At 34.7% G+C, this 56,275-nt stretch overlaps 3 protein-coding genes across 4 annotated transcripts; all 3 read right to left on the bottom strand.

Moving 5' to 3' along the window:
* Positions 1–234: 234 nt before the first annotated feature.
* LOC132065411 (protein RETICULATA-RELATED 1, chloroplastic) lies at positions 235–7,061 on the bottom strand. Of its 2 annotated transcripts, XR_009416721.1 has the most exons (8): positions 6,539–7,061; positions 4,712–4,810; positions 3,794–4,014; positions 2,878–2,947; positions 2,562–2,641; positions 2,386–2,444; positions 1,782–1,846; positions 617–673 (listed from the first exon to the last, which is right to left on the bottom strand). XR_009416721.1 is itself a non-coding variant. In XM_059458803.1 (7 exons), exons 1-7 carry the CDS (start codon positions 6,956–6,958, stop codon positions 480–482), a joined length of 1,149 nt encoding a protein of 382 aa, XP_059314786.1. In that variant the 5' UTR covers positions 6,959–7,056; the 3' UTR covers positions 235–479. The 2 variants fall into 2 exon arrangements, 1 of the variants encoding a protein (XP_059314786.1); XM_059458803.1 differs by lacking the exon at positions 2,386–2,444 and having other exon boundaries at positions 235–673; positions 6,539–7,056.
* Positions 7,062–8,331: 1,270 nt separating this feature from the next.
* LOC132065410 (BTB/POZ domain-containing protein At3g44820) lies at positions 8,332–16,232 on the bottom strand. Its single transcript, XM_059458802.1, has 4 exons — positions 15,171–16,232; positions 13,909–13,978; positions 9,758–10,975; positions 8,332–8,955 (listed from the first exon to the last, which is right to left on the bottom strand). Exons 1-4 carry the CDS (start codon positions 15,218–15,220, stop codon positions 8,392–8,394), a joined length of 1,902 nt encoding a protein of 633 aa, XP_059314785.1. The 5' UTR covers positions 15,221–16,232; the 3' UTR covers positions 8,332–8,391.
* Positions 16,233–40,255: 24,023 nt separating this feature from the next.
* On the bottom strand, positions 40,256–44,593 carry LOC132065409 (UDP-D-apiose/UDP-D-xylose synthase 2-like). The gene is made up of 9 exons (XM_059458800.1): positions 44,274–44,593; positions 43,046–43,138; positions 42,819–42,926; positions 41,532–41,646; positions 41,314–41,447; positions 41,116–41,217; positions 40,941–41,033; positions 40,678–40,813; positions 40,256–40,592 (listed from the first exon to the last, which is right to left on the bottom strand). The coding sequence occupies exons 1-9, from the start codon at positions 44,538–44,540 to the stop codon at positions 40,480–40,482; spliced, it is 1,161 nt and encodes a 386-aa protein (XP_059314783.1). The 5' UTR covers positions 44,541–44,593; the 3' UTR covers positions 40,256–40,479.
* Positions 44,594–56,275: the final 11,682 nt, after the last annotated feature.

Raw genomic sequence — 56,275 nt, 5'->3', positions numbered from 1 at the left:
CATGATAGTAGCTGAACTAGCTAAAGGCACTACTAACTTCAATTCACAGATAAATAGACCATAATCTGAGATCTTATATCTAAGCAAAATGCAGCTACCAGTTCAACACAGAATGTTAAAAGTTCACTCCTTGATACCTCATAATGAATTGACGCTTACCAAACAAACAAGAGAAATGGCTACAGTAGCATACAATATCTTCAACAGCCTTCTATAGCATGGCACCAGTGGATCTCAACAGCCTAATTTTCAGTGATTCTATTAAAAAATTGAACTTGATTTTTTAAACTGCAACATCTGTATTTGCTAGGAAAGCTTTGCATAATACACTATATTTCCTTTCATGGAAGTGGAAAGAATAACGGTGGTAGGTGGAGGGTGTGGTGAACTACTCCTATTATCTAATTCAATGCTTCTATAACATTCAACAACATTGGAATAACTGAAAGGAAAATTCTTGTTCTTTGCAAGACATTCTCTTATTGAACTCCACTCAACTTAGCCCATTCCACAAACTGCATCCAACCATAAATATTGTTAGCAGATCGTACGCCCACGGTGAAGGCCATGGCAACAGGTGGGACGCGTTTTGCCACAGGTGATGCTTCAACTAAGCTCTCTAATCCGTTTACAATTTGGTATCGAGCATTCGCAGAGACAGTTAGAAAGAATCCTGAATGAAAATGGAAAAGAAAAAGAGTCAATTGAAGCAAAAGGTAGAGAAAGGCTGCACAGCAAAAAGCATCTTGGAATAATTGTAATACTATCATATCAATCAAATTCAAAGCATTGAATTTAATAAGCTGAGGAATTATGTCAAAAAATCAAAATTGCATAGCTGTGGTCCACTTTAAACCTTTTTACTTTTGCTCCTTTAAACTATATGATGTGTGAGCTAATTTTTTCAAGTCCCACCACAAAATTATCTATTAATTTGTCATTTATTCTTCAACAATAATGGACATTAGAGCCTCAAATCTTCATGAGCACAGAAACACCACATAGAATATAATTCATTTTTCTTTTAAGTATAATTCTGTATAAAGAGTAGAGGTCCACCTGTTATTTCAAATCACGTTCCACGTAAATCTTCAACAACAACACACACAGTGTGATACCACAAGTGGGGTCCGAGGAGGGTAGAATGTATGAAGACCTTACCCCTACCTTGTGTGATGTGAAGAGGCTAATTTTCTTTAAATGAGTAATAACATAGTTCACCATTGTTAGAGAAGGAATCGCCAACCCATTGTCAGTACCCAAGTAACCTAGCTCTAACCAGAAAAGAGAATAGCTCTTCAGCATGACAAGTGCTCCTATCTTTATGAGATTCAGGGAAAAATGAATCATTGTATGGAGCACTGAGATGCTTTTGAAGCATATACCAAATTTCACAATCCAATCTGAAAGTCCTAGCATTAGTCTATTTTCCCCACTGAAAAAGATCGGCACTTTTTCTTAAACCTGTTACGTACTAGCCAAGTAATCCCAAATAACTGCAATTAGTATAAAAATGAAAATTGTAAAAGTGCTAGAGGAAATGGAAAATCCGTCAGGCAGCAAGCTTTTGAGAATCAATAATAACGAAGAGATAGAGCTCTAAACAGAAATAATGATGGTCCTAGAAATTCCCTGTTCTATATAGGAACAAGGAATTCCAACTTAACTTCTAAGTACATACAGTTACACACAGCACATTTTCTATCTGGAGTTTGCACTTTGTGTTATAAATATTTAGCTACATATATTCAGAGGTACGATCCAAAAGCAGTTCAACATACCCCAGAGTGCAGCACTTTTTATTAAAGGAGGGACAGGTATGTCCTCTTCTGACTTCTTGATGCTCCTGTTAGACACATAAATGATATCAGATGTCAACCCATTAAGAGAATGAATCGCACACCATTTAGCTGAATAGATGGGCAAATGATTTCATGGCGATCAGAAACGGAAATTAAGCATCACAATAGAAATACGGAAGATAAAATTTAGTACATCAGAGTGAATAAAGATGTTCACATTCCAATAGCTACATTTTGAGAAGTTGTGCACACAACAAGATCTCCATGTTTATGATATTCCATATACTGTTCTTTATTGGAAAATAGCATGACATCTTGACAGAGAGTCCGCGAAGTTCCAATAACATCCATGTTAAAAGAAAATGAAAGAAACTAAAAGCAGATACCAGTGCATGAAATCGAACTTCAAATATATCGAAGATCCACCTAAAAATGAATGCAGAAAATGTAGACAAAAGAAGAAAAGGAAACTAACAAGGAAAGAGTAAGCTATGAAATAGCCTGCAATATATATATATATATATATATTCTAGAATTGATCCAATTGACATGTCAATATGACGGGATATAAATGAATTCTTACCAACAAAGTAACTCTATATTTGTTTGGTTCAACTGGCCAAAAGGCTTGAATGAACGTGACTTGCAAAGAGAAAGAAACCCTCAATAACTGTAGATCGAATATGGGGCTGGCTGAGAGTTGGAGGTGCATTGACAGTTCAAGCGAACTAGAGTGTGGAGAGTTTTTCAAAAACATACCTCTTAGCAGTCATTATCAAATTTGCAATACCCTGGCCAATGAGGCCACACCCAAATCCTACTGAGCCATACAAAAATCCCTGGCAGTCGTGAAAGTGAAATAGGTTATGACACAAAAAAATAACTGCTTCAAGAACTACAGAAAACTCAAAACTTGAGCAACGACAAAACAAATGGAACCAAAATAACAGATTATGAATCAGGACTTTGAAAAGGATTCACATACAAAAATTCTCTTATCCAACATATATCATCCATTATACTGAAGTACAAATATCATTAAAAGTTTAGCAAAGAAGTTCAAATTTATTTATACCTTGTAAAAGAACGTTGAAATACGCTGCTGCAATGTAAATTTACACCCTGGCCTCTCAGCTTCAAACATGCTGCAGAAAAATGGATATTGAGAAATAAGAACCAGAAACGCTTCTATTATCAGCTGTCATAGAATCGTGACAATAGAGCATCAAACCTAACCAACAAAAAAACAGAGGATGCGCTGATCGTGTTATTCCCAGTTTCACGTAGAATCTTGCACCCTTCTGGAAGCATAAAGTTATTTGTCTTATGCTACGTGAGCAAGGGAACTTTCAGAAATCAAACTATAGGATGCACTTGAGGCGGCCAACATCTTTTAAGAAGAAAGACATAATACCCATATCCAGGTCCATTTCTACAAGAAGCTTGGTCACTTTCATAAAATGTTCAAACCCTAAAATGGCGAAGCTTGCCACAGTAATGGAATGAAATGAAAAACAAACTGAAAGCAATCAATCAGATAAAAGCAGATGTATACATTCTAAATTTATCTGGTTGATTTAAGCTATTTTTATGATCATAGAGATCGTCCAATTCATCTCACTGAAAAGTTTTCCCAATAGTCTGTAATCGTTGTTTTTCCATTTGGACCTATGTGTGCAAGCACAAAAATGAACTCCAGATAACTCACAGAATACGTATAAGGTTTTTATGTATTATGACCAAGGTGCATCTTGAGTTGAGATTTTTTTCAGCTAGAGGAGTTGAAACAATTTCATTAACAGAGATTTACTTTCTGTTTCTGGCCTACCGAACTATCTATCAGAAGAATGTGGCAGTTGTTATGCAATTAGTGTAGGTACTAGATGTTGTGTAAAATCCTCAAAATCATGAGAACAGAAAGTGCAAAAGTTGGAGTTCTACATGACTTGGTAGCCAAAGAAAGCAGAGAATACTGTAGAAATGAAAGTCACCTGCTGGGAAGAGTGCCACAAGCATGTCGAAAGCGTCCAAAAGAGCTGCTTGAAACAGACTGCTTGCCTATTCGGACATAAGGAGCCAACATACCGACCAATGCGATGTCCACAACAAGCCCAACCAGAAGATCTGCAGCATACAACTCAAATTCCGCCCAGAAATCATTTCCCCTTTTCTGAACCTCTGCAAATGTTGCAGAACAGGAGTCGATAACAATCTGCAATACATCAGATTAGGAATAAAATGCCACTTGACATATCGTTTAAACAATTCAATAATCAAGGCTGGCAGCTACCCAGTTCGTTAACTGGTGTACAAAGTTCCGTCAATTAAACCATTTGCCACAACCCACTGTAGCAAGTTACAACCAATATATTTCCTTAGCTGCGACTTTTTTTCGTTGAATAATTATAAGCATATGTAGCCCTTAGGTACCTCCTTATCAATTCTTTTTTGTTTTTGCTCGTTTTGACACACTGATTATCATCTGCAGAGGACTAGCAGTTGCACAAATTTCTTCGAAAGGTGGAATGATTGTCCCCCCAGCTTCGTAAAAGAGGGTAACCTATTTCGTAATCACTTATTACAAGCTTTGTACTTGAATCATGCACACCACACATCACAGTGGCTACTTAGTAAGTTAGTACCCAATATGATACAAATGCAAGTCAAGCAAATTTCATGATCATCACTCTTAAAGAGGGAAATATTTGTGGCATGTTCTTTTTTTTTTTTTTTTTTTTTTTAATAACTGTGGTGTCGGGCAAGCTTGCTCGCAATATTTGTGGCATGTTTGTACTCCTCGTGACATTAGTGATCAACTATAACAGTACAGGCATAGTACCTCCCCTTTTTTTTTCTTTTTTTTTTTTGACAAGTAAAAGACAACATAGCTCCTAGATTATCAAACAAACCTCTGTACCGACTTTAAACAAAAACGATGGGTCAGCAAGCATTCGATTTCTCAGCATTGCACAATGTCTCATCAAAAATCCCAGCGGCCAAGCTGAACCCTGAATATCAAATACCAATTCAAAATGCAATCAGTACATCTACACACATACTCCCTCCATCCGTCGTTTTAGCTCTTTTCACGCCTATTAAGAAAAGCAATTAATATAAGATATATTTTACTAAGTTACCCCTATTTATTACTCCCTTCGTCCATTTTTACTTGTCATGTATTGACTTGGCACGCCTATTATAAAGCCAAAAGTAGAATGACAATTTTACTATATCAACCTTTGAATATCATAAATGCAATGTTTTGGGAAATGCACTGAGAAGTGATTATAGTAAATAAAAAAGGGAAAAATAGGAACTAGGTGTTAAATTCTGTCTTGGTTTTCTAAACTGGACATCTATTTTTAGTATAGAGGTCAAGTAAAAATGGACGGAGGGAGTCATGCTTTTTGACAATTAAGAGTATTAAAAAGAACTACCACTTCTTTAATGTTGAGGGTTTGTTGGAAACAATTGCCTGCTCAGTTCATCCCAAGAAAGGAAGTTTCAAGTACCTGGGGTCAGTTATCCAAGGTAATGAGGAGATTGACGAAGATGTTACACATCATATTGGGGTGGGGTGGATGAAATAGAGGCTCGCGTCCGGTGTTCTTTGTGATAAGAATGTGTCGCCAAGATTTAAAGGTCGGTTCTACAGGGTGGTGGTTAGACCGACTGCTATATGGAGCGGAGTATTAGCCAGTCAAGAACTCTCATGTTCAGAAGATGAGAGTAATAGAGATGAGGATGCTAAGATGGATGTGAAGGCACACCAAAAGAGATAAGATTAGGAATATAGATATCCGGGACAAGGTAGGAGTGACTCCCGTAGATGATAAGATGGGGGAAGTGAAGCTGAGATGGTTCAGGCATGTGAGGAGGAGGGATGCCGATGCCCCGAAAAAGTGGTGTGAGAGGTTGGCCGTTTTGGGCTTGCTGAGTGAAAGAGGTAGACCGAAGAAGTATTGAAGGAGGCGCAAGTTCAGCTCACTGAGGACATGACCGTTGATAGGAAAGTGTAGAGGTCGAGAATTAGGGTAGAAGGGTAGTGCGAATCGGGCGCTTTTCATTTCTGTTCCCGGAGTTCGGAGTTATAGCACTATTATTATATTTTCTTATTTTTTAAATTTCTATTACTATCTGTTGTTTTTTAGCCGCGATTATCTTATATCTTGCTATTGTTTTTGCTTGTTGCTAATGCCTATCTTTCGTCTTTCTATGAGCCGAGGGTCTCCTGAAACTGTCTCTACATTCCCAAGGTAGAGGTAAGGTCTGCGTACTACCCTCCCCAGTCCCCAGACCCCACGTGTAGGATTACACTAGGTATGTTGTTGTTGTTTTTGTTTGTATCTCTGGTCACCCGGATCTTGCTGACTCTATTAAATCGGAGAATTCTGATGCTGTCTCACATAAACTCCTCAATAGTTCCACCCCTCCCCTCTAAGGGGAGACAAGGGAACATAATGGCCCACCATCACAGGGAATCTCAAAGCCCCGAGCTCCGTAGTAAGTTCGAAAAAGGTGACATGTCGAGAAAGGTGGAATCGTCGTGTAGAAGGATCATTAACACTTGTAGCCCTTTTGAGAGAGGGGTACCCCAACCTCACTCAAGAAAACACATAGAGTGAGATGTAGGGCTCAGTTTGTATTTTTGAGCTAAAACGACGGTTAAAATGAGACAGATGGAGTATCAAATAATTTGAACACTTTGAATCAAAATTAACACTACATATTTTCACCTGCATATCTAAGTAACGACTGAGAATCAATCTCCTAAGCCCTGTAGTTTTAGCAGCTTCCAACATACCATTAGGCAAATTGGCCCCTCTCTTTTCAGCTTCTTTAACCACCTCATCAAACTTCACAACTGGTCCAAACTCTTTCTCATCATAATCACCATCACCATCACTGTCATCTCCACCGTTAAATCCTCCTTTTCCATTACCTCCATCACCTCCTCCATCAGTTGTTCTAATGATGGATTCTTCACCTGTACATTTGATTCTGAAAATTCTATCAGTTTTGCCAATCCAGTATTGTAAAGACACAAACTTTGAAATTTTGAACTTGGGAATTTGGTTGTTGTTTGAATTGGAATTGTTTGGTGAAAGGGAGTGATTTGATATAAGGAAATGTGATGATGATTGAAGCAAGGCCATTGTTTGATGAAATGATGAAGTTTACTTATTGAGTTTTATAGTACAGAGTAGAACTAGGAACAGTGTACGAGAGAAATTACAACAACGTGTGTGAATGACAATTGCAATCCTAAAGTTTCGATGTTGACGTTTGTTGTCAGATTGTGCGGGGAAAGTATTTTTGTGTCAACTACACCTGCATGTGTCGCAACAGGGTAGAGACGTGCGCATTGTGCATAACCCATCTGATTTTTTTATTATTATAACTTAATACTTCTGTCTCAATTTATGCGATATTTTTTATTTTTTAAAATTTAAATTACATGAATTTTAATTAATATTTTAATATATTTTTTTTTATTAAATTGATATGAAAAAAGTTACAATTTTCATGTGTAACTATCCTAAACAAGATTTTTAGCCTATTTGGCCAAGTTTCTAAAATCTAACTTATCTCAAAAAGTACTTTTGACAAAACATAATTTTTATTTAACCAATTAATGAGCAGCAATTAGTGTTTGACTAAATTTTTAAAAAGAGTTAAATATATTTTTCTCAAAATTGCTTTTCAAAAAACTACTTCTGGGCAAAAGCTATCTTTTTAGCTTTTTGAAGAACTGCTTCTGTTACTTCCTAAAAAAGACTTATTTTCTCCCAAAAACTTTGACCAAACGCTTAACTTTTTAAAAATAAGCACTTAAAAAAAAAAAAAAAAAATTGGCCAAACAAGATATAAGTCGTTCTTTTTCTCTCCATTATTTATCGACATTTTTAAGGAGAGACCCAAGTTTGTAGTAAATTAACAACCTAACTAGTATAGCCTTCATACAACAAACTTGAAATGTAACCAATTGGTACAAACTCCAAAAATCCCACACAAATTGAAAATAATGAATGTAGAGCTTTATATATACTTCTAAGATATAACTAGTCTCACCAGACCTCGATTTTACAGCCCCAGTTAATACATACACCTGTATACTTTTGAAACAAAAAACATGAATACCTTCATCACATCGCTTTACAAAACTCTTCATGAAGCTGTACATGTATAAGGGAGAAAATGTGGACAACAGAGTCCCTTTGTATTGTTCCTGAGAAAGGAACAAATATTTACTAGTATCAGCTGATATCTATGTTTGTGTAAGATTCATGAGATTGAACCATAAATTTGGTTTCTTCCCAATTCAACAAAAGGGTACCACCTTCTGCCATCAGGCTTCCATCGTTCAGATGAAAAAGTATTTTCGTTTTCCTTGTCCAACCCCTGTACCAAAAATATACTCCTCCAGCCAAGCATGAGGGTTGTATGTTATGCGACAAAATCAGTATGGTCTCTCAGAGGAATATATAGGCGCCGACAAGTTTTCAAGGGATGAATCTTTTCCAAACATATTTATGAAGGCCATTCTTCAGGCGCATGAACATCAAATCTGACTCTTGTCGTCATGAAATCAAAAAAGAGAGGAACTTTTACGGTGTCTTGAATTTCTCGGTTGCTCAACTGATGATCTTGGGGATGGACCTGTGCTTTCAATAACATCTGGTTGAGTATCCGACGATTGGGGAAGTAGCTTGCATCCAATCCTTCGGGCAAGAAAGCGTGGAGAACTGAGGTAACTATGTGACTTTGTGACCTTTCTCATCTCTTGTTTTATTTTGCTGAATTCTTCTTCAAGTTCACCAACCCGAGACTTCATCCTTTCCAAGTCCACTTTTAGACCCTGGTTCTCACGCACGACTGTCACCCATCCATCTCTCTGTACAATTTGACCTGCCATATCACTGGGGGCCCCAGTGACAAGAGCTGCGGGCGCACTTTCTGTATCCAAATTGTTGAGGCAACCAGCTAGAGCTGTTCTCAGCTGCAATTGCTCGAAGAATAGGACTTGGAGAACAACCCGAAGAGGCAATCTCTCGTTCTGGGATGCATGGGCGCAAGCATCAATAGAAAGCTTCTGAAAGTCGATGATGTTGCAAAGCTGCTCCTTCTCTTTATCTGACAGCCAAGGGTGCGCCTATACAATTTTCATTTCAATCCATTAAAAGTCTACAAGGTTTCAGATACAGAGTTGAAAGCAATTAAGCTCTAGGTCAGAAATGAAGTATATAACTAGCGTAGAATGATATAAAAGGTGAATACGTGTTAAGACTACACAAATGACATAAAAGAGAGCAGAAGAAACAAGCTAGAAAATCATTTAGCATAAAAAAGACTAAGCAGCTTTCCATGATGCAATTCCCTTTTTACCAGAGGTCCATCCTCAGAAATGAAAGACTGTTTAATATTAAAGTATCTTCGACAATAGATATGTAATTGACACGCTATGAAATATTAACGTAGCCATTGATGGAATAGAATGAACAGATTAACCATCACGTGACAGTTAACGAGCAGGTAAATAATAAAGGGAAATTAGCACTTTTAGTCCCTCAAATATTGACTAATTCTGATTTTGATCCTTATGATTTGTAATTAAGCACATATAACCTTCAATGAATTGATATATGTACTTTTGATCCCTCTAACTGTGAATTTTCACAATTTTAATGAATTATTAAGTTTATACTTTTACTCCATATTTTGAGAGTAATATAGTTCAAAATATAGTCCAAAAATCACATATTTTTTTAAATAAAGGAACCAAAAACACACAATCAGTTAATTAAAGGTTAAATGAGCTTAGTCAAATATTACAAGGACCAAAATCAAAATTCATCAATAATCGAGGGACCAAAAGTGCAATTATCTCATAAATTAATCCAAACAATCAGCTATATCACAATTGAACACAGAGTGAGAGAGTAACTGAATCAAACCTTAAAGTATATATCTAGAGCTCTATATAGCCCATCATGCAGAGATCTTGAAGATTCTGGAAGAGCTTCAGCAAGTGAACGTACTTTCCCCGGCTTTAGGTTCACATCAGATGCAACTTCTGCAATATAGCTGTCAACCAACTTCGCCACTCTCCTTAACGGGTTGGATGATGGTGATGTTCCTATCTCAAATGAAGATGGATCAGGTGTTGCAGTGATCCCCGGTTCAGAAGATATAAAATGATGAATCATTCGTTCAACACAGTCAGTGTTATATAATGTATCAGAATCTGAGTAGGAAGGTATCAGCAAACCATCTAGGGATGCTAGGTCCAACTGCATCCCTGTTCTCCTCTCCAATGAGTCCTGGCATGTGTGGTTCACACCAAGTATCAAGGCAACTCGCAGAAGTCCCAACAAGAAACGGCAAAAAGACTTTCCCTTCAATTCAGGAAGCTGTTTCACAACACTTTCTAGAAGAACTTTTTCATCGACAGAAGCGGGTGTTGTCATACTGAAACTAGCAACTGTTCTAGTTTTACCACCTTGCTGCCCACTCTGCCACCGGCCAAGTCCTGGAAGGTACTTTCTGCAGTAGTACATCATAGCACCTGCTAAATTTTCATGTCTAATACCTCTGGCCTCCATAGCTTGAATTAGTCTCTGAAATAATGGCACAGAAAGATATGAAATGTCTTCGAACCACCAGTCAGATTCAATGGTTTGGATTCTAGCACCAGTGTTAATTCCATTCCACAATATACTACCTCCAGGGCTCTGTAAGCTGCCATACATCAACATAGGCCATCCAAATAAACTAGGATCTGTGCAGACCATCACAGAGAGCGCATGCAAGCATTTACTAATGATCTCTAGCTTGTCTGCTCTTGGAATGACAGAATCACAACTTTGGAGAGCTAATATGCAATCTTTCCAATTCCTTAGAACATTCTTATGAAAGTAAGCATCTGCCTTCAACAGTAAATTATCTTCTCCATAGTCCTCCGTCATCTCCAAGTAGTCTGCTGCACAATAAATCATTACTATGTTCCTTGGGGTAAATTCTACTCGAACACCGTAGCAGAATTTAACTGTGACAAAAAATATGTCACTCCCACCAGGGAAGTCTTCTAATGTTGTCAGGAAAGTCCCTTCATGCGGACCTTGAGCTGATTCTAGTATTTTGTCAATCCTTCCGCATCTTGACATAAGTGGAAACTGGAGACAGAGCATTTTTTTTGGCTGTTAGACAAGACTTGATGTAAATAAGTCAAATTTGCTGTAAAAAGGTGAGTTGGGGAAGTCCATATACATGTAGCACTAGTTGATCAACATTAAAAAGAAGCGCCGAGAAGACAAACTAGTAATGATTGGGAGGAAAAATCAAAGCAAGCATATGGAAGATCACCCTCGAGAAGAGTGCAGTTATTTTTAAGACTTGACACCATAGTCATCTTCTATAGATCACTGATTGCACACACATCAGTTCTAAACTAGGGCTTGCATAACATTTGTGAAAACTGAAAACTCGTGTTAGATGAAACTAAGTTGCCACAAACATTAGCATTCCAGTTTATTTCGGATCCAGCGCAAGCCATCGGGGAGTCACTTCATACTTTGAATATTGAGTACTCATCAAAAAGAAGGCAAGAATTGAAAAAGGGCATGATGAAAAAGAATACAATGAATAACTAAGGTATTAAAAAATAAAACTACTCTTCGTTCCAACTTATCTATTTTATTACTACTTTGTTAGTGGTATTTCTGAAGTAAAACACTGTTTCAGGATATTGTCCACAAAAGCATAATCAGTCTCTGCTGTAATTGACTGTGTCCCCCTTTCAAGCATAAATAGTCTAAGAAAATGATTGACATGAGTAGAATCCGTCTCTGTTCATCCTCTCAATGCTTTTCCTTTGAAGTGTGAATGAATAGAGAGGATTCATATAGATGAGCCTATCTATTGAATCATTATAGATTTGATTTTTTGAATGACTGAACTTAGCTACAAGCTCCAATTAGCACGATCAAGCTCTGCATATTGCATGTCATATATACAATCTATATGTTTCTTCATTTCATTATTTGCACGTCACGTGAAATGAAGCATGTATTTGCCTGCATTATATATTATAAAGCATACTCCCTAATAGATTTGGATTGAGGTACAATTGATTGTTGATTAATATGTATAGAGCATCCACCAGACAAAACAAATATCTAGCATTGGAATGAAATAGATTCAAATAGGTGAAATTTTTTTATTTTTTTTTTTAGATGAAGATGAAATAGATTCAAATAGAGTAGATTTGTTATTCATACACACCGGCTTGTTTGGAATTGAGGTATAGTTGACTGATTGAAGAATGATAAGTGATAGCTTGATAAAGCTTAAAAAAGAGCTGTTATCACGAGTTCATGATAATTAGCCAACACAAGCGAACCAATTCTCGTATTTAAGCGGAGAAGGGTAGAGTGGAGGGCCCATTATCCACCGAGTTTCGTAGATGGAAACAACAGATTTTTCAGTTATTAGGAAAAAAAAAAGAGATAACTAGCCAACACATTAATTTCTTTCTCACAATTAGCACATATCAAGAGGAATTATCAGAAAATTTAGATAGTTTCAGATGCTGGAAATGATGATTTCCAAACAGTATTATATGCTATAACTTTTACTAAATATAATTCTCATCATTCTGTATGCCCACATGTTCAAAATAAAATACTAATACATAATCTATGAAGATTATGGATACTTTTCAGATTATCATTATTATACAAGAATTACTCGGAAGCCCGATTATATCTTGCCAACATATCCATGGGATTATTATTACTCCACTAAACAAGAAATAATTCTAAGCAAACATTCAAAACACATTTGGTAAAAGCTATTCAATATTAAATACGGAAAAGGTTCAAATATGTCATCGAACTATTGGAAATGGCTCATTTATGCCACTCATCAATAGTTTGGCCCATTGATGCCATCGAACTATCGGAAATGGCTCATTTATGCCACTCATCAATAGTTTGGCTCATTTATTCCATCGTCCGTTACCAAAATGACTCATCCATTCCATTTTTCATTAACGCCGATTTTACAATACCAGATATGACACGTGGCCTCCAACTAGATTATGGTTGTGGGTGGGTAGGGTGTATGGGTCGGATTTTTTATTAATTTGGGATTTAAAATTGGGCTGGTTTAATTAAACGATGTAGACCTCTAATTAGAGGCCACGTGTCATATCTGGTATTATAAAACCGGCGTTAATGAAAATGGCATGGATGAGTCATTTTAGTAATGGGCAATGGCATACATGAGTCAAACTATTGATGAGTGGCATAAAATGAGCAATTTGTGATAGTTCGATGGCATGAATGAGCCATTTCCGATAGTTCGATGGCATAAATGAGCCAAACTATTAATGAGTGGCATAAATGGGCCATTTCCGATAGTTCGATGGCATATTTGAGATATGCCTTTTCCATATTAAATATACCAACATAGTAAATGATAGTTCAGAAAGTGGGTCCAAAGCAAATGTGGATTCCTGTAGGTGTATTTTTTGGAGGGAGTTCATCTAAATTAGTTTATAACTTAAACAGTACAAAAGAGCATCTCCTATATCTTCCGTAGTACGAATGATCTACAACATGTAATTACTATTGTTTTGGAAGTTTCAAATTTAGGGAGTATATTTGTTAGGGACAATTCAAAAGGTAAAACAAGACTATCTTTTAAGAATGAGGGAAAAGAAAAGACTAGAAACTATGTTCATCAGTTGTCATTTCAATAAATAGAAAAATTAATGGTATAATAGCTATGTAACAATCTAACAGGGCATAACCCAAACATAGAAAATTGTCACCTCTCATTAACACTAACCCTCATAGTCTTTTTCCTTTAAAATTTTCCGATATTAGCAATCTGCTTCTTGAACTGAGTTCTATATAATGTAAGAACTTAAGGTAATAAAATTAAGAAGAAAGAATGCAACATGTCCATGACAACAATGGTTTCTTTAAATACATGATAAAGGAAATGAGAAGGGAAATACTTTAAATCAAAATTGCCTAGCACAATAGGTCACTGGCTAAGTTGCATGTCCGTAATTTTAAAGATTTAAAAGAAGAATGAGTACCTTGTGAAGGTGGAAGTTTACTCCATCCACTACCACGGTAAAATCACTGGCCAAACTTGCATTGCAAAACCTGTCACGTGCATCAAACAATGGATCAAAAGAAAAACACAGCTTAACATTTCTAACTTATCCAAATCTACAATCAAAGCTTTTGGACTTTACGAACATTATCATGTTTTCATACTTAAAGGTGAATGAGACTCGCACCCCCCCCCCCCACAAAAAAAAAAAAAAACACCCCCAGGGCTTTGGACTAGGACTCTAATGGTAAGAGTGCAACTTGTGATGTATGGGTTAAGCGCACGTCACGGGTTCGAAACCTTGCCACAAACAAAAGCCTGGCACTTACGTGGAGAAGGGTAGAGGGGCAGACCCATTATCCACCAAATTCAAACCGTGTGACACCGGCACTCGAAGATTTCACAGTTAGAAGGTGAATGAGACTCCAATCAGAACTTAAAACCAGCCAAGGAAACTCTTGGTACTGAAATGCAGTAATATTTTAACTGGCATTAATCAAAAACATAAATATCCTCCCAGCCAGAAAATAGATAGCTCCCTCCCACAATATTACCATCAAAATTGACCCAATATTGCCTCTAAAAACTTAAGCAAATCACCAAACTGACAAGTAAGCCCAAAACCAAAAGCCAAATAACGTTCATCTCTTCAATAATATCTACGCCGGATGCAGAACTCTTTCATTGTAACCCTTAAAAATGAAAACGCAGGTATTTAAGGGTGTGTTTGGCATGGAGGAAAACATATTGTTTTGAGAAACATTTTCCCTAGGAGAACATGTTCCTTAAAGAGGAAAATGACTTCCCTAATGGAAGTACGGAAAACAAGTTCCATAAGTGACATTTCAAGTTCAATGTCTCCTCTCCACCCACCCAACGTCCCCAACCCCCCACCCTTCATCCATTCCACCCTCAGCCACTCCCGAACCCCCACTCCCCGCCCCATAGTGTTTTGGTAGATTACGTCTAAATCCTCTTGGGATAATATTATTTTGCTTCCTTATCAAAAACACTAGAAATAAGTTAGAAACCTACCATTTTCTAGGAAAAAACATTTCCTATGGAAAACATTTTCTTTCATACCAAACACAACCTGAATGTAAATAAAAGTAAAAGAAAGGAATATACAACCAAAACAGTTTTTTTACAACAACAACAACAAACCCAGTGTAATCCCACAAGTGGGTAGTTTTTTTTTTACAACAAAAAAAATAAATATTAATGCACCAGTATCATACATACCAGTCATTTCCCTCACGGTAGAACCCAGTAACCTTTGCAGCAGGTGCCATCAACAAACTCAGCTTCTATTTCCTTAGACAAAAATTCTCCTGAATTCAATTGAAAGCATTTGAAACCCATATGATCTTCATAATTAATTCTAAAAACCCCCCATCAAAGGAAAAAAGCAAGAAAACACCAAATATGGGAGCCACATAAGAGAAGAAGTCTCCAATGAGTCAAAGTCACAAAGAATCCACTCAATTAAATTAACACACATAAAGCAAAAATCATAATCATTGGTCCCCCTTCCTTCTCTTACAGCTAAGCTTCTAGCAGGTATGGTCCATAATATACAATTGTATACTACTTTTATATACACTGTATATACTGTTTATATACTTGTGGTGTATGTATAAAGAGAACCAACAAAAACCCAACAAACAACCAGCTTAAAAAAGCATAATCTACATAAAGATTCTTGCTTTTAGCAAATACCCATTACAATATAATGGACTGAGTTTTGGTTCACGCTTTTTGTCGAACAGGTAGAGTGCAAAATTGGGTTTTAGTCAACAACAACAACACAACAAGTATGGTCCATAATATACAATAGTATGTTACTTTTATATACAGTGTATATATGTTTATATACTTGTGGCGTATGTATAAAGTGAACCCACAAAAAAAAAAAAAAAAAAAAAAAAAAAAAACCGGCTTAAAAAAGCATAATCCTCTCAAAGTTTTATAATATTCAAGTTGGGTTTTGACTAGTAGTAGCTTTTTTCATTTACATAACCTGTCACTACATATTTAACATATACATGTACAAACACCTATATACATATATATCATACATATATGGATGTAGAAAAAGAGACAAAAGGGGTTTTAAAGGCCGGTGAAGAAGGACAAGCAGACATGGTTAATGATGAGGAAAAAGGAAGAAAAGGAATATGATGGACTGGATTTTGGTTCACGCTTTTTGTCAAACAGGTGGAGTGCGAAATTGGGTTTTAATCGAGGACAGCGTGGATCCAATGAGAATGTGGCTTTGGGTCTCGTGACACTTTGTTTGGATGGTTGTTAAGTATTGTTGCATATTGTATCTACTCCCTCTCCTCGTCGTTTTTTTGTTTTACACGGCTCTTAAAAAATACTATCATCTTAAGAAAAATAAGCATATTAAGAAATCAATAATGCAATATAAAATTTACTAAATTACCTTTATATAGTAAAAATAAATTACTTTTTCCTCTTTATTAGAGCATGCATAAGTAGTATAACTTTTGACATTGGGAATCTAACAATACCAAGTTACTCATTTAGATGTTACTTTAATTTGTAGTTTTTGTTTAAGGGTACAGTTGAAAAATTAGCCAATTTATGTCTTGGTTTCCTAAGGTGACACATATTATGGGATAATTTTTTTTGGTTAAGGTGACACTTATTATGGGACGGAGGGAGTATTGATTAAAAGAGGTATCACTAACTTTACCTTTATTTATATCTAAATTATAATCTCTCTCCATTAAATGTTTACTCTATTTATGTGTGATCACCATTAGTGACAAAATTCTACTAAGGGTAAAATGAAAAAAAATAATTAATTGTGGCCTGAACTTCTAAAACGAAAAATAATTTGCGATAACTATTTTTACGAACCACAACAAATAACTTGAGACAGAGGGAGTATATTTTATTGTATTTTAGTGTATCATGCTATATTATTGCGATGGATACAGCATTTGGATATATTGTATCTTTTTCGTCGTTACATAACATCACACATCAATAATTTGAAGAATAAACCTACAAAAAAAAGTAGAGTTTTAGTAGATAATATGTAAAGACAAAATGAGTGGAGAAAATAAGGTAATGATGCAATCACAACAAACCGATCATTACAAAAATAGAACTTTTGATAGTTACGTAACATGAATTTAACGATACGATGCAATAAATTTAAGTAATAATCAAAATAAATTGTATTGTATTTAGACTCCAACACAATAGTACATTACAATAGATAACACCCATCCAAACAGACTGTAAGTGGCCATTGCTTTTTTGTGGTCCGCTAAAAATGGCGTTACTACTACAATCATTTAATTTTCAAATCCGTTTTTTGTGCCTTTTCTTTTAATGTTTGGTGCTTTGCTTTGTGTACAAGATAGCGAAAGAGAATTTAGGACATTAAATTAAAGTCATTAATTCACTACACATCAATAAAAAGAGAAAAAGAAAAGTACAATTAATGGGAGTTATTGGGTGAGCCGAACACAGGATTAAAAAAAAAAACTTATGTTTACACCACATTCAATTAATTTATTAATATAGGCTATGTCAAACAGGTGGAGTGCGAGAAAATGACAAAAATGATCCCCTGTGTCTGAGGGTAGGTTCAAAATAGTCCCTATACACTTAACAGTTTGATCCTTTAAAGTTATTAAGAGTTACTAATATTTTTAGTCTTCATCAAATATATATTGAACAACAACAATAGCATATCTAATGTAATGCCACAAATGTGCCTATGAGTGTAGAATATACTACGTACCTTTATCCTATCTTTATACAGAAAGAGATTGTTCCGATGACCCTCACTAAAAAAAAAAAATGTATCTGGCACGAGATTGTTAGAAAATAAACAGAAAAATAGTATGATACAAAGCTAATGTAGCAACAAATATCAATACATATTGAAGAACAAGTGACGATGCGTAACTGAGTACTATTACTGTTGAAAACTGTCTGTTAAATATGACGGAAATTATGGAAAAAAGTTAGCTAGAACCCATATCTAGAGGCACAATTTTTGTAGTTTCCGCTATTTTTAATTTATTCCGAGAGTCTGGTGTAATTTTTTAAGGTGTAATTTATGCTTTTTTTTCATATCTTTGCAATGTCTAGTGTAGTTTTTTTTTTTTTTTGTTAGATATTTTAGTATTTAAGCTAACTTTCTTGGTGTTTATAGTCTAATATATCTTTTTTCACAATTTTCGTGAAATCTAAGCTCGATAAATATTTGGCAGAGACTAAAAATGCTAACCTTGAAAAACTTAACAAGCAGTGGCGGATCCAGAATTTTCACTCAGGGGATTCGAAAAAAACAATCAAAGCTAAATATGGAAAGCTATGTTATCTTTGGGGATCGAACCTACGACGCTAAAGATAATTTTGAAGACCCTGAACCGCTTGAGCTGATCTTTTGCATTAGTTCAGGATGTTTAAAAGTTAATATATGTACATAAATACGAAAAATTTACCCTATAAATACACTATAATTTTTTACCAAGGGTGTTCGGGTCACCCTCACCACCATGTACATCCGTTAACAAGTATAAAAACTGTTAAGGACTATTTTAAGCCTATCCTCAAACATCCGGACCATTTTTGTCATTTTCTCAAACAGGTGGAGTGGAAAATTGGTTTAAATCGAGGACACCGTGGATCCAATGAGAATGTGGCTTTTTTTTTTTTTTTTTTAGGGGTTTAGGGTTTTTTTTTTTTTTTTGCTTTTTTTTTTCCCACCCATTTAGGAGATTTATAGTGTTCCACACTTCCTCCAAAGAGTGACTCGAACCTGTGACCTACCTGGCCGTGGGTGGAGGTGCTTTTACCATCGAGCCATCCCTCACTTGTCGAGAATGTGGCTTTAGGTTCTTTGTGAGGGGCTTTTTTTTTTTTTTTTTTTTTTTTTTTTGCTTTATACTACAATCATTTAATTTTCAAATGCGTTTTTTGGCTCTTTTATTTTAGTAGGCGTTTCGCCGTGAAAATATTTTTCACTTTATTTGAAATTTTGAAGTTGGAGTTGTGTTTGATAATAATTTTTACAAAAAATATTTGGTTGTTTGAATGTATTCAAAGTGAAATAAGTGAAGAAAATGTTTTATGTGTTTGTCAAATTTTATTTGAGATTTTTATGGTCAAACGTTCATTTCCAAATAAAATAAAATAATTTTTTGGAAAAAATGAAAAATTCTCATGGTCAAACGGCCCCAAAGTTGGTGCTTTGCTTTGTGTACAAGATACAGAAAGAGAACTTAGGACATTTAATTAAAGTCATTGATTAACTTCACACATCAATTAAAGGAGTAAGAAAAAAGTGCAATTAATAGGAGTTATCTAGGGAGCTGAAGGTGAGCCAGACCGCTGAACATAGGATAAAAACCTACATTTACACCCATTCAATTCCCATTAATTTGCTCTAGGCTATACTCCCTTCATTCTATAATAAGTGACTCTTTTAGCTCATGCACAACCTTTAAAAAATTGCTAACTCCTAGAAAATTAGAAGTGGTTTTACCAATTTACTCCTAATTACTCCCCCGTCCCATAATAAGTGTCACCTTAGCCAAAAACACCCATATTAAGAAACCAATAATGCAATGTAAAGTTTACTAAACTACCCCTATATAATAAAAATAAATTATTTTTCCCTTTTGATTAGAGCATGCATGAAAAGTAAGCCTTTTAACATTGGGAATCCAACAATATCAAGTTTCTATGTGCTTTTGTCTTGAATACATAAATTTGTCAGTTTTTGTCAAAGGGCAAAGTAGGAAAAAATTTGTCAATATATGCATTGATTTCCTAAGGTGACACTTATTATGGGACAAAAAAATTTGGCTAAAGTGACACTTATTGTGAGACAGAGGGAGTATATTTTAAGTTAACATTGGGTATTGAGTATTAGGCAATTAAAACTTTAGTTGGATGAACAATTAACGAGGGGATATCATTAAACCTTCAACTAACAAAGCTTAATGACTTCAATGAATCTTTTGGAGTACGTACAGTTAATAGAAGAAACCTTGATATATAGGAGAAGAGTTATGCTAGCATGATACTACGTATAAATATTGAACACCATTTCATTTGACATAAAATATTGTGCTTATATAATTATGCCTAGAAAAAAAATGTAATTAATGAATCTTGATTATTTAAACAAGGGCAATTTTGGAAGAATCTGTCCAAAATATTTTTGAAATCCTAAAACGTCACTTATTTTGAAACAAAATAAAAAGCTTAAAAGGTCACTTAATATGGAATGGAGGGAGTAATAAACTATATATTTAACTATTAATTGAAAATGATGAATTTTTACAAAGAATCGCAAATTAACTTAGACTACCAATTGGGTTTACAATAAAACATTTATAAATATTTAATAAATTTTAAATATATATACAGAGTATGACAAACAATTATTAGATTCTCATGAACCTGTAGCTTTGGATTTGCCCCGGTTTGTAAACTAATTTTTCTTATAAATTAATCAAGAAAAAATATGATTGGGACGGACACTGCTTTATATGCAACTGTAACGGATTGTATGACGTAACATGAAAGATAAATGAGAAGTGTAAACGATTTCTGCATACAAATGTGGTCACATGCTATGATATGTCACTGATATGCAACTGAATACAAGTAGACCCACCAACACTGTCTATGAAGCCTCTACGAATATCTGTACTGACCAACTGACACATATGTTGAGACAGGGCCCCGACCTACCCATGAGCTCTACACATGAAGACTCTAGATCTGACTCAGCTCCAGATAGAAGTGGAGCCTGCAACATGTCGCTGAGTGTCTGCAAATGTCTAGCAAGGATGTCTGCCAACCTATATATCTGAACGTGCAATGTGAAACATAACAAATGTAGCGCCTGAGCGAATGAGTTTAATTTCGCCTTACATGAAAGTAGATAGTTGAATGAAGAATCTCACCTGGCATTAATTTGTGCTGTATAAGGACTAGTATTACCTATTACATCAGAAATTTAATTGACAAGCACCCACTCAATCTATACTTTTTTCGTTAATCCAATGAAATTAAAATTAATTATTTTATACACATTGTTACATAAGATTACTTTATGGTGGTACAGTAACTAACATTTAAAAAATTTAGCTTGTTCAAATTTTGAATTTATTGTTGCTTCATTTGTATTTTATTTTTTGCTTGAAAGTTTTATTCTATGTTTAATATTAAATTAACATCATTTAAATTCTAATTTAAGCTAATAATGTACTAATATAATTCAATCACACTTCAATGCTTATATTTTTAATCAGCCAATTCATAATAGATTTAATTTTCCTAACGACGTCGTATTATGCAAAATTAAACATTAAAGAGCTGATTCGAGTTTGGCTCAGCTCGGGCTCGATTTTATTTTGGCAAAGTGTAGTTGAACTTGATTCGAGCTGGGCTCAATACTATTAAAAGCTCGGTTGAGCTGGGGTTTCGGGGTCAGCTCCATCTTCTCAACACCCAGGCCAAAATCTGGAGCATGATCAAGCTTGCAATGTTTTCGAACAATGACAAGGACTTTAGTTGGATTTGGAAAATTAACTATACCAACAAATCAAGTTTTTTCTCGGACAATGTTTTCATGCATGACAGATTGCCTAGTAAAGCTTACGTAAGATACATTGGTATATATATTGATGACATCTGTCCTATATGCAAAGAAGATGAAGAGAGTGATCAACATATTTTATTAACTGCAGAGTCCTCTCTAGGGATAATGAACCTAAACATTAATACTTCTACACATTGGCTCCTCCTAAAGGACCCTTCTTGCTGCACTCAACATAACAAACTCCTAAAGTGGAGCATAATATAATACCTGTCATACCATCCAAAAATCCAGCATTATCAGTGCAGCACTAGAATATAAATTCCTTACCAGTAAAGAGCACCATGAGAACCATAAGAAGACTATTCATGTGACTTGGGAAAAACCTGTGAAGGGCTGGTACAAGCTTAATGTCGGTGCAAGTTCCAACAAGAACACTCTTCAAATGGGTTCTGGTAGTCTTATTAGGAACAGTAGTGAGGACTGGATAATAGGAATAACGAAGCATGCGTGTATGTTATTCACTCATGCAAGCGGAACTATTGGCACTGCAGAATGGGCTTCATATGGCAAAACTGCATAATCTAACACCGCAAAAAATCGACAGACTACACAGACAGGGGCGGATTTAAACAGGGCTGAGGGTGTTCCCTCGGCAAAAAATTATAGTGTATATATAGGGTAAATTTTCTGTGTTTATGTGCATATATTAACTTTTAAACACTCGAATAAAAGCAAAAGACTTTTTTTTTTTCGAACCCCCTGAATGAAAATTCTGAATCCGCCACTATAGACAGATAGGGTTGAAATGTTTTATTGATCAAACTCTCTAAGGTGGAAGGGGCATTGGTAAGGCCAAATGACATTACTAAGAACCCAAAATGGCCAATTGGCCATGATGATTCCTAAAAGCAGTTTTAGGAATGTCATCCTCACACATCCTAATTTAATGGTACCCTGATCTAAGATCCAGTTTGGAAAAGAACTTAGCGCCATGCAGCTCATCAAGATTCTTCAATAACTGGAATGAGAAATTTATCCTTAACAGTAATTCCTACGTGCTAACTACCTTAACCAACTTTGATTTAACAAACTAAGACAGCTGGAAAATAGGGAAATAAATGTGCAAATGTAAAATACAGTGATTACAATAGGAATTATAATGGGATCATAACAAAGAATCGCATCCAATTGATTTAAAGTCCTTCAATTGATTGCATTTAGCCCGAGATTGTGCAGTTCTTTTTCCAGCAATGGACGCTTAGAGAGCTTTGTTGGATGAACTAATCGGCTCAGGTATGCTTTCTTCAACCTTAATTGAAATCGCAGGCTTGGGTTTCATTCTACCAGGGTAACTTAATTCAATTCCATTAAACCTACTTAAAACATAGAAATTAGTGTCCAATAGCACCGAATTTGTGCTGCAATAGAATGACTTAATATGCAAATCATTAATTTAGTTATTTTTTTATTTGCTTTACAGAGTACAGTTTCTTGCTGTGTTCTTTGTCAACAACACGCAGTGTGCTTCGAAATCCTCGGCAACCCGTTTCAAACCAGAGAATAAAACGCAGTGTGCTTCAAAATTCAATGAAGACACAAGACAGTGTGTATGGCGCCGAGGCAAACCGTTTTCTTGCCGAGGATTTCAAAGCACACTTTGTTCCAATTGCATTTATGGAAGAGAAGAAATCACATGGATTTTGCATATCGTGTATGGCGCTAGAAGAAGACAACAGTAGAGTTTCATTTATCGAATTTGAGGTCCAACCTTGCTAAATAATGAAGATGAATGGTGCTATATCCATTTGGAGTCTACCATAAGATTTATATCGGGAAAGTGTTAGATAGAAATGTCTGCCTATTAAATCAATATCGGGATTTAAGATGAAACTATTTCCCTCTCGAAGGAATCTTTCAGGGTGAAAAGCAAGATGTTTGACCTGCCGGGCGTAGCCATGGTCACTTCTTTTTTAAAAAGCAGAATCAGAAGCTGACCACACGAGTATCACTCTAAAGAAAGGAAGTCGTTTTGGTTGTTGTTATTCCAGGTTGGATAAATCACTTTCTTGATAAATGTCATGACTTAGGGTGTGTTGGGTGTGGAGGAAAATGTTTTCCACGGAAATGTGTTCTTGAAAATAAGTGAAGTTTTAATTATTGTTTCATATTCGGTTGGATAGTGAAAAACAAGGGAGTTTCTTACTCATTATCTTATGTTTGGTTGGTTAATAGAAAATATTTTTCGTAAAATACCCACCCAAGCACCACCATCCCACACCACCCCCCACCCCATCCCCACCACCCACCACCCACCACCCACCGCAACCAAATCTCACCCCCACTCAACCACCACCACCGAACGCACTTCATCTTCTCACCTGCCTCCAACCTCACCCCACCCCACCGCTCCACCTAATTGTTGGGATCGAAATAATAGGGCGTCATGCGGAAGCTATCAACTGCAAACCTTGAACAACGATAAATCAAATGACAAAGAAAGGTATACTAAAGACGCATAATACTTTTATATTATTTGATCAATTGATTTACATAAAAAACTAATATAAAAGAAAGCATAAAAATTATGAGAGAAAAATCTCCCCCTTAACAATACTCCTTTAGATACATTGTGGATGATTTTCTGTGTTTTAGTTGTGGAAAGGAGGTCTTTAATTTATAAATGTCAAGTAAAAAAATAATCAATATGGAAGAGAATTATATTTTCATTTCAGTAAAAGCAATTATAGTAATACTTTGACTTTCTTTGAAGAGAAAAGTAAAACTCAAATTTGGTAAGAAAATTAGGGCGAAAATCCTAACACTGATCCCCCCACCCCCCACCCCCCACCCCCTCCCAAATTTTACTTTTATAAAAAAATTATAAAAATGAGAATTTTTTTCTTACAACCCCCACCCCACAGCCACAACCCAGCCCCAACACCCACCCCGCACCAAATTTAATCATGCAATTTTTATTTTATTTTAATAAAAGTAAAATAAAATATATGAAGTAGAAAATTTGTGATGGGTAAGGGTCGCAGGGGTGGTGTTACATCCTGTATTTTCGTGAGTTAGAAAGCGTGCAAGTTAGACGACATAAGCAGCGGAAAACGAGATTATCCCTAAGCTTATAGGTGGTTAGAATGATAGTACAAATATGTTGTAAAGATTAGAAGTCAACGAATCGAAGAAAATAAGTTTCATTGAGGTTCGACATTTATTTGAATAAAATACGGTCCAAGCTATAATACCCCGTCTTTTCGGACTAGAAAACTGAACCATCTAACATGAGCAAATTTATTCGAGCCCGGAGGATTTAGTCATATTCAAGCATGCAAATCAATAACTCGGTGTATAAAAGGACGAAGTCTCGGAATGATTTAAGACGAAAAAGAATGACGGCAATGATTGAAAATAATATTTTATGTGTGGTAAATGAGGTTACGGACAAATGTTATATCACATGACCATGATAATTAATAAGTATAAAAAGTGTGGTCATAGTAATAATAATTTAAGTGATTGGGAACAAGGAATTAATTAGTGATTTTTCTACTATATTAGAAGAGTGGGTTGGATCGCCGTCCACCCACTCTTTTATATAGTTAAAATAAAATAAAAAATTAAGGTGGGGCCCACTCTTCTATAATAGTAGAAATAAAAAATGAAAAAAATTAAGGTGGGGTCCACGTGAACAATTAGGAGACAATTGCCAAAAAAAATTAAAAAAAAAAGGTGGGATCCACGTGAAGAAGTAGGAGACAATTGCAAAAAAAAAGGACATTTAAATAATGATAATAAGTTCAGAAAATGGTAAAGGTACGCTTAGAGAAAATTTAAAGAAGAGAAATTCATGAAAAAAGAAATAACGATTTAAATTGAACACAAAAACCGCTAAAGAATCATAAAACCAAAAGATTTAAAACTTATACCTTTGGGTATAAGTTTAAACATATACGTCTAACAGAAATAATGAGGAATAACATCAAGAAGACGAAATATAAACGATCAAGAAACATATACACATATTTTCTTAAAATGATGAAGTTGATCTATCATTAAAAATTTAAGACCACAACAGATGCTAACACATGAAAGCGTTTTTCAGTGTTGTTGAGTATGAAACTCGGTAGGAGAAGGTGTATTTCAAATCTTTCAATTGGAGAACCAAACCAGGAAATTCATATATGGTAGAAGCGGACTAAGTAAAATAATTTATTGATATTTTCAATTAATTGAATTATAATACTTTCTATAATAAAAATTTCATAATTATATTACTAAAAGGTACTCTCTTTATCCTAATTTATGTGACATAATTTGACTAGGCACGAAGTTTGAAAAAGAAAGGAAAGATCTTTGAAACTTGTGGTTTAAAATAAGTCATAAATATTTGTGTGGATTTAAATCATTTCATTAAAGGTAAAAGGGAAAGTTTCAAGTTAAATGGTTTCTAAACATAAAAATATATCATTCTTTTTAAGACAGATTAAAAAAAAAGAAGGGAAATCTACATATATATACATGTTAAGGAGAAATATTTACGAAACGTGACCATAGTTTTCCTTATTTACAAAACATAACGATATATTACGAAACATGACGGATTTTCATATATTTTTCGTTTTTTTATTTTATTTTCTCTTTTTAAAAAAAAATATATTTTTTTTTAAAAATATTTTAATTTTTTTTTAAATAATAAATTTTATATATTTTTTTTAAGAAATAATTTTTATATTTTTAAAAAAATTACCTCAAATTTTTGTGTATGAAATATATACGTTTGAGTGAAATTTTTAATATAATTGTCATACACAAAATTGTGAGCGAAAACTTTAAGCCTTGAATATTGTATGAAAGTTGTTACAATGTTGTTGTAGTTGTATTAATTTTTCAGAAACCTAATATGAACTTTATACGAAAAATGTGAATGAAATTCTAAGTCTTGAGCGAGATATATACATTTCATACTATTCTCATGCATAAATTTTGAGCGTAATGTTTAAGAATTGATCGAGATATACACGCTTCATACATTCTTCATACATAAAATTTGAGCGAACTTTTTAAGCCTTGAGCAAGATATACACATTTCATACACAAAATTTGAGCGATTATTTTAAGTCTTGAATGTTGTATCAAAATTGTATACAATGTTGTTGTAGTTGTATTAATTTTACAGAAATCTAACATGAACTTTATACACGAAAATGTGAGCGAAATTTTAAGACTTGAGCGAGATATAAATTTCATACTGTTTTTCATACACATAATTTTGAGCTGATTTTTTAAGCCTTGAACGAGATATACACATGTCATACATTTTTCATACCGTCTTCATCCACTAAATTTTGAGCGAACTTTTTAAGCCTTGAGCGAGATATACACATTTCATACAACTTTCATACATAAATTTTTGAGCGAAAAAATAATTTTTAAAAAAAAAGCATGTTTTGTAAATATAAAACTATCGTCACATTTCGTAAATATTTCTCCTTAAGATGTATATATACATAATTGTCCCAAAAAAAATTATAATATTATTTTTTATACTGGGCCCGTACTAGCACGGGCTTTCATCATTTAGTTAGTGGGGCAAGTCACTTTGTCAAAGAAAAAGTGGCAAGTGCCATAATTTACATGTCCACGTGGTCAATGGCAAGGAAAGTGACTCATCATTATTATTAACTATGGATCAGTTGGTGGAACGTTTAGATAATGATGTAATGCAAATAAATAAATAAACAAACTAACAATTTAGATATGTGGAGGGGCCCACGGTCCATACAAGAGGAAGAAGTCATATTCAAGATCCCTCTAATTGCTTCTCACAAACTGAGGCGGATCCAGAATTTTAAATTTGTTGATTTTCAAAAAAAAAAATTAACATGCAAATTTGGGATAAGGGTTTAGGAATTTTTTGATAAGTAATTTGTAGAAGAACGACACAATATTTTAACCCTAGTTTTTCTAGTTTCTTATTTGTTTTGGTTTCAAATTTGATTTGAAATGTTGAGATTTGGGTAAAAATAATAATTTATTGGCTGATTGCTTCTTTTGATTTGACTTTGTAATATTTTTTTCTTAAAAAAAAAGAGCAAAAAACGTGAAGCACTTGCATTTTAGAACTGTGTTTTGCTTTTTAGAAGTAAAAAAAAAACGAGTTGAAATTTAAAAAACGAGGGTAGCCAGGATTGATCACACGCACATCCAGATGAAACGCGCCTCAGGAGTTCCTATGCTACCATGGAACCATCCAGCCATTTTGTTATGGGTTCCCAACTGAAAACATTTATACTCTTGCTATATTTTTCAATATGATAATAGGACCTACGGTAGCGGGTGTGGGTTCTCGAGAACCCACACCTGCTACTGTAGATCCGCCCCAGCTCACAAAACGAACAAAACATGGATTAGGCAACTACCTGTTTTATGTTTTAAATTATGGATTTCCAGCAAGTATATTGAAGCAGCAAAAAAGAATTATGTGCATCAACGTCATTAAAGATACAAGGAAGCAAAGTGTAATTTTTCTCAAAAACAACATATGGGTTTCGCTCACCGTTTCGATCTCATTATTTCATTTTGTCGTGTTGTTGAATTCAGGTTTTCTTCGAATAAATTAAGGTGCAAGAAGAAGATTTCTTGGAAAATAAGGTAATAATTCTCCTCCTCTAGATGAATTTGAGTTAATCTAGATCATAGCTAATTAAGTTGCTAAATGAGAAGGTACGAAAATTATACCATAAATCGTGTTTGATGTTGTTGTTGTATGGGTTGTTTGGTGTGGTTCTTGTAATGAATATAAGACTAGGAATCATATAAATATGTTATATATATGTTGTCCATGTTGTTGTTATTATTTTGTTAAAATTAGGGAAGAAGATAGGGGAAATGGGCAGTTACTGGTTGCAAACCGAGCTTACTGCTGGTCATGTTGGGTACTAGTTTCATTAATTGACATTTGTATAATTGTTGGTATGGTATTAGCTGTACGGAGGTTGTTCCAAGTTAATTATGGTGAAGTAAATATGGTTATTGTTGTTCTTGGTGTTATGAGCTTGAGGGGAGTAGAATAAATAGGGGAGGTGTTGTCCAATTCATTGTAGAAACGGCCTGTCTTGATATACATGATATACCAAGTACTTCCTTAGCCTAACGAGAAGAGTTATCATTATTATAGGTTGAGGCGCTAGACGACCTACATCGGTTGAGTTATCAAGGAAGCCACCAAGGTATGTAAGGTTTTCTTTTTCTTTCTTTTGGCACGAATCCAACAAAACTAACGTAACGAATGTTCCTCATAAAAAAGGAACTCTATTCTAATAGATGTAAGATTCATGTTCTTCCTTCCTTAATGTGTTACTTGTTCCATGCTACATGTGATCTATCATATTTCATTTAGCTATATGTTGTTGATGATGGCTACATAATGTGTTCGAAGGCTACCGACCTTACGTCACTCCGAAAGATTCAGAATGTTATTCCATGAGTCTATCATGCATTATGTACATGTACCTATTTTACTACACCGACCCGAGTGAGGCACCTATTATGCATACCACTGCAGTTGAGTATATATGTGTGTGTGTGTGTGTGTGTGTGTGTGTGTGTGTCTGTGTATCTGTGTGTATGTATATAGATATATACATACATACATATACATATGAATATATATGTGTATGTGGGGGGGGGGGGGGGGGGAATATGTATATACATATGCATATGTATTATATATATATGTATACTCATGTTGTATTATATTCATGTCATATGTTATTCATGTTCATGCTCAGGTTACAGTTACAGTTTTAGTTCCATATTACTGAAACTCTATGTAGACATATAGAAAATATTAAAATTCTGGTATAAAATATTAAATAGCATCCAAGAAACAATAAAAGATCTTGGTGCTTTGTTTAAAAGATGGTAGGTTTTAGGCTAATCCATGGAGGAGTGGAGTTCGAATCTCCTTCAAAGCAATATATATTTTTTGTTGATTTTAAGGTGAGCACCCAGGACTATTGAATTCTAGGTCCGCTACTGTGTATCCATGTTATTGATTTGGGCTGCCCATTCCCCGAGCACCCACTTACAGTTCTTTCATTTAGTTGCTTTACGTATAATTACAATTCAAATGTACTTACGTCCTTTTTTTGCCCGGAGCCTGCATTTCACGATGCAAGCATTGATCATTCACAAGAAGACGAATCTACTCGCTAGGATTTCTCGTATCAACTATTGGTGAACCCCATTTACTTTGAGGCGTTGTCTTTACTTTCAGCAGTTATGTCATGTTAGATAGTCGGGTACGCTGGGGCCTTGTCCCAGTACCAGTTCAGTATTTCAGACTCATTTCAGAAGTTTCATAGACTAGTCAGTGTGTCATATTCAATATTTGGTTATGTTTAGCCTTGTGCGCTACACAACTATGTTTTCATACTATTTCCTCATTTATGTTTAAAACAGTATTTTCGGTATAGTTATGATGACTCATGATTTATTCATAATATTCATTTTTTTTAACTTATATTGTGCATCAGTACATGTCCCATATTGATTCACCAAGCTATGAGGTTTGTTCTATCACATGCAGCAAGGCACCGAGTTTCGTGTTACGCCCAGGCCATGATTCGGGGCGTGAAAAAAGACTTATGTGATCTTGAATCTTGTAAAATCTTCAAGTGTATACATATATATATATATATATATATAGTGTTGTAGACACTACAGGATCGTGAGCTTTATGCTAAACTTTCAAAGTGTGAATTTTGGCTTAAGTCAGTGACATTTCTAGGTCATTTAATTTCAGGTGAAGGTGTGGAGGTTGATTCTCAGAAGATAGATGCCGTAAAGAATTCGCCCAGACCCACCTCAGCATCTGATATAAGAGGTTTTTTGGGTCTAGCGGGTTATTATAGATATTTTGTGGAGGGATTCTCCTCTATTTCAGCTCCGTTGACTAAGTTGACTCAGAAAAAGGTTAAGTTTCAGTGGTTAGATGCATGTGAGCAAAGCTTTGAAGAGTTGCAAAAGAGGTTGACTTCTGCTCCAGTTTTGACGCCGCCAGAGGGAACCGAAGGGTTCGTAGTTTATTGTGATGCTTCAGGAATTAGTCTCGGATGTGTCTTAATGCAGTATAGTAAGGTTGTAGCGCATACATCCGTCAACTTAAGGTTCATGAAAAGAATTGTCTGACTCATGATTTAGAATTGGCAGCCGTGACTTTTGCACTTAAGATATGCCTTCATTATTTGTATGGAGTGCAAGTGGATATTTTCATCGATCATAAAAGCCTGCAGTATATTTTCAAGCAAAGAGAGCTGAATCTTAGGCAGAGAAGATGGCTCGAATTTCTTAAGGATTATGATGTGGATATTCTCTACCACCCAGGGAAAGCGAATATAGTAGCCGATGCTCTTAGTCGGCGATCCATGGGAAGTTTAGCTCACGTTGAGGCAGATAAGAGGATTATGACAAGGGAAGTTCACCGTTTGGAAAGCTTAGGAGTTCAACTCTTGGACTTCAAAGATGGTGGTGGTGTTGTCCAGAACAGGACTTATTCCTCCTCAGTGGCTAAAGTGAAGGAGAAACAGTTTGATGATCCCTTTTTATTGCAGCTAAAAGAGGGGATTCACAAGCATAAGGCAACTGTTTTCTATCACGACCAAATTTCACTAAGTCGTGCGGGCACTTACCTTTCCCACCTCGGTAAGTGAACCGTCAACCCAACGATAGTAAAAACATAAATAAATAACCAAATCAGCGGAAGAGAATAAATCACGTAAGTCTGACGATAATAATATAGAAAAAGTGCGAAAATAAGGAATACATCCAGAGTCTGGTCTAATCCACACAAGAGCATCTAACTAAAATCTACAGTCTGAATATCAATAATAAATTAAATCTGGTAAGTCTTGGAATAGAAAATAAGACATAAATAAAGAAGAATCTTCAAGGCAGCGGACGTCTCGTGCTTACCCTGTAGACTCTAAGCAAATCTCGGAGCGACAATCAACCACGAGAAATAAAAATAGATCCACCCTAGAACTCTGCTTCCATAAAAGAATGCAAAGAAGTGTCGGTCAGTACAAAACCACAGTACTGGTAGGTATCATCAGCCGATTAAGTATACCTACCATAATTTAGACAATAAAGCAGGATAGGCAGATAAATCAACAAGTATAAGTCTAAAAAAAAATCCGAACCAAGTATCCGTCATCACCTAGGTTGAAGCATTTAATCCCAAGTGTACTAAGTCTCAATATATCCAATTGATAACATCCAAATCCACTCCTCAAAGAGAAAGTGTACACGGTAGTCGCAATATAATTTACCTAACTATGAGTCGGGGTCAATCCTACAGGGAATAATATACTAAGCGATTTAAACAAGTAAGGAATTATCACCAACTATGCTAAGCCAAACACTTTTTCAATATGTTTTAACGACTAACAAAGATAAAACTAACTAGAAAGCGGGTAAAATGATCAATGACCACAAGTATGGATAACAAAGAAAATTATGCTCAAGTAACGATCCGATGTATTTCACGATTTTACAACTATGAGTGAGTTTATGTTAATAGATAATGATTTCTAAAATCTTATCAAAAGTCTCTCAACCAAATCAATGAATTTCACTTTAAGTTTTCTCAAGCCTTAGAGTGTGATATTAAGCACAATCAATATAATCTCAAGTAACTTTTCTATCTCTAGCTCAAGTTATTAGATGGGATTTAATGACCCAAATTCTTGTTAATTAATCTTTTTCAATCTCAATCTTCCTCTCTCGAGCTCAAATCGAAGTAAATGGGCGGGTCTTAGGGTTAGCTAATCCCTTAAGAAACGTTAAAGAACAAGATTAATTAAGTCAACAAAGATTCACTTCAATAGCAATAAAAATCATTCAATACATAAGCAAAACAAGAGTTTTATCCAACACTTTAATCATAGAATATTTCCATAAACAAGATTCAAGTGAAGAAAATAAATACTACACACTTAGATATTCATTACAAAGCAAGGAATCAAAGAAATGGAGAAAAGTTTAAGAAAGTTCTCAACTCAATCTTCAAATCTTCAACCCCAAAGTGTGGTGCAAAACTCTAAGCTCTCCAAGAATTGTGTTTTGTGCCAAAGATGATAAATGTTTGCCCCGTGTCTTGATTTTGTAGTTCCCAACCTTTTGCTAGTCCAAAAATAACAAAATAAGCTCCAAGTTTTCAGATTTGCAAAACTGACCCATTTTTGCACTGGACAATTTTGCAAAAACTGTCCAGTTTGACCTCTTTTTGACTTTATTTTCACTTGGTTTCTTCCAACTCTCTTCTCAATCATATAAACCTATAAAATGGAAGTAAAGAACATTAAATGCACTATTTTCTCAATCTAAACATAGCAACAATCTAAGATTAAAGAAGAAATAAGTTGGTAAAATACCAACTTATCAAACCCCCAAACTTAAACCACTGCTTGTCCTTAAGCAAATCAAATTACAATTTCCTTCAAAGGACTCCATTCAAAAAGTGCATCAACATCATACCAAGTCAAAAAGTCTACTTTAAACACAAAAACATGACTTTGATTGGTACAAATAATTAGGTTACAAGCATGTGAAACTTCAACCAAATAACTCCCTCATTTCAAAATACAATTTCAAGAATGCAATGGAGTTTCAAAACAATCAAGCGACAACACTCAAGCCTCGATAAGTGACTCAAAACCACTAGCTTACTAGATATGCTCATTTGACTCAACTTGGAATTTTTTAACATCACCAAAGGTGTCGTAATCCATATGCCCTCACAAGAAAGAAAGTCCCAAAATCACTATATTCACAACAACAACAACACAAGGGACATATAAACAAAGTCACTCACACTCAACAAAGAAATTCTAGTGCTAACAAATATCACACCATATGCTTGCCCTTATTTTCAATCATCGCTAACTCAAGAACATTCAGTTGGAGATCACATAGGGGCTTTTTAAGCTTGTAATGTAGTCTTAGGGAAGGGTAGGATAAGTATTCGGGATACAAGTGACTACGCCCTCCTTGAACACTACACAATACCTTTTGTCCACTTTCCTCTTCATTTCAAAACATCACTCCTTCCTTTGCATACTAGTTTCCCTAATTATTCCAACTTCTTTTTGTGCAACCATTTTCTTGATTTCTAATATATATATTTTTTCAATTCCTTTTTCAAAAAGATAAATTTTTTTGCACAAAAATTTTGCAACCTTTTTGTATTTTTCAAATTTTCTTCATTTCTTTTGATATTTCCACAACATAAATCTTCACCACTTCTCAAGCAACACTAACACCACCAACTTAGGCTCTTGGTCTCAAATTCACAATTTAACGTTCAAGGAGGGAAAGGTTCAAAAGAGAGAATTTCATCAAGAAGGGTAAAGGCTTGTAATGTGGCAATCAAAGAAAAGGTCATAGGCTCAAATGGGGTTACTAGTGATATTATTTTTGCAATGGTAGGCTAGAAAGGCTAAAGAGGCTTTTTAAAAAATCACAAAGATAGCCCAAGGTCATCTCTCCAACCAACATAATCAAAATTAGTATTGAAAGACTAATCGGGCAAGGTCTAGATGATAAAAGTAAGCATAAGAATTATTCAACAAACACTCACCACATATGGCATATGAACTAGTCAAGATGGAATAATTTCACTTCCTAAGCAAGAACAACTAGAGCAATATCTCATAATCCAAAATAAACCCAATTAGTAGGTAAAGAGTCATCAAATGAGCCAAAAAGTTATCACAAAGGTCATTCTTTCCTATGCACCTTGCTTTTTAACTTTCACAAAAAATTTGGATGGGTATTCACATTTCAACATTTCACATGCAAGAGACTAACTCTATTAGTACCAAACAAGCCAAGAGTTTCCACATTTTTCCTCAAAGGAGCACCTACATTTAAATTACAAGACTAATTAAAAAAACTAAAAAAGAAAATAAAATAATGTAGGCTTAGGGATAGAGGAGGGGGGGGGGGTGACGCTTTGAGACTTAGAGGGAAAAAAATGAAAAAGGCTTTTCAAAAAAAAAAAAAAAAAAAACCTTTGGAATTTTCGCAGGAAATGCGGTCGCATTTCAATTTTGTGGCATCACATTCCCTCCGCAAATTTCACTTATCTGACGTGGCCATGGCTGATAGAGCCGAGCAGAGTTGGGATTGCATAAGTGAGATGCGGAGCCGCAACTTGCTCGCAAACTTCATGTTCTTACATTGGTCACCAGCTTTTTGTGGGGTGAAGATGCGGCCGCAACTTTCCGTTGCATCAAGGCCGCAATTCACCCCTGTCTTTAGTTCTTGTTTCCTTTTCCAATTTTTCCAAGAGTCCATTTTTGTACTTGTTTTCCCCTTCACTTCCTTGCAACCTTGCATCCTACACACGTAAACAAATATTAAACAAAAGACTTGGGTTGCCTCCCAAGAAGCGCTTGAGTTAACGTCGCGGCACGACGGTTACCAACTTTATCGCTTTTCTCGCCATTTGGAGATTATGAATTGGGCACCCAACTTGGACTCAAGTTTGTGACCACGAGCTGTGGGGGGTGGTATGTAGATGAACAATCCAAACGTTAATTTCTTCATTTTGCACTCCTTGGATTTCAAATGAGGAATGTCATTTTGCGTTCTTAATGAGGAATGTCATTTTGCGTTCTTACTCTTTCGAATTGCAAGATGTAAGGCACTTGTCTTTCTTCTTCACCATCCAACATGAATGTATGTGGATCAATTCCCATATCACCATACTAATCCAATGTTGAGAAATGCTTGGAGTGAGACTTCAACCTCTTGCAAATTTTTCTGGATTTTGACATTCTCATTTTCCCCCAAACTAGTACAAACATAGTCACTTTTTTGGGTTGTCTTTCAAAGTGGAAAGTATTCTTGGTTGTCTTAGAAAAGGCCAATTGAAAAGGTATACACATATTTGGTTATCTCATGAAAATAGTCACTTTGTGAAAGTAGCATCTTTTTCAAAATGCCGGGAGGGGGTAGTAGGGAAGATTGGATGGAGGGGAGGGGTAGGAGGTGAGAGGTAGTAAGATGGGGGGTGAGAGGTGCGTGTGATTAGAGGGTTGGATTGGTATTTCCGTCAAATCAAAAAATGTTTTCCGAAAAATGTTTTCCATATCCAACTAAACACAAGAAAATAAGTAGAAAAGATTTCACTTTGTTTGGCTGAAGTCAAGATGTGAACTTGATGTCAATTATTAATGCAGGCTAAGTACTGTTCAGAAAATGGAAAGCGTCTCATTCACTTTTCAATGGTTGAAGTTTATGGAAAAACCATATTTACCCAAAGACAGCCCACTGCGACAGGTAATACTTTGCTTTTCCGATGATATATTTTTTCACTTTAATACAACACTGATGCTGAACCTTGTTCTGTTATTTTCTTTGTGTTTCGTTACAAACTAGATCGAGCGGGCCAAACATGTTTATTCACTTTAATTAATCTGTCTTTAAGGTTTGTATTTTGTAAATAATTTTTAAAAATTTGTCATAGTCATGGCAATGAAAGTTGTTCATCAATGTGAAAAAGAAAATTAGTAAGAAGGTGGGGGAAAATTAATATTTTGATTTTAGATTTTTTTCTTTTAAATTGTTTAATATCTTATATGTATACAGACAAGTTGATATCCATCTCAATCAATTAACTGTTCATATCCAAACATAAGAACCATTGTTGTATATATTGGATTTTTTAAAAGCAAAACTAATAAAATATTTTGTTAAATTAATTAAAAAATATGAGGAAATAAATGTGTCGGATAATTAAAATTGAAGTGCATATGTCTATGGAATAAATATTATATGACATATTAGAAATTTAATATGTTATATCGTAAATCACCAAATTTTAATTTCGAAATGAAAATATAAAGTAATACACTTTATAAATGTAAAGAAACAATAATCAGAGAATACAAAGGAGAGTAAGATAAGTAAAGTATTGACAAAGAAGAAAAACGGGTTTTCCTTCAATCTTAATACTTTAAACGTGAAAAGAGGACGAACAATAGCAATGCAAATTTGTACCAAAAGTTACATAAAGTGTACACTTTAACCAATTACTTTTTTATCCCACTTAGACATTTGTCATAGTCTCTCTCGAATAGACTAGTTTCAAGAATATTTATTAGAAAGGGTTAATTTTATTTTGGTTTTATAAATGAACAAGTAATTTGGACACACACATATTATATTTTTCAAGAACGCGAAAAGTCAAGAGTGAACAAGTAAAAGTGCACGGAGGAAATAAATGTGTCGGAGAATTAAAATTGAAGTGCATACGTGTATACATGAGAAGAGAATACATATTCAGTACTATGACATATGTCCACGTGGGATAAAGAAGTAATTGATTAAAGTGTACAATTTATGTAACTTTTGGTACAAGTATTCATTGTTGTGTTAAAGTGTACAATTTGTAATGCTTATGGTACAATTTTTGTATACATGAGAAGAGAATACATATTCGATCTATGACATATGTCCACGTGGGATAAAGAAGTAAAATTGAAGTGCATACGTCTATGGAATAAATATTAAGTACTATGACATATTAGAAATGTCCACGTGAGATAGGAAAATAGTTAGGTAAAGTGTACAAGTTATATAGCTTATGGTATAAGCATTCATTGCGGGTACAATATGTGAAGCTTTTGATACAGTTGTTTAAAGCCGTGTTCATCCCTTTAAAATTGAAGTGCATATATGTATACATAAGAAGAAAATAAATATTCAGCAAGAACGAGAAAAGTCAAAAGTGAACAAGTAAAAGTGCACGGAGGAAATAAATATGTGTCGGAGAATTAAAATTGAAGTGCATGTGTGTATACATGAGAAGAAAATAAATATTTAGTACTATGGCATACATCCACGTGGGATTTACTAATTCTTAAAGAACGTGAAAAGTCAAAAGTGAGCAAGTAAAAGTGCACGGAGGAAATAAATTTGTGTAAGAGAATTAAAATTGAACTGCATATGCCTATACATGAGAAGAGAATAAATACTCTGCAAGAACGTGAAAAGTCAAAAGTGAACAAGTAAAAGTATACGGAGGAAATAAATGTGTCGGAGAATTCAAATTGAAGTGCATACTTCTATACTTGAGAAATGAATAAATATTAAGTACTATGACATATTAGAAATGTCCACGTGAGATAGGAAAATAGTTGGGTAAAGTGTACAAGTTATATAGATTATGGTATAAGCATTCATTGCGGGTACAATCTGTGAAGCTTTTGGTACAATTGTTTAAAGCTGTGTTTGTCCTTTTAAGGGATTTATATATAATAGAAAAATGTAAAAAGCCAAAAGTGAAGAAGTAAAAGTGCATGAAGGAAATAAATTTGTGTAGGTGAATTAAAATTGAATTGCATATGTCTATACATGATAAGAGAATAAATATTCGGCTAGAACATGAAAAGTTAAAAGTGAACAAGTAAAAGTGCACGGAGGAAATAAATATGTCGGAGAATTAAATTTGAAGTGCATACGTCTATACATGAGAAGGGAATAAATATTAAGTATTATGACATATGTCTACGTGGGATATAAAAATAATTGAATAAAGTGTACAAGTTATATAGCTTTTGGTACTTTTTCTATAAGAATGTAGAAAGCCAAAAGTGAACTAGTAAAAGTGCATGGAGGAAATAACTTTGTGTAGGAGAATTAAAATTGAACTGCATATGTCTATACATGAGAAGAGAATAAATATTCAGCTAGAACACGAAAAGTCAAAAATGAACAAGTAAAAGTGCACGGAGGAAATAAATATGATCGAGAATTAAATTTGAAGTGCATATGTCTATACATGAGAAGGGAATAAATATTAAGTATTATGACATATGTCTATGTGGGATATAAAAATAGTTGAATAAAGTGTACAAGTTATATAACTTTTGATACAAATATTCACTGCGGGTACAATTTGAAAAGCGATGGGTAGAAGGAGGGACTGCTGTGTTCGTCCCTCCTTGGCACTTATTATATATAGAAAAAATATGTCCGTTAAAATGGGCTTGGCCCTTGAGGCAAGCCCAGCCCAGTTGATCTAAGGGTAGGGTTTGGGTAAAATTATTTAAGCCCATTTAACCTGAGGCTTATAAACCCACCCAGTTAACCGGCCGGCCATCCCGAGCAGGCCATGGTGGCCGTGGGCCAAAAATCTATTTAGATTAAATTAAAAATTTAAGAGAATATTGTGAAAAAAATAAGCAAAAAATAGGAAAAGTAATTACCAAATAAGTTTTAATATTTACACAATACTTTACTCACTGGCGTTAAATCCTAATCACCAAGTTGTATTCATAATTGCAAATTTAATTTTAACTTAAAATTTAAAAGAAAATCGAAAAAGAAGTAAAAAGTAGCAATAGTTCAGTGATTATCGAATTAGTCTTAGTATCATACAATACTTTTCTCAGTTAGCGTTAAATCCCTATTACTGAATTCTTAATCACCAAATGTACCCTAATACTAAATTTTCTAATCACCATGTATAAAAATTGCATCCATCATAAACTTGTCAAATTTGTTACTCAAATTAGTAGCTGAGCTTTACCAAATTCAAAGTGGTAATATTATTAAGTGAAAATTTAAAAAAAAATAAAAATCGCAAGGCATAAGTTCAGAAAAAAGGCAGAGTTAAGACAGCAAATTCTGCCTTTTTTTACAACTTCTGCCTTGGAAAAAAAAAATTAAATCTTCACTGAATGGGGGTTTGAACCCGTGACCAAGCGGTCCCTAGCGAAGGGCAAACTTTAAAGACCATCATTTTGAAGGGCAAAACTTAAAGACCACCCCAAATGAAGGGCAAACCGCGCAAAAAAAAGAAGATTTATGTGGATCAAGAAATTAACAGAAATTAGTATCATCTATCTAATTAAACTCACATATATCATTACATAATTCTGAGAAAGGCACAATCTTTGACCTTAAAGGGTGATTGGGATCCAAATAAGTAGAAGGAGGGACATTTTTAACCCAAAAATTTAACATTAAAAGCAATTGGAATCCTATATATGAAAAGACGACAAATTCAAACGATTTTCAATAAATTAAGTCATTTTTGACCATTTTCCGTTCAGTGAAAATGATCACACCAGAATCTTGTCCAAAGAAAAAAACACATTTCGTGCGTAATTTGTTTATTTGACCAAAAGCTGAAATGTGTTATTACCTCTGAGTCTGTGCTTTTAGAGTACAATATACTATTGCGGTGTTATCGAAGTATCTAATTGAGCAATGTAACTGCTCTTCATAGTTAAAGTATTAGATATTTCACGAGCATAGGATTGTAGTGCAAGGTTTGTCGTACACTCCAACCTCCCCTCCCCCAATACCTCATCTGGTGGGATTATACTAGATCTGTTGTTGTAGCAATATAGTGCAACAATGAGGTTAAACTCTGAAGTTATACACATCAAATAGGAGTAAACCCATTAACCATAAGCTTCTATCTTAAATAACTATTTGAATCCAACACAAATGACAGAACGATCTATGACACTACAAGTGTTCTTCGCCCAATAAAAGAATGCACAACCACATGAACAAATAGGAATAAATTTTCCAATTTATAGCCCCAACAGTAGGTCGATCGAAATGATACAAGATGCTTCCATACACAGGAATGAATATATGAATGACAACAAATCTGATAAGAAATACCCCCCCCCCCCCCCCAAAAATAACTGTCGTAGACGAGGCTCTAGTGGCATAATACACCAGCCTATGACACAAATTTCTTAATGAATATGCTGTCACAAAACAGAAGAGAGGTACTACAGATATTGCAACACGTGAATGACAAAAAATAACGTGTATGGGAGATGGACTATGTAGATTTTTACTCGGGAGAATCGTAGGAAGAAATTGAAAGACATGTCACCAAGCAGCGAATTATCAATTCGCAGTTGTTTTAGACATGGCCTGCTTGATAGCCTCGGCGTATGTCCTGTGTTGGTACGTGAGTGTAGATTCAAGCAAGTCCCACAGGGAAGTCTTTGGGTTCCAACCTGGTCATTACATGATTTAACAGTCAGATTATTTTCAACTTTTGCAAGTATTAAATTGTCATTAGGCAAAGAAACCGGTTAATACCAAGCTGCTTGTTGATTATTGTCATGTCCGGAATCCTCTTGTCACTGTCATCATACCCCTCGCCGTAAAATTCTTTAGAACTTACATCAATGGTTGGTGTTTCAATAGAAGACTCTCCACTCACTTTTGAGTAGACCTGTTATTATCCAGAGACGGAGTTGAGAACAAAACATAGTATCGACAACATGCGGCATGAAATTTAGGACAAAGCAGTTGGAACCACAAGAGGGGTAGGAGAAAGACAAATTTAATGTTTGTTTCACCTTAGTCATCATTTCAGCCAGCTGTCTGACAGTAACTTCATTGTTAGGGTTACCAACGTTAAAGATGTGGCCATTGGCTCTAGCCGGATTTTCCTGCATTTTGCATAGTTGAATCATCATAGATACTAATGCATTTCTGAAAACAAAATTAAAGGGATAAGGAAGTGAAACTCACGATCATCAGAAGAACAGCTTCTATAGCATCTTTGATATATATGAAGGTCCTTTGTGATTCTCCCCCATCCACAAGTTTCAAAGGTTCACGTCTTAAAAGGTTCTGAGAAGAGGGAACATTAGATGATGAAAACATGAGACTCACAAGTGAACAACAGATACAGGTTTTAAGGTTAATCAAAGAGAAAAGTACACATACATTACTAAAGCAAGCTAATACTCTTGGAACACCTTCACTAGGACCATCAATGCCAGGAATAAAGTCCATCCTAGGACCAATCCAGTTAAATGGCCTTACGATAGTGAACTCTAAGCCGTTCTCAGCACCCTCAGCTGTAAATATAACACATAACATGTAAGCCATATGGTAAGAGATTCAACAATGAAACAACCAGATCAATGTAAAACTACACATACCAAAGACCAGCCTCTCAATCAATTGCTTTGCACACGCGTAGGACCACCTCTGCTTCTCAATTGGTCCAAAGATGCAAGGGGAGGCATCTTCCTTAAGCACGTAATAAGCAGGATCCTAGAAAAAAGGTAGAAGAGTTAAACAATTACATGGAAAAAAATGGAAATGCAAATGAAAATAATGACATTCTCCATGATTCCACAACACTAAACATATTGTGGGTTAAACAAAATCTCATTGATTTCTCAATCTAGACTCCTGAATACAATTGAAATTACAAGGTAAACTGTGCAACTTCAAAGCATAACATTTATAATTAATCAACACTCTCCTTTGAATGGAGATCAAATTTCTAATACAGCTCACGATTTATCAGCTTATCAACTACCAAAGCAAATATTCATCAATGACCAGCTTTTTCAATAATCAACCATTAGGCATAAAGCATAAGCACACACATCAAACATATCGAGAATCTCCTGAATACTTGCCAATTGCCATGGAATTCGAAGAAACAAAGAGATCTTGTTTCTCTCATTTTCTCCTCTCTTTTTTTGGTTTGTGGAGGTAGTGCGGGGAGGAAAGCCAGGACAGAATGCCCAAGCTCCAAAAACTAATGTGGCCCACAACCATATATCATAGACATCTTAAGCCCGTGAATCAAACAATTCACGGTGTCGTCCTGTTAGATGGAAATGCTAGCAACAAGGCCTAGATTAGAACATCTATCATTGTATAATGGTAAAATCTTTGGAGATCACACTTTTTAATTGACTAGTTATATGCCCAGAGCTGTATCCAGTGTAACCAAAAGAGATGCTTAGAAATTGTTAACATGTACATAACAAATTCTAGCACAGAAGGTCCTCAGCTAGGTGCACTGTTGACGCTAAGAATTCAAATTAACATCATCCTCAATTGAAAGATTCAGCACTGGACCATACCAAAATCAACTAACTTGAGAATATTTTTGGATATCCACAGGTTGCTATCTAAATTGAAACATGTTTACTAGGAAAGAAAAATGACATAAAAGTAAAACAAGAAAGCTGAGAGAAAAGATTAAAACTAGAAACTCACCTAAAATTTTAAAAGCTTAAGTTTGGCAATATCAAACAGCATTAATCGCAATACTGAGACCAAATCGAGAATACACAAAAAAATGATATTGTAAATAACAAAAACTTTCATGATACAACACACGAAACACAAAGAAAATAACAGATCAAAGTTCAGCATCAATTTTGTATTAAAATGAAAAATATAATACTGGGAAAGCAAAGTCTTACCTGTCGCAGTGGGCTGTCTTTGGGTAAAAAGGCACCTATTGTTTTTCCATAAACTTCACAAGTTGAAAAGTGAATGAGACGCTTTCCATTTTCTGAACAGTACTTAACCTGCATTAATCAATTCAAATTAACTTCACATCTCAACTTCAGCTGAAAAAAGTGAAATCTTTCCTACAAATGACAATCATCAAAATCTATTGTCATTTTTAGAAGTCCAAAATGCATACCACTGGTAAAGCATCGATGAAATTGCTGTAAATCGTATCAAGTGGACGAGTGTTATAATCTGCTGGTGTACAGATCGCAGCAAGATTTATGGTCTACATCACAAGAAAAGCCAAAAAGTCATAAATAGTCAAAGACTTGCACGGATCAACACTAAAAATCCAGAAAGAAACGTCAAAAAACGTACAGATGCATAAATTAACCAACACCTACAGAAAATCAGTCAAAGCTGTTAAATTAAATTATCTAAAAAATATTTTAAAAAATGCATTAGGTGCATCAAAAATGAAGACTGCATTGTGTTAGAAATGGCTGGATATTCTCTTAAGGAGTGATCAAATTCAGATCCGATACTAGTCTAAAATTCACAATATAGATCCCAATAAATGCGTATTAAAACTGAAATTTTGTAAAGCTGAACTCTATAACAGAAAGAGAAATAATGAGATCAAATCGTCGAAACAGCAAGCTGAAAATAACAAAATTCCTCAAAACAACGTAGGATTCGCCACAAGAATATCCAATTTTTTGCATAGTAACTTTCTATAAGTTCAACTCAATTCAAATTCATTCAAAATAACGAAAACTTCACCACACCATACATAATACTCTGGCACAATTCAGATTTCGAGAGTCAAACAGTTTAATTTTGACCGTAAATTCGTGCCTATAATCTTTAATCTGTTTTTTTAAATGAAATTTACATATTCCGAAACTACATAAAAAGTACTATAAGTCACAATGATTTGACAATTCAAAATATACGATCAAAGAAATACTTGTTTGAATCTCGGAATCCGAAAGCTGAAATTAAAAAACTATAATGGTGCAATAACAGACAGAGAAAAAATGAGATCAAATTGTAAAATAATAAAATTGCTCAAAACCAATTTATTTGCATAATTAACTTTCTAAAGTTCAAAATAAGGAAATATTCACCACACGCTTTGTACCATTTTACGTGGCACAGTTCAGATTTCGAGAGCCAAACAGTTTAATTTTGACTGTGAATTCGTGCATGGAATCTTCAATCATTATAAGTAACTAACAATGATTGACAATTTAAAATATTTAAAAGGTATATGAAAAAATTGTTTGAATCTCGAAATCCGAAAGTTGACACGTAAATCTAAGGCAAGCTGAAAATTGCAGAATTAGCCACAAGAATATCAATTTTTTGCATAATTAACCACGCGAGAAACAGAAGCACTAAAAGAGAGTAAAATTTACCAGATCTGCCATTTTAATGAGACCTTCAAGTCTGGAATCATTTTTAATATTGATTCGATGAAACTGAATACGATCAACCCATTGAAGAGTGGCTGGTTCAAGCAAATGTTTAATTTTGTCACTATAAACATCAACAGCAAGTACCTTATGAGGTGTTTCAAACATGATTTTTTCACATAAATGTGAACCAATAAATCCACCAGCACCAATCATACATATTGTAATTGGGTTTATTGGATTACCATCTAGATCTACTCTACCTGCCATTTTTTAAGATAATCTTTTGTATATTGTTTCAGTTTCTTGTATGAATAGGAAGAAAGGTTTGGGGGAATATATTTAAAGCAAGAAAAAGGAGGGAGGGAAATTTCTCAAGAGTCTGTGGCTGTGGCCCCATTGAATTTAATGTTTCATTAGTTTTTTAATTAATATTTCTACGCTCGAGAATTATCACTCTTATTTTACGCGCTACAAGATTGGGTTATGTGGGATTTTTTTTTTTTTTTTTTTGCGCGGATTGTCCTTCATTTGGGGCAGTCTTTAATTTTTGCCGTTTAAATTGGTGATATTTAATTTTTGTCATTCGCCTTATATCCTGAGGTTCTGGTTTCGATCCTTAGCTTAATTAAAAAAAATAAAAAATCACAAGACAGATGTTTGGATTTACAAGATAAAATTTTGCCTTTAAGGCATAATTTTATAAAATTCTGCCTGTGCAAAACTCTGCCTTAAGGAAGAATTTTGAAGGCACTCTACCTTGCGAATTTTTTAAAAAATTTTGATTGAGTAGGAGTTTGAATCTGAAATCAAAAAAAATTTAGCGAAGGGAAAAAATTAAAGACCACCCCCAGCGAAGGGCAGCAATCCTGCAAATTGCCCAATTTTTTTTCTACCCAGTGTGTGTCGTGCAGTATTCACATTGAAGTCCGATTATATTTGAATTCGCAACGCGTAGTGCCTATTTCTAGAAAAAGAGCTCCTACAAATAAATTCTTTCATAGTGGGAAATTATTGTTATTGGGTAAAAAGGTGACTGGATTCTTAAAAATATTTTGTTCCTGTTTTTCCTAATTTTGTAGGGGTGTGCAAAAACTAATTTCTTGGTATTGATTTATTGGGTTAACATTTTTTAAATAGTTTGGTAATTTTTTTATTAGATTATCGGTTCGATTTTCGATTTTTAAGTTTTAGTTAAGGATTAAGCTAATAACCCAATAAAATTATACTATTAAAAATATTTTTTTTTATCCATAATTATATAATAGTGGCTTTATTTTTCCTTCTAGAGCAAATATTGAAAGGGAAGATAGACTTCAAATTTGAACCTTGACCTCATATATAAGAAATTCTGATTATTCTGTCAGTTTCTCTCTCTATATATTGAGAGGTCAAGAGATCTTATTTCCTCACGGTATTCTCTCTACGCTCGAGAATTATCACTCTTATTTTACGCGCTATAAGATTGGGGTTATGTGGGAAATTACTAGATTTTGCTCTCTAAATCCTTTTTCTTGAATTTAAATTATTTTTAAAACAATTTTTTATGTTTTCCTAATTTTTACTTAGGAGACATTTGTCCATGAGAATTATTCCCCCTTTTTTTCGAGAAAATTTTCACATTATTTAAAAATTAGCATTTGGTCATGAAAATTCCAAATACAACTTGAATGAGACTCCTACCTGCTATATAACTTGAATGAGAATTACATGTTAATCAGGGATGAGGCAAGTGAAAGTTAAGATTTAATAAAAATAATAATTACATATTATACGTAAACAATGATTAGTAACTTAGAGTAAATGGTAATTAAATAATTATAATAAGTTAAACCGCATTAATAGCTGGATTTTCTTAGTGGATTAATGAATATATAACTTAAGCCTAACTTTATTATTATAGTGCTAACTACTACAACAATTAACACATTCTGTTAGCATCACTTACGCATCATCAGTAATATAAAAAGTACAATCATAATGGTTACCTTAATTTCGACGCGCATATATAAATTTAATAAAAGCTTAATGCGAATATGGAACATGAATTAAAAGGCAAAATACATCAAAACCCCCCTAAACTTGCAAAAGTTTTCACACTTAAACTATTACACCATTACACACCTAATATATGAAAAAGTGATATTATTTATTTCACCTTTGAAATGTGTAGCATAAAATGTAAAAATAACTAAAAAATAAAGAAAGCGTTTTAATTAAAATTAATTCATTTTTCTTTTTTTTTTAATACCAAATTTATATTTTTTTTTATCCACCCTCACCCCCAACCCCCCCCACGTCCCTTTCTTCTTCATTTCCCCACCCCTTCCCCCACCCATCCCTTTCTTAGCCCACACCCATCCCGTTTTCTCTCTTCCCCTCATTTCCTCCATAACCCAAAATGGAAAGTTCAAAAGAAAGAAGCAAACCCTCCAAAACCCCATCCTACCCCAAATCCACAACCAATGCCAGCACCTAAACAAAATATCAATTTCAATTTTTTTTGCATCAGTACATGAAAACAAGCCAAAAAAAGAAAAGAACAAATTTCATCAAGCTATTTTCAAAGAAGAAAAAAATGGCAAGGACTGCTCGTCCTCCCCCGTCACTACCGAGAGCTCTCTTTCATAATGCTTGTACTTCTCTTTGTGTAGATTATGATTATTTGGGAATATTTTAAATATATGAGCAGTTGGATGAAGAGAGCATTTTGAATTTAATTAGATAAATTAATTTACAGTGATTGAAATGATATTGAGGTGGGCTTGAAAGTGGAACAGGATAAATATATGATCATTTGATTCTTGGTGGTGGAGAATAAGCGAGACTGAAAAGCGTGGTTGCTGCCACTGTTGATGTAATGGCGGTAGAAGTGGCGGATTGATGGGGAGGGAGGGGATAAGAAGAAGGGGAGTGGGGAAGGAAGAGAGAAGAAAAAATATAAAATTAAAAATTAAAAGGATTTTATGACGTATTGTGGGGAGAGAGTGTGTAATTTCCCTAGTGTTAGTCATATTATATAAAGTACTTGAATGTATATCACTTTTTTCATATTACTTAGGTGTGTAATGAATTCGCGCGATAGTTTAAGTGAAATGACGACTTTCGGGTATAGTTTAGGGGGGTTTTGATGTATTTTGCCTGAATTAAAATGAAAAAGAGGTAATATAAAGAGCACTAAAATAGCTGTATGCTTGTATAGTTGTATGTCACTTTCTTAAGGGCTGGCAATTCACGTTACACGTTATATTAGGTTAGTATCAAGAATTTATTCAGTACTGCTAAAGTACTAGTCTATTTTAAGTAGTGGATCCAAGAAAGACAGCAGGGACTGTTTGCTTTCATCACTGAGGAAGTAAGCACAAGCTAATTCTAACGTGCTTATTTCCACCACGCGCTCTTCGTCACCGCGTCGTGCAAGTAGCTATCAACCAATGAGCTGTCTCTCTTTCATGTTCACGTGGCTCATATTTTTATCTTAAAAAATTATGCTCAAATTCCCATATTCCCCGACCCTGCCACTTCTCGTATACACGCGCTTCACGCTCTAAATTTCAAGTTTCTTTTTTGAGATAAATGTGTCAAAAACACCCTCAAATATAAATTTTTTTTTGAGTTTTTAAATTTTGAAATGTCGATATGAGAGTTCCTACTTAAATTATCGGCATTAGTTTACTATGAAACACACTCAATGTTTTTGACCCTTAACCCTTCTTTTTTCTTCTCTAATTTTCCCAATTTGTCTTTTTATTTATTTTAATATTTTATCAATGTAGTGCTGATTTAAAATAATCTTTTGAACAATTAATACTAATGCGTAGTAGTTATCATAGTCAAGTAGGAGTCATTGTTGGAAATAATATTTCAAAATTGTAGGAAATCAAAATTGGTTAGGATTTGATATTTTAATTCATGTCTAGTTAGTATTTATAGTCAAATTAATATAGGAATAGATTTTCCTGTTTTGAGTTAAAGTAGGATTCGTACTATTAAATAGGAGTGATCTATTTTCATAGCAAGAGAGAATAAGATATAATCGAGATTAGTAGAAATCTATCAATAAAATTAGAATGTGGATGAGAAGTGCATCAACTATGCGAAGTTGGGAAGTTGGAGAGAAGTACTCCAACCAACGCGAAAAAATACAAATGATGAAGTGCATTAACTATTGGAAGTTGGAGAGAAGTGCTCCAACACAACCAAGAAAAAAAATAATGGGATTTGGAGAGAAGTGCTCCTACAATTGAAGGTTGAAGAAAAAGTGCTTCAATAATTGAACATCGATAAGATAGTGCATCAACAACGCAATGTTGGAGAGAAAGTCGCCGGCGATTGAAAGGTTGAAAGAAAGTGCTTCAACAAATTGGAAGATGGTGAGTGGCGGTTGAAGAGAAAGTGGCAATGATTGATGGAGTTGGGAAACAAGGCCTCGACAATTTGAAGACGGTGACAAGTGAATCAAGAATTAGATATACAATTTTGAATTGAGGAGAATGTTGGAGATAATAACTCAAATTGTAGGAAGGCCAAATTGGTTAGGATTTGATATTTTAATTCATGTAGCCCTTAGGATTTAAATTCAAATTAATGTAGGAATAGTTCACGCGTATGTATAAAACTTGAATCCATTCAATTTCTAGAAAGGATTACTAATCCTTAACTTTTACCGAGGAATCCTTCATCGGTGGTTGTGAATAGCATCGATTTTTTCAATCCTTTCAACCTTGGTTTCGTAGAGCAAGTCGAAAAGATTGAGAAATAAAATCATCGATTTAATTCGTTCTCGACCATACCAGCGATGATCATCTTAGGGTGATCCTTTTGTTGACGGATGCTCTTATTACCGCCGTAGTCTCGAAGGATGAGAACCAACTATGTAGCATCTACATCGAGAATTCAAGTATTGTATACGTCATTAGTCCGATCCTTTTCCTCAACAATTTCTGATCTCTAGTAGACCTCTCAGTAGGATTCGAACCCAGATGAAGTTTTGACCATCTATCCGAGAAAAAAGAACGAACGGATCTTGTAGGATTCCCCAAATTCTTCGATTCTTAGGAAAGCAGATGATTAATCGTTGCGCTTTCATGTTAAAGTGAATAGCTTGGGACATTGAGGAATATCCGGAAAAGCATTTCGGGATGGCTGGTCTCTCTCTCTTTCGTTCCGTTTGAAGAAAGGAAGGATCCCTGTTTTGAGTTAAAGTAAGTTTCACACTATTATAAATAGGGTGTTGCTATCTATTTTCATAACAAAATAGAATAAGAGATATTGTAGAGATTCATAGAGTCTATTAATAAAATATTTTCCTTCAGTAATTCCTAATGTTGTCGTAGGTAAGTAGTTTTACAAGAATTATTTATAAGATAATTAAGGGTAAGGACTTTTTGGATTAAAATCAGATGAATGATAAACTACATGTCTTCAATAATTAAGAAGCAATTTTGTTCCTTTTTCTTATTAATATTAGACTTGGATGTCCATTAGTTTTGAGGGAAAGACTCAATTCCATTGTCTAACGGAGAGGACTTTTTGGGATTATAATCAAACGAAGGATATAATTATCTTGTCTCCAATAGTTGAGAAGCAATTTAGTCCCTTTTCCTTTTTAAATAAATAAAAAATAAATAAATTGTAGGACATCAAATTAGGACATGAAATCCAAATGTAAATATAGTAAGAGATCTAGAAGCAAGAGTGTTGAAACCAACGCACATGCACGGATGAAGAAGAAATTGTAAAAAGAAAGAAAAGGTGTTGCTACAGAGTTTCATGTATGAATAATTGTAGGACATAATCTTAATGTAAATATTGTAAGAGAGAACCAAGAGAACAGTAAAACGACTTAATGAAGAAGACAAAGAAGAAAGAAAGATTGCAAATTTAATTGATTTATGCTAATTTGTAGGCTTAGTGTAAACAAAGAAACAACTTAAATTTAGAAATTTGTCATTTTGAAAAAATTTATCGTTTTGGGAATTGGTAGGGTCGTGTTACTATTTAGTAATAGGATTTTTATTTACATAACCTATTGCCAAAAATTCTTGCGTGTAGAGGATTTTTATTTACTATTAAAAATTTAATGTTTTTATTAGATAAAAAAGACTTTATAAATTGGATTTACTTGACATATCCAATAACTTGGTTTAATAATGATGTCAATTTTTTATTTGTTACTTTATGTGATGTTCCTCAATTTGTTTGTGCAGTCACTAAATTTGCCCAATCCTTTTCATGTATGGTCATATGATTTTATGATATGAAAGGGCCTACTCCTATTTTGACACTTATGCATGCTATTATTGTGACAACAACAAAAATAAACTTTTCTTGTAGTTTGATTTTTCTGTTCTCTAAGTTACACTTTACATAAAGTATTTGATCTCTCAATATAAAATAAGTAATATAAATTTAAAAATTACTTAACTCTCGCCCAAAAAGACATTAATAAATATTTATTCTATAATATCTCAATTAGGTTATATGATGAATTAAGAATGGAAAAAAAAAATGAAATTATCTTAACACACCCTTTACCGACACTCATCACACCAAAGTCTTTAACCAAAAAGTGCACACCAAATATGCACAAAAATAATAGGACGGCACAACAAGTAGGCTGCTGTTCCCCACTCTCATCCCTGAGCGCGTCTTTCACACCTTTCACTCCAAAAGGCATCGAAGTACCGACAATTCCAATGCGATTGATTTACGCTAAGATATATTCCCATTCAAAAGACAAGAGCCACTTAAATTTTTATTTTTTCAAGTGAAAAAGAAAGATTTATTTATCAAATCATAAAAAAATGGGTCCCGGGCACAAAAACAGCTTAAAAAAAATTTTTTAACCAAAATACTCCCAACAAAAAAAAAATGTTACCAATATATTTTAAATTAAAGATTTTGATCGCCGCTAAAATCACTTAACTGTAATCTGCACGTCATAGTGATTTACAAAGAAAAACATCGCTTAAAGGGCATTTGTCCCCGGCCTATAGTTGCACATCGGTTTAAAAAGGGTCCGCCTTTTTCCCAAAACCAAAATTTTTTTCACTTTTTACGTAGTTTATCCGATATTAATCATTTTGGCTCCAACTTCAATTTTTTATATGAACCCTACTTATTTTTTAAATTAATAAGATAGGCTAATACAAAAAAATCGCAATACGGATTAATTTTATGGAAAAAAGCCTTTTAAACTTGGGAAAATTTTTAGTTATTTATCTTTTGGTTTTTTTTTTTTTTAAATTAAGTTTAACTTTATTTCGAACGGTCTTTTTTTATTTTTTTTTTTTTTAATCAATTTATGCAAAAACTATAAATAATAAAAAAAATTAAAAAATTTTGTATAAATAGAAAAAAATATATTATATTTACGAAAAATTTGACAACACAAACGTATATACACATCGAATTTTCCCAAGTAGATGCCAATATCCGGCCAAGGCTCAGCCATCCCCACCCCCCTCCCATCGTCTCCACGTCCTTTTTCCCCTCTTAAAACCCACGCCCTCAGATCATCTTTTTCCCCCAGCCCGGCCCCCTTTGACTAAACGTGCTTCTTCGGGACCCGTTTCCGCCGGCACGCCGTAACCTCGGGCCAGGGGGTTCCGGAGACTCAACCATTTCCCTCGTCCGGATGCCCCCTCGTGCGCCAAAGGGGGTAACCTAAAAAATAAAAATTATCCCATTTCTTATTTATATGAATACTTTAACGTTATTTATTTAATAAAACCCCCTTTATCAACGGGCCCCCGAAAAGCCCCGAGAGGGTCCGAGTCCCGAGGGGGGGTAATGGGGTTAGTCCCCCTGGACGGATGCTATTCGAAGTCCAAAAAAGGTTAAAAAAAATAAATAAATATTTACCTTATTTTAAAAAAAAAGTATTTTTAAGAAAAAATTTTACGCGCCCGGGTTTCACGAGGACGCCACTGCGGGCCGATGAGGCCCCGAGGGGTCGGGCCGGGCGTCGAACCTAAAATATCAAAATAACGAAATAATAATAAAATACATATTTAAAATAAGTACTTTAAATAATAAAATATATATATTAGATATTGACCTTATGTGAATAAAAAAAAGGGTTTACCGGGCCCCTTATATGGAAAGACCCCGGCTCGACGACCCATGAGAAAACGCCCGAGGGTTGGGGGCCCCGCCGGGCGCCGAATCCTAAAATATAAAATAATAAGAAAAATATATATATATATATATATATTTAAATAAATAATTTAAATGAACAAAAAACATTTTAAATACAAACCCGGGGATCAAAACTCATCGAAGCCGCCCCGGGGTCCCTTTTTCCCCCGTCCGCTCATCCCCCCAACGGGCACGTAACGCCCCCCAATCAACGTTATCACGTCCTCCATGGCTTCCGCTCCCGTGGACACCCGGTATCTCGAAACGCAGGGGGCCCGAAGGCGGGGCCCCTTGGGAGCCGCCACCCCCGGAAGGGCCGGAGGGATGACCGGAACGCCCGGAAGGGATGGCCTCATCCGCCCCATCTACCGAGGTCCTCCACCCCCGGTCCTTCCCGGGACCACCGGGCCTCTACGTCACGCCTCCCCCAAAAGGGGCCCCCCTCGGCCCCCGCCGCCCCCCTCTGGGGACCCCGGCCCTCCTCCCCGGCCCCCCCCCCCGAAGCCCCTCCAAGGGGCCCCCCCCGCGCCAATCTCGCGTGCCCGAACCTCCTTCGTTCCGACCATCTCCCCCGGGCCCCCCCCGCGGGGTAAGACATATGTCAACCCCAAATAAACGTTGACGGCCACCCCCGATTTGTGTTAAAACAAAAAAGTTTTTTTTAAAAAACGAAATTCAAGCGAAAAAAACAAATACGATAAACTTACCAAGCCCGACGTTTCAAAACCGAGTATCCTCCCCCCTGGGGACGAAAAGCCGGGTGCCATAAAAGGGGGTGTTTCCGAGATCCCCAAAAATTAATGCAAGGGACAAAGGGCCGACGCAAAGTGTCCAACCTTTTTTCCCCCAAACGGGGAGCCGAACATTAAAAAGGTAAAATCATCATCAACGGCACCGATCGCCCCGCCGGTCGTGCGAGCCATGACGACGGGGGGGGATACTTTTAGCCCAAACCGTCGAAGAACGCCGGCCCCTTAATGTCTAGGTGTATCAAGGACACCGCGACATCCAAACCCCCGCCCCGCCCTACAAGGCCGAAACCATCAATTAAAAAAAACCGGCTCCATATAAATACGATAACATATACATACAAACCATCACCAATTTTAAAAGACGTTTAATTAAATTATTAATGTAAATTTAAAGTTTTTTTGCATCGTCCTAGGATTGGGGTCCCGAAGGGGAATACTATGGGGCAATCCAATCCCGATAAAACCCGCCCCCCACCTCCTCGCATAAGGAGCAATGTCAGGGATCCAGGGACCCCAAAAGGCAAAAATTTTTCCCAGCCCATAATCGACATATTAGAAAATATGATTTTTAAGTCGTTTTTAAAGTTTTTTCACATTAAAAAGATACTTAAAATATTACCCCGGGGCGCAAAAAAACCACAAATTGTGAAACTCCCAAAAGACGCCGAAAAGAATCCAAAGATACGCCAAAACCCCCCCAAAAGATTCCGGGGTCCGATGCTCCAAGAAAAAAAATAACGTAGGGAAAAGGGGCCGAAACGGAACAAGAGCCCCAATATAATAAAAATAAAAAGGGATACATCAGGTTTTTCCAAGGGGCCCCATCAACCGGAAAACTTTCCCAAAAAGGAGGGCACTAATCCAACCCATGCCCGACATCCGGGCCCGGGGGTGCACGGCGGGGGGATTTACAATCCGCCCCGTTCTCAGGGGAGGTCGTCGAAAAAACTTCCACTTCCCCCAAAAAACCTCCACATCCCGGTTTTAACGTGTCCTCACCCCAAGAGGAAGGGGGGTTCGGCCCACCCCCAACCAGGCGAGGCGCCCCAAACAACGATCGACCAACGGGCACGAACGGTGAGCCCCAAACAATATCTCCAAGACGGACCCGGGGGGTCCGGAAAGAGCCCGTTTTGACCCCCCTTTGAGCCTCAGATTCCCCATAGACCCACCCCTAAAAGTTTGACAGATTGTCTGGGAAAAAAACCATCTATCGAGGTCCCGGGGAAAAGAGGGCCCCGGGAGCACGGCCCGGGGGAAAATCGCCTGGGGGAACATTCATCCAAAAGAGTCCGACTCAAAACAAATTATATTATTCTTTAAAGAAAGATAAATTATATTAATAATTAATAATTTGGGGGAATATTTGGGAAATTGTAGATTAATTTGGAATAATTAATAATATGAAGAATTTAATAGGGATAGTAAGGGCACATAGTGAGGAAAACTTTTTTAAATCTCTTAAATTTAGAATCAAATTTAAAAAAGAATATTTGTTTAAAATCTATTTTTAATAGTGATATATTTTTAATTGACCAAATAGCCAACAAACTACGATAAAATTAAACTAAAAGAGATATTATCGACCCAAATTTTTCACAAAATTTACATTTTTTTAAGCTTATGTATTTATGAAAAAAAAAACTTTAACTATTCTTTTTAAGATAATCTTTTTTTATTTAACATATATATATTCACGCTTTTTAAAATTTTATAGATAACAATTTATAATCATTTACAATTATCCGAGGTTACCATTGTATTATATTATTTTAATTTAAAAAAAGCTTGTTTTTTTTTACTTTTAGATAATTTTACATTTTTTTCGTTAACTTTGTATTTAGAAAAGAAAAATTTAACTATTCTTTTTTTGATAATCTTTTTTTTTTTAACATATATATATTCACGCTTTTAAAATTATATAGATAACAACATAATCATTTACAACTTATCTATTTTTCCATTGTATTATATTATGTTGTTAATTTAAATAAATGTTTGTTTTGATTGTTACTTTTTTTTGATAATTTTTTTGTAACGACGAAAAAGGCCATTTTATTAATCATTGATTGTCCTATACAATAGACACAATACAAAATGTAAAAAAAACATAACAATCATCCAATCAAAGGAAAATAATAATTCATTACCTTTCAATTTCTTTCAATTCATACGCAATATTTAACAACTAATAAAATTTATAATTAATATTTAAAAAATAATAATTCATTAACAATTCATAAATAATTAACAAATTATAACCCTAAACTTTAAAAATTAACAATTCATAAACATTTAATAAATTAACAATGCATAAAATTAACAAATATTGAATTAAACCAAAAAAAAAAAACAAAAAGCAAAAGCCACCTTTCTAAAAAAAAAAAAAATTGTTTTTTTTTTTTTAAACATAGCAAGGATTAAATGTTAAGCATGCTTAAAAATAATAAAAAAAAAATAAAAAAAAGTTTATAAAAAAAAACCTTAACAAGATTTTTTGAAAAAATTTAAATTTACGCTTTTTCCCAAAATTAACTTAATCTGCCCCCCTTTTAAAATACCGGAATCTAAACTTTCCACTAAATTTAATAAAAGGGCGGGGGACCACCCTTTTTTCTCCCAAAGGCCCCCTTTTTTTTTTTAACCCCTAGGACCAATTAACCGATCGAGTTGGGTACTATAACGCAAGATTTTTTTCTTTTAAACGCAAAAAAATAAAAGCGCTATAGCTGTGAAAAATTTTTGAATTTTTTCAACAGCAAATCCGATTCTTAAAGAATTTTTACCAAAAAATCCCCTGGTATACGAAAATTTTTTTTTGGGGTTTTTAATTTTTTTTTGCATCATTTTTGTTGGGGAAAAAATTTAAATTTATTTTTCTAAATTTTTCTTTATTAAGGTTATCCCCCTTCAGCTTTTTCTTTCCATATACTAAAAATAATTGCTCAATTTTACTTTCCACTTTTAAAATCAAAAGGGTAATTTATCAATTTGTTCCTATAATATCCTTTTAAAAAGTCAAAATTTCAAGTCCTTTTTTCCCAAAAATTTTTAAATTATACAGTCAAACTTGGGGTTTAAAAAGAAAATTTTGGCTCCCAACTTTTTATG

This window comes from Lycium ferocissimum, chromosome 7 (genome assembly GCF_029784015.1).
Source record: "Lycium ferocissimum isolate CSIRO_LF1 chromosome 7, AGI_CSIRO_Lferr_CH_V1, whole genome shotgun sequence".
In the NCBI taxonomy this organism is placed as follows: domain Eukaryota; kingdom Viridiplantae; phylum Streptophyta; class Magnoliopsida; order Solanales; family Solanaceae; genus Lycium; species Lycium ferocissimum.
Note: the sequence above shows the minus strand (reverse complement) of the source record. Positions and strands in the feature narration are given on the sequence as shown.

Coding starts and splice junctions, on each gene's coding strand:
- LOC132065411 (XM_059458803.1), bottom strand. CDS start 6,958: ATGGCCTTGCTTCAATCATCATCACATTTCCTTATATCAAATCACTCC. Junction 4,811..6,538: donor GTCGTTACTTAGATATGCAG/GTGAAAATATGT, acceptor TTTGATATTCAG/GGTTCAGCTTGGCCGCTGGG. Junction 2,642..2,877: donor TTTCAACGTTCTTTTACAAG/GTATAAATAAAT, acceptor CACGACTGCCAG/GGATTTTTGTATGGCTCAGT.
- LOC132065409 (XM_059458800.1), bottom strand. CDS start 44,540: ATGGCAGGTAGAGTAGATCTAGATGGTAATCCAATAAACCCAATTACA. Junction 43,139..44,273: donor TCATTAAAATGGCAGATCTG/GTAAATTTTACT, acceptor CTTGTGATGTAG/ACCATAAATCTTGCTGCGAT. Junction 41,218..41,313: donor TATTAGCTTGCTTTAGTAAT/GTATGTGTACTT, acceptor CCCTCTTCTCAG/AACCTTTTAAGACGTGAACC.
- LOC132065410 (XM_059458802.1), bottom strand. CDS start 15,220: ATGGCACCTGCTGCAAAGGTTACTGGGTTCTACCGTGAGGGAAATGAC. Junction 13,979..15,170: donor TACCGTGAGGGAAATGACTG/GTATGTATGATA, acceptor TGCACGTGACAG/GTTTTGCAATGCAAGTTTGG. Junction 10,976..13,908: donor TAAACTTCCACCTTCACAAG/GTACTCATTCTT, acceptor CTCTGTCTCCAG/TTTCCACTTATGTCAAGATG.